The sequence below is a fragment of the Acinonyx jubatus genome, chromosome D3 (genome assembly GCF_027475565.1).
Source record: "Acinonyx jubatus isolate Ajub_Pintada_27869175 chromosome D3, VMU_Ajub_asm_v1.0, whole genome shotgun sequence".
Lineage (NCBI taxonomy): Eukaryota > Metazoa > Chordata > Mammalia > Carnivora > Felidae > Acinonyx > Acinonyx jubatus.
This window is the reverse complement of record NC_069392.1, coordinates 25,310,876-25,373,409: the sequence shown is the minus strand read 5'-3', so window position 1 is coordinate 25,373,409 and position 62,534 is coordinate 25,310,876. Positions and strand designations below refer to the sequence as shown.

Below are 62,534 nucleotides of genomic sequence, written 5' to 3'. Positions count from 1 at the left end.
TCTTAGATTAAGCTTTTGCATATGCTTGTGTGTGTGTGTGTGTGTGTGTGTGTGGAGCGGGGGGAGCATATGGAAGGTTCTGCCACTGAAAGGAAATGAAACTCTGAAAATACACACACACACACACACACACACACACACACACAATGGTGGAAGTGGAACAAGGTCTGTGGTCTGCAGTCTAGTTCACAGCACTGCATAGGACTGTTCGTTTCTTGGTTTTGATAGTACCCTCCCACCGGTACAAGATGTCAACATCGGGGGGTGGGGGGGACCCTGCCAAGAAGCCACCGAAGGACCCTCGGTAGTCGGTACCTTCGCAACTTCATGAGAGTTTATCGTTCTTTCAAAAGAAAACAGTCCATCAGCAACCCGTGGAAAACACCAGCTGTTACAATGGAAACGAGGTCACGTCAGAACAATGCGGACTTGTGGACGGATTTAAGTTGGTGTAGGGCACTTGGTCAAGAGCCAGCCCCCGGGGGGGGGGGTGGACTGAGAGGGCTTTCACCCAAAGGAATGGGCTTTCTTTGTTAACTGTCCTGAAAAGTGTTCCTTTAGAAGAGAGAATGCAGGCGGGGAGCGAGAGATGTCTTCCTGGTTCCAGGCCCAGATTTGGGTTTCGGGGAGGCGTGGAGAAGCTCCATCAGTGGGAAGAATCGTCCAAGCTCCCAAGGCAGAAGCTGGGCAAACCAAAAAGCCTGGGTTTCTTAATGACGAGGCCTTTTGGAGAGGGGGGGGTGGAATCACTGGGATTTAAACAGTAAAGGAAAGATATGTCATTCTTCTGCAGCCTAATGGAAGAAGGGGAACATTCTGTCCACATCACATTTTACCAAAGAGAAATTTCACCATCTGATGAATTCGTATGTTCTTTGATGCCCCTGCAGGTGAGGCTGATACATTGGTTTTGATGAGGATGGTGGCCAGCTGTATTTTCCCAAGAGGCCACAATTGTATTTCTCGCTGCGTGGTGACCTTGCCACTCCAGCACCAAGAGGAGGGATTTCTCTATTCCTTTGAATGGGGGACAACCCTCCGACTATGACAAACGGAGAGGAAGTGACCCTGGGGCGGCACATCCCTGCAGTGATTGGCTGTTCTTTCTGCAACACCTACATGGGGGAAGCCAGCCACCGCGTAAGAAGCCTGGGTGTCCTGGGGCGCCTGGGTGGCTCAGTCGGTGAAGCGTCTGACTCTTGGTTTCAGCTCAGGTCATGATCTCATGGTTTTGTGAGTTGGAGCCCCGCATGGGGCTCTGTGCTGATGGTGCAAGAGCCTGCTTGGGATTCTCTCTCTCCCTCTGCCCCTCCCCCTATCATGCTGTTTCTAGAAAGAAAGAAAGAAAGAAAGAAAGAAAGAAAGAAAGAAAGAAAGAAAAGAAGGAAGGAAGGAGAGAGAAAGAAAAGAAAGGAAAGAGAAAGAGAGAGAAAGAAAGAAAAGAAAGGAAGGAAGGAAAGAAAGAAAGAGAGATAAAGAAAGGAAAGGGAAAGAGAGAAAGAAAGGAAAGGAAGGAAGGAAGGAAAGAGAAAGAAAGGAAGGAAGGAAAGAGAGAGGGAGAAAGAAAGAAAGAAAGGAAAGAGAAAGAAAGAAAGAAAGAAAGGAAGGAAAGAAAAAAGAGATAAAGAAAGGAAAGAAGGAAAGAGAGAGAAAGAAAGAAAGGAAAGATAAAGAAAGGAAAGAAGGAAAGAGAGAGAGAGAGAAAGGAAAGAAAGGAAGGAAGGAAAGAAGGGGAGAGAGAAAGAAAGAAAGGAAAGAAAGGAAGGAAGGAAACAAGGAAAAAAAGAAAGGAAAGAGAAATAGAGAAAGAAAAGAAAGAAAGTAAGGAGAGAAAGAAAGAAAGGAAGAAATGAAAGAAAGAAAAAAAGAAAGAAAGGAAAGAGAGAGAAAGAAAGGAAAGAAAGGAAAGAGAAAGAGAGAAAGAAAGAAAAGAAAGGAAGGAAGGAAAGAAAGAGATAAAGAAAGGAAAGAAGGAAAGAGAGAGAAAGAAAGGAAAGAAAGGAAGGAAGGAAGGAAAGAAGGGGAGAGAGAAAGAAAGGAAAGAAAGGAAGGCAGGAAAGAAAGAGAGAAAGAAAGGAAGGTAGGAAAGAGAGGGGGAGAAAGAAAGAAAGAAAGAAAGAGAAAGAAAGAGAGAGATCTGGCTGTCCTGAGATCACCATGCCGCGAGGAAGCCCAGGCCAGCCATGTGGACAGGCTACACGATAGAGAAACCCCTAAAAGCCTCTCCAGGCTCCAGCCTCCCCGGGCCCACGCACCAGACACGTGAACGAAGAAGCCTTCGGCCGACAGCGGTACCCTCCGCGCCACCCCCCCCCCCCGACGGCGAGAAGCAGCCAGCTCTACTGCAGCTGACTTCCGGGACCGTCAGATTTCACAATAAGCCGCTGTAAGTCACGGAGCGTGGGGCCGGCTGGTTTTGCAGCCGACAGGTGCACGGGACAATGAACGAGGCTGGGTGTGTCCCGCGACCCGGGGAGCGGCGACCGGGAGCTTCCCCGGTTCAAAGCTCCATCGGCTGTCCCTCTACTAGGGTTCCAAGACCGGGAGAGGTAAGAGTTGCCTCGCGCTACGGGCTCACCACCCGCCCCCCTCCCCCCACCGCTGCCTACAACCACCACCGGCCTCTCCCGAGAAGCCCATGAAGTTTTGACTTCCCCATTTTGTAGATGAAGAAAGGAAGGCCGAAGCCACACAGCCAGTGATGTGGGGGACACAGGCAGAAGGCAACAGCAGATAGAACTAAATTTCCTTACAACCTGCAGCCCATTGACACATATTTGAGGCTCCCTACTGTCTTACTGCTAAAGCTTCGCTAGAGGGAAAACCACCTTAGTTTGACAATAGCTAGGCCTCCGGGATCCTGTGCACATGAAAATCTCTCTGCAAACTTCCCCTGAAAGTTCCCCCCAACTCCATGGTATATAACCAGTCTCTCCTCAGGGTCCCGGGGCAGCTCTTCCTGCCCACGGGTCCTGTCCCCGTGCTTCGATAAAAATCACCTTCTTGCACCAAAGACGTCTCCAAGAATTCTTTCTTGGCCGTCGGCTCCGGACCCCACAAACCCCACTATCACCCCCAAAACCTCATCAGGCCAGTAAGGGGGCCTGACTCCCCAAAATCTACGCTCCAAACCACTGTGAGCCATTGCCTGCCCAAATCCTGGAAGGCAAGGGAGTGTGGATAGAATACCTTCACCCTTAATAAGGTATGAAACTGCTCTGGGCCCAGCCAGTCCCTCAGCATCTGCGGGCCGTGCAGTAAAGGCCTAACTCAGCGGGCTTGTACGTGCCGAAGACAAGACTGGCCCTCGAGCAGCTTTTGAGAGGTTATCTCTCAGCCCTTGGAATATCCTAATAAAAGTTGTCTTTCCCTAGCAGGAACTCTGGGCCACAGCAGGTACGACCCAGTGGGATCTGTGGGGGAGCCTGGGAGCACGCTGTATCATTTGACTGCAGGGGCTGGAGACGGGGTCACTAAGGTCAGTCAGATGGGTGCCCCATGCCTACAGCTGATGCCCAATGAAAATACTGCGCACCACGGCTCAGGCGAGCTTTCCTGGCCGGCCATGCTTAGTACACCGTGTGCATATGTGGCTGGTAGAGTTGAGCCCTGTCCGTAAGCCTCCACCGGGTGAGTGTAACTAGAAGCTCACTCCTGGTCTCTCTGTGCCTGTCCTGCCTACATTTTTCCTTTGCAGATTTTAATCCGCATCTTTTCGCCATAATCAGCTGTGACTGGGGCGCCTGGGTGGCTCAGTCAGTTAAGCGTCTGACTTCGGCTCAGGTCATGATCTCACCGTTCGTGAGTTCGAGCCCCGCGTCGGGCTCCGTGCCGACAGCTCGGAGCCTGGAGCCTGCTTCGGGTTCGGTGTCTCCCTCTCTCTCTGCCCCTCCCCCTGCTTGCACTCTGTCTCTGTCTCTCTCAAAAATAAATAAACATTAAGGGAAAAAACAATGTTAAAAAAAAAAAAAACCCTGGGGCGCCTGGGTGGCTCAGTCGGTTGAGCGGCTGACTTCGGCTCAGGTCATGATCTCGCGGTCTGTGAGTTCAAGTCCCGCGTCGGGCTCTGTGCTGACAGCTCAGAGCCTGGAGCCCGTTTCAGATTCTGTGTCTCCCTCTCTCTGACCCTCCCCCATTCATGCTCTGTCTCTCTCTGTCTCAAAAATAAACGTTAAAAAAAAAAATTAAAAAAAACCCAAAAAACCGTGTGACTGTGGGTCTCCCAGCTAACCTGGGAGTCCCTCTAGCAAATAAATCACCGATCCTGAGTGGCCTCGGGGGACCCAACCCAGGAGCTCAGCTGTGCCTGGCTGAGCCCCCAAGATGGGAACCTTGTTCGCCGGCCATCAATCCACCTGCCAAAATCTGAAATGGGGAAAAAAAACCCAACAAAATACAAAAAACAAAAAAAATCTGTTCGCTCTGTAAAGTAAGGCACAGACAAATGAGTCCCTGGTCACTTTATTCAAATAATTTTTTTTTCCTCTGAAATCTGAGAAGAACTGAGGAGGAATCAAAGAAAACCTCATATATTAAATTCTTAAATAGATTCTTTGAATTCAAAAGTAAGTCAATAGGAGAGAGGCACAGGTGTGGGCCTTGTCCCCGCCAACAAAGCCGCCAAGGCAGTCCTGCAAATTAAGAAAAATGGCAAATCCATTTCTTTAAAAAAAAGTTCTTGAGGGGCAAGATAAAAAATACCGAAGTTTCAAAAGCCAGCCTACTTCCCACACTCTTCTTCGTTCTTCTCCACCCTGGGGGGGGGGGGGGGAGGGGGGCTGTCCACAGGTAGAGAGTCTCCAGGTTAAGTTTTCGGTGATTCGGCTTTTTTTGCAAACATATGCAAATACATTCCTCGTTAGCAGTCCTGTTTTGGCGATTAAGAGCAAGCAATATGCTTGGATTAGAGGTCCGATTTCCACTCGAATGCAAGGTGTCTTCTCCTCTGGGCAGCAATCTGCAGAGATCTGGACAGAGGATACAACGGCATTAGGTGCGGAGTAAGAATTCGGAGACAGACCTTTCGTATTTGTACGTGTGATCGGGGAGGGGATGGTCTCGCCACGTTCACACACACACACACACACACACACACACACACACACACACACACGAACAGGTGCAGTTTCCTCTACGCGCCCCCCACGGCCAGAGAGAATTTAAATCGAAAAGCGTCCCTCGGGTGGCGGGGGCGGGGGGCGCCTGGTTGAGCGGTTGAGGTCATGACCTCACAGTGTGCAGGTTTGAGCCCCACCTCGGGCTCGCTGCTGTCGTGGGCGTGGAGCCCACTTTGGATTTCTAGAAGTCCCCTTCTCCTTCTGCCCCTTACCTGCTTGTTCTCTTTCTCTCAAAAACAAACAAACAAACAAACAAAAATAAATAAATAAATAAATAAATAAAAGCTTTCCTTGGGTTCTTACCCACACCTCAGCCTGGGTCCACCCGACCTCAAAGATCTCTTTTTACTTATGAAGAGACCAGTGGCAATGACGTGATAAAACACCAGTGGGATTTTTGGAGGTGAGGGAAGGATCAGCATTTAACGCCAACTGTTCACCAGGGATGAGCTAAAAAAAAAAAACCACCCTGTACGTGGTATCTCATTGAAACAGCAAAGGGAGGAATATATCTGGCTTCTGTCAACAGGAAGGTTCAAAATTCTACGAATGAATTTTCCGGAAGGAGCACGAGGGGAAGGGGTTGGGGAGAAACGTGGAGAAGGAGTCCTCGTGGTCCGACTCTTGATTGGGGCTCAGGTCACGATCTCACGGTTGGTGGGATGGAACCCCGTGTCGGGCTCTGTGCTGACAGCGTGGAGCCTGCTTGGGACTCTCTCTCTCCCTCTCTCTCTCTGCCTGCTCCTCCCCATTGTCTCTCTCTCTCTCTCTCTCTCTCTCTCTCAAAATAAATAAATACATTTTAAAAACTTTAAAAAATGAAAAATAAGATCGGGAGACCAAAACACAGACGCCAGGCAGGGAGTGTCTTCATAGTCTAGAGCAACGGAGAACAAGTGGGTTGTGACCTCTCTGTGGGGTCACCCGAGAGGCAGGGGAAGTGAACTTACTGGCTTAACGCCAGTGCCCACAAGCACAGCGAGGGGGCAAGGCTTCCTGGATTCCCCATGCGCCCACCTGGGCCAGCTCACTTCACCTCTCGGCCACCCTCGCGGGGCAGACCCGCGTGAACCCCCGTTCTCCAGACGTCAGAAGCGGAGGCCGTGAGAAGTCCAATGTGAAGTGAGTGCCCGAATCTTTGACTTCCCAAGGTCAGAACCTGCGCCTCTCCCCCCTTCGCAAAATTCGGGTAGATGGATATGCCCTTCAAATCGGTCCCCCAAAGCGAACTCTGGAAGAAGGTGACCTCGGGAGGGATTCTGCCGTTTGGTGACTCTGTGGCCTTGGGCAAGTCAAAGCCCTCTCTGGGCTCTAGTTTCCTCCGCTGTGTCCGCTGCCTTCCCAGGGATACTGAGGGTTAAATGAGTCCCACAGGAGTAGCACTCTGTCCAATGCCCTGGGGGTTATTCTTGGACCAGACTTGCTTGGAGCTTTTATTAGAACATTAATTGCTCTGGGCCAACCTGATACGGTTTATAGAAGCAGGATCAGCAGGCAGCGTTCTGTGCAAAAATGTTTTGAATCCCCACCCCACCCCCCATCACATTGGTCCCTGGCATCCCCCCTCCCCAAAGGCAGACAAACCTTTTCCTAGTTGGTTCGGCACTGGTCCCTGCCCCCACGGGATCCAGAGCTGGGTGACTAGTCTGTGATTCTATAAATAGCTCCCCCGGCCTGTCGCCATGGAAACCCCCACAAGGGCCCTGGTCAGTCCACCTGGATGGACACTCCCCCCCCTCAAGGGAGGCTCTGGAAGGACAAGCTTTTCAGGGAGGGGCTCCCGAGCTGGGAAGGGCAGCCCCTCCTCCCCAGCCCCCTCCCCCAGGAAGTCTGCAGGCCTACCTGGAAATCATGAACTTCCTAAGTGGGAGGAGGTGCTGTTCTGGTTCACCTGGAGGAAGACAACACACAGAGGAAGGGATCACGGCCAGGCTGGGGGGCCAGGGTCTCACTGCCCTGAGGTTCAGCCCTCAGCCTCACTGGCGCAGGCACACTCTCCCTCATCGGGGATTTATTGCACACTACTACAGACGGGCCAGGTGCTGGGGATGCTGTGAACATGACCGACCTGGTCCCACTCTTCTACAGGGAGAGCCTTAAGAAATACATCTGCAAGATAACATCGCGTCCACCCACTCGTGGGCCTATACGAGTGACTTTGGAGCTACTTCCCAAAGGGTGTCAGGAAAGGCCACTACAAAGCTGTTTGAAAAACAAATATGTGCTCTGTGTCCTGGGTTCCTGGCACACAGCTCGGAAAACCCTAGACTCTCCCTAGTGAGAACAAGCCTGTCTTGTATGCTAATGAGGTGACTGGCCTCTGGCCTCAGGATGCAGGCTGGTGGCTAGAAGGACGGAGGCATGACTCTGGGGAGGGGAGAGGGGCTGGAGGGTGAGTTAATGACCAGTGATTTAATCAATCATCCCTGCTTCACGAAAGCTCCATAAAACCCCTAAATAACAGCTGCAGGAAGCTTCCAGATTGCTGAACACAGCCCAAAGGGGGCATGGGAGTGCTATACCTCTTACCTGCACCCTGCCCGGGATAGCTCTTCCGTGGTTGTTCCTGAGTCGCATCCTTTATAATAAACCAGTAATCTAGGAAGTAAAGTGCTTTCCTCAGCCCTGTGAGTTGTTCTAGCAAATTCCCAAATCTGAGGAGGGGGTCATGGGGACCCCCAAATGGTAGGTGGCTGCGCGGAAATGTGGGTAGCCTGGGAACCCCGCTGTGGCTGGCGTCTGAAGTGGGCGCGGTCTCCTGGGACCGAGCCCTGAACCTGCGGGGTCTGCCACTAACTGTGGGGGTGTCACTGTGCAAACCGAACTGAATTTAACACCCACTTTGGTGCCTGTCTGGAGAATCAGAAACTGGTTGTTGGGGTTGGAAAACGCCCCCTAAGCCGAGATCTAAAAGATGTAAGTGAGGCCAGGCACACAAAGATCTGGCTGGAACAGCAATCCCTGGCAGAGGGAACAGCCAGAACAAACAGGGAGGGTGTTGGGTGCCTAGCGAGTGAATATCCCTTTTTGTATTCGCAGCAATGGCAATGTGTGAGCTGCTTTGGTTTGCTTGCTTACTATTCTTCCATCTTTTGGGGTTCAGGATCATCATTTTAGAGGGCTGTAGAGGACCCGGAAGACTTTTTTTGTGCCACCATTTACCTAACGGTTGAGCCACCATTTACCTAACGGTTAAGACTGAATCCAACTTATGTGATGCCCTGAATGAACTCATGTGCACTCTAGAGGCCAGGGAGGGAGATGGGGGGAGGGAAGCAGGGGTCGGATGTGGTCTGCAGGGCAGCTCTCCTGGGTGGCAAGGTTCACGATGACAGGGCACATGCCGTGCTTTCACATTTTGCTCCTAAGCAAGCACGAAAACAGTCCCAGGCCAGCCAGCTAGACATCTTGAGTGTGGCCACACGTTCGGGTACGGTCCAACGTTTTTGTGAAACAATTTAGCCTGATGCTTCAAGAGTCTTCCAAAGAACTGGACCCTTGCACCCACCTATGACATTCCGTGACAATGGATTCTAAGGGAATGGCCCAAGAGAGCCCCCCCCCCCCCAGCAGGAGGGAGGCAAAATCAGGATGATGGGCATGTGCCACCATTTCTGCAAAAACTGGACAGGACCTTAGGGCAACAGTTAATTGGTGGCCCATAATGCGTTCCAGAGAATACTGTGAAACCATCGGGAAGGGCAGTAGACGGAAAATCCAAAAGATGGGAAAACACGAAGAACACGAAACCAAGCAGCCCATGCAATGGAATTGCATGGAATAGAAGATAAATAGTCAGGTGGGCCGAGAAAGGATAATCCGCAAAACTGAAGGGCGTTCCGGACAGTGGCTAATTCCCCTCACCCTGGCTTGTGTTTGCTGCTCGTTACATCATTTTTTGGTTAAACCAAGCGCTAAATCACTGCTGACTAATCTTGGCAATATTTGTTCACAGCGGCAAGACGATGGGGTCTCTGACTCCCAGAAAGGGAGCGTGGAGCCCTCCCCGAAGAACTGAGATGTGTACAAAAGCCCGGGACCCCGGACAATGAGCATCTGTGATTTTGATTATCAAACTGGGGATCGGCATGGGGTGGCCTGCTCTCTCTCTCCCAAATTAAACACACACAGACTAAGAGTACTAAGCTTGGTATCACCACTTCATTTAAATGGGAGCTATCGCATCCATGAAGGGGGCGGTCCTTCCCAACATGATCCATGGACTGTGCCCCTCAGACATGCCCAGGATGTGTGGGAGGCAGGGCCATGGAGATGTGCGTGAGGATGCAGGGATGTCTGTACGTCTACATTCGCGGGGATGCCCACACCACGTAAGCCTTACGGGTCTCATTTTTTGGCTGACTGATGAAAATTCTGGGCTGGGTCACATGTGGAAACTGCCACTTTAAATAAAACTGAATTTAAGGCTAGAGACAGACGGCTGGACAGAAAGTCCCCACCAGGGGCTCATGCAGAAGGGCTGTTGAGATTTGACCCTAGCTGGATCAGATACTTGGAGGGCCCCTGGCCCGGCTCCCCACCCCAAATTTTCTGACGAGGAAATGATCAGCAGATTAGAGAAGCAAAGTGTCCGAGGGCATCCGCAAGCTGGTGGGACAGCCCAATAAACCGATTTCAGAATTCCCCTTGGGGTTTCTAACCTGAAAATATCCTTTCAGATTGGCTGGTGTTTTATAGTCCCCTTTCAAGACCTAGGAAAGAGAAACAAAGTATCACTATCATAGAAATTATCAAAAATAAAATTCAGTCTGTTACCACCACCTTCCCATCTGCTCATTTATCCACCCACCTATTTATCCATCTACACATCCATCCATATACATTCATCCTCCTACCCACCCATCTATCCACCCATCCATCTACCTATCCACCCATCCACCCATCCATCCACTCTCCCATCCATCCACCTATCTTTTCATCCATCCACCCACCCATCCACCCATCCATCCACTCTCCCATCCATCCACCTATCTTTTCATCCATCCACCCACCCATCCACCCATCCATCCACTCTCCCATCCATCCACCTATCTTTTCATCCATCCACCCACCCATCCACCCATCCATCCACTCTCCCATCCATCCACCTATCTTTTCATCCATCCACCCACCCATCCACCCATCCATCCACTCTCCCATCCATCCACCTATCTTTTCATCCATCCACCCACCCATCCACCCATCCATCCACTCTCCCATCCATCCACCTATCTTTTCATCCATCCACCCACCCATCCACCCATCCATCCACTCTCCCATCCATCCACCTATCTTTTCATCCATCCACCCACCCATCCACCCATCCATCCACTCTCCCATCCATCCACCTATCTTTTCATCCATCCACCCACCCATCCACCCATCCACCTATCCATCCTCCTTCCCAGCTAGCCAGCCAGCCATCCATCCATCCATCCATCCAACAAACATTTATTGACCTCCTCTTATTTCTAAGCATCATTCTAAGCTCTGGAGGTACAAAATTAACCAGACAATTAAAATTCCTTTTCTCCTGCAGCCACCATTCTAGAGGAGGAGCTAGATGATCCATAAGTAATAAACACAAATAAACAAGAACATATCAAACCATGAGGAGTACAGTAAAAAAAAATAAGACAAAGGGATGTGATCAGGAGTGACCAAGAGGCTTCTTTTGCGCAGATGGTCACAAAAGACTTCTCAGAACAAGTGACCTTTAAGCTGAACCTTCAATGACAAAGAAAACCAGCCAAGCCAAGCTCTGAAGGAAGAGTGTTCCAGGCACAGCACACAGGGCAAAGAAAATTCTAGGCCTTTCCATAACTTCTCCATATATAAGCCATCATATAGACCAGTATCGACCAATAGAATATAGGGTGAACCAACTATGTACTTCTAGTTTTTTAGTAGTCACATTAAAAACAAAGTGACCAAGGGGTGCCTGGGTGGCTCAGTCAGTTAGCAGCCAACTTAGGCTCAGGTCATGATCTTATGGCCTATGAGTTCGAGCCCCACATAGGGCTCTGTGCTGACAGCTCACAGCCTGGAGCCTGCTTCAGATTCTGTGTCTCCCTCTCTCTCGGCCCCTCCCATACTCGCACTCTGTCTCTCTCTCTCAAAAATAAGTAAACCTTAAAAAATATATATATTAAAAAAACAAAGTGACCAAAAAAAAAAAAAAGTAAATCAAGTGAACTAATTTTCATTAGATCTTTTATTTAACCTGATATATCTAAAATATTCACTCTTCGACAAGTAATATAAAAATGATTAATGACAAACTTCACATACTGTTCTCCGTACCTGGACTTCAAAATCAGATACGTGTTTAACACTTAACAGCAACCCTCAATTTGGACCAGATTTCACTAGGCACATTTCAGTGGCCACACAAGGTTAATGGCCAGAGGCTGTAATGGACAGTGGAGGCAGAGACAATTTCATTAGCACTGGGGTCCTTCCAGTGCCCAAGTGTCCTGCACCCCAGGATCTGTTACAGGAATACACAGTGTCCGCATAGAAATACACACACACACACACACACACACACACACACACACACACACACACACAGTTTTCAGTGAGGGAACGTATCTTTGCAGTGACAGCAAAACTACCAGGAAGATTAAACAAGCGTCTGGCAACCCCTGGGAAGAAACCTCTTTGGAAGAAAACCAGGAGCAGCTTCCGTTTTAAACAAACAAACAACAGAGCTTCAAAGAGTTGGTCTTCCTCTTCAGAATTTTTTAGAAGATACACAAGGTCAGGCCTTATTCTGGGAGCTTCCGACCTGCATTCTGGAACAAATCAGGGGTCTTCGCCTTTTAATGTTTTTTTTGATGTTTGCTTATTTTTGAGAGAGAGAGAGGTGGGGGGAGGGGCAGAGAGAGAGGGAGACAAGGAATCTGAAGCAGGCTCCAGGCTCCGAGCTGTCAGAACAGAGCCCGACTCCGGGCCCGAACCCACAAACCACGAGATCACGACCGCCAGTCGAAGTCAGATGCTTAACTGACTGAGCCACCCAGGCGCCCCAGGGGCCTTCACCCTTTAAAGAGGCTTCAGAGAAGTTTCCATGGGGCCCCTGGCTAAGAACACAGAGTCAGGAGAGCCCTCTGTCAATGTGGTCCTCATCCTGGTCCAGCTACTGCCCCTGAGAAGCACCCTGGGTGCTGGAGTTCAAGATCACGCTCCCAGCTGCTGTTTCTTCTTTTTAATCTAATTGTTTTCTCATCATATGAAAATATATGCAATACATTATACAATAAGATAGCCTAGGTACAGAAAAGTGTATGAAACACATTAAGTACAGCTTAAAGAGTACTTCATGAAAGCATAAGAATAATAAATAGCAAAGGCTTAGAATAAAAATAATGGAAAAAAAAATGGACCACATGGAGGTTGTGAATAGTCACACTGTCAGATGCAGTCTGAGCATCATGGAAGTGGACCTCTGGGTATTTCCACAAAGAGATGTTTGCAAAATCAATAGGTGTCAAGGGGGAGAGGAAGTGCTGAGACCCGCTACCCTTCCCCGCTACCCTTCCCGCTACCCTTCCCGCTACCCTTCCCGCTTCCCCGAGGGCAGAGCCTGCATGTGTCAGAGAGGTGTGAAAGCCTTGTTAACACCAAATGGGGTCTTTCTCCTCCGGTCACTGAACAATTAAAGGGGAAGAGGGAGAAATGGGACTTTCTCCCTTTGCCTTCAACACAAGAACTGTTCACTTCCTAAAATCAGCATGTGAGGGGCCCTGGGTAACTCAGTCGGTTAAGCGTCTGCCTACGGCTCAGGTCATGACCTTGCAGTTTGAGAGTTCGAGCCCTGCGTCGGGCTCACTGCTCTCAGCACAGAGCCCCGCCTCAGATCCTCTGTCCCCCTCTCTGGTTCTCTCCCTCAAAATAAAGAAATAAACTTAAAGATATTTTTTGTTTTGTTTTCTATTCAGCACATGTTTGGAAATGCTGAGCGTAGCTGGAATTAAGACTCTTGGGGCGCCTGGGGGGCTCAGTCACTTGAGCGTCTGACCTCGGCTCGGGTCAGGAACTCTCAGTTCGTGGGTTCGAGCCCCGCATCGGGCTCTGTGCTAACGGCTCAGAGGCTGGAGCCTGCTTCGGATTCTGTCTCCCTCTCTCTCTGTCCCTCCCCTGCTCTGCTCGTGCTCTCTCTCAAAAGTTAGTAAACATTTAAAAAAAAAAATTAAAAAGACTCCAGGTCTTACTGGCGTAGGAGCTAGGAGCTCGCGTGTCCCCAGGCACGGGCCCCACGCTCAAATACTGTCCCTAACTTCGTGCCTCCAAGGAAGTCAGCATACAGCACCCAAAGTAAACTAGAAGCTGTGACAGTCAAGGACGGACTTGCTAACTGTTCCTTTCCCCAGGATTACCTGACTTTAATGCTTCAGAAACATCTAGTAAAGTCATTTCCCTTGACCACCTTAACCAAGGAGAGCTTAAAGAGTAATTCCAACTGCCCCAAGCTCCCATCTGTCTGAGAAATCAACATTAAAATTTAAGGGGGCAGGGGCGCCTGGGTGGCTCAGTCAGTTAAGCATCCGACTTCAGCTCAGGTCATGATCTCACAGTCCGTGAGTTCGAGCCCCGCGTCGGGCTCTGTGCTGACGGCTCGGAGCCCGGAGCCTGCTTCGGATTCTGTGTCTCCCTCTCTCTCTGTCCCTCCCCCTCTCATGCTCTCTCTCTGTCTCAAAAATAAATAAAAACATTAAAAAAAAAATTTAAGGGGGCAATAAAGTGACCAAGAGTTTATTTCTATTCAGCCTCAACAAAGACTTGAAGTACTTTCTAAACAGACAAATAGCCAGGGAAATGGGGGGAGAGAGGGTAAAAGAGAACAGAGAAATAGGATGAAATTAGGACACATGGACCTGCTGGTAGAAAGGCTAGCAGTTGGATTTGAGCTTCCCTGTGGCCCAAGCAAAAACGGCCGTCATACACATACAACCACCCCCGCTCCAGGCCGGGAGCACGTCTCCGCGCGAGCACACGCACTCACCCGGTGGGTGTTGTTGACCACGATGGGGTCGGGGTTGCCGTAGTTGGGTGGGTTTGCGTAGGGGTCATAGCCGAGCCGCGCCAGCATGGGGGCGATCTGGGCCATGTCCCTCACCACGTCCCCAGGGATGTGGCCGGTCCACTTGGAGAGCGCTTCAAGGTTCACGGGCTTGATGACCTGGTCTGTGGATCGCTCGATCCTGGGGAGAAAAAATCAGGCCGCAGGGGGCACAGGAAGACCCAGATGGCACCTGGGTCACCTGTGCCCGCCTCGGCTGTGAGGCTGCGGGCAAGTCACTTGCTCTCCTCAGCCCTCCTCTGTACGATAAGAGCTTCTGTGGCCAGAAACTGGAAACTGGAAGACAGTGGAAGGTGGTGAGCACTTAAAATCCTGCTCCCTTGATGTCTCCAACTTTTTAAAAATAACGTTTTATTTCTGTGACTAAAATGGGTATTTCGTTCTGGAGAAATAATTATAAAACACGGACCGCCCCCTCCCAGCCTATCAGCTCCCTACCGAAACCCAATCTTAGCATTTGGGGGTCCACCCGCTCAATACTGTCTTCTGTGCTTTCAATGGGAGAGTGGCCAAGGGCAGACTCAGGGGCCGGGCCGCCTGGGTTCAAACCCCAGCTGTACCGACACTGGCTGCGTGGCTTTGGGGGGGGGTTACTTCACCTCTCTGAGCCTCCGTTTCCTCATCTACCGATGGGAATAATGATCGTGCCCACCTCACTGGGCTGTCCTGGGGAGTAAATGAGTTAATGACAGACGAGGCGATGGCACGCTGTAGGGTCTCAGTAAGCACTAGCTCTTTCTCTCTCTCTCTCTCTCTCTCTCTCTCTCTCACACACACACACACACACACACATCCACGGAATACCTATGGTTGGTCTGCAATTTTAAAACAGAATAATACGCTGTCTGTATCACCTGATAACTTCGTTTCGCACCCGACACCTCCTCCCTTTCTCCAGCTGTGTGGCATCCCTCCAGAGCGTATTTTTCCAGCCCCTAACGGTGGCCACTTAGGTTGCTATCACTTCTGTGGTCACCGTGGAACCACCACCACCTGGGACGTGCGTCCTCGCGCGCCCCTAGGACGGGCTTCTCGCACTGTCTGAATCACAAGGACCCTACCGGTCGCTGTCCGAGGGCCTTGTACGGCGGAGGGTGGGGCACTCCCAGGATCCAGGCCCTGTCTCCAGGTGCTTCCATCCCAATGAAGAGAGAAATTGGGAAGAAGACCAAAATCCAAAAAGATGTGGCAAAAGGAAGGTGGGACCAGGAGTGAGGAGAGCGGGGAGGCTGGGGGGGGGGGGGGGGGGTGGGGACGGGCGGTAAGAGCAAGGGTTTGGAGTGTGCAGACCTCCAGGATTTTATGAGACAGAAGGGACACAGGTGCATCCCACAACATGAATGGGACACATGCTTGATCTGAGTAAAGAACCAACATGTCCCGGGGCGCCTGAGTGGTTCGGTCAGTTAAGTATCCGACTTCGGCTCAGGTCACGATCTCACGGTTCGTGGGAGCCCCTGCATTGGGGTCACTGCTCTCGGCACGGAGCCTGCTTGAAATCCTGTCTCCATCTGCCCCTCCTCCCCTGCTTGTGCTCTTTTTCTCTCAAAAATAAATAAACATAAAAAAAAAAAAAGAACCAATGTGTTCCAAAATATGAGGCGTGAGACAGAATGCTGCGCTCTATGGGGTGGAATATTACACAGCTGTCCAAAATGACGTCACGGTGGCATGCTGGGGCCCGGCGGCCAGGTGGTCCCATACACAAAGCGAAGAAAGGTTACAGGGAAACATGTTCCTGTTTCAGGAGGACTCCGGTTTTATCAACAGCCCCTGACAAAGGACCAGTAGGTCACAGATCATAATCTGGAAGGTGGGATTTTGGGTTCTTGTTCCTTACCCCGGGGGAATCGTCTCAATCTCCGACAGGAAAGATATATTCCTTAAGTTATCTGATTTTTTGGCTAATTTGCAAAGATCCCAGCCCCAGCACTGACTGGCTGGGGTACTGGGCACGTGGGCACGTCACTGCCGGGAGAGTTCCTGTACGTCCCCAGCTCTGCTCGGGGCTCAAGAGCTCTTGGGGATGGGGTCTGACAGGGCCCAGCCATGAGAGAAAGGAGGTGGCGCTGTCCCAGGAAGGACTGCTCTCTCATTGGCCTCTCGGGGATGCTTGGGCCAGATCGGGATGGAGACAGATGGACGGCACCCTCGGATCCTGCGTTGTTCAAGCGCTCTGGGTCTCAGGAGAGGCACGGCCTCCCCAAAGGAGGAAGGCGGAGAGGAAGGGACAGAAGGGGAGAAGGAGGAGGGGTGTGGAGAGCTTGCGAGCACACACCCTGGAGTCCAGCAGACCTGGGTTCAAATCCTGGCACTACCCTTTGCCAGCTGTGTGGCCTCAGGTAACGTCTCGCTGCGACTCAGTTTCTCCGCCTGTCAAATGGGTATAGGAGCTGTTCTCCTGTCCTCAGGTTGGGAATTAAAGGAATAACGTGTGTTGGGGGCTTAACTCAGTGCTTACTACACCTCAGGCACGCATTACGTGGTCATGAGGGTGAGGATAATGAGCGGGCCGATAAAAGCGGTCTCTATGCTACCATGGTGACAATAATAATAGAAATAATCGCACCTAACGTGTCTTGACCTATTTGATGCTCCCAGGTAGCTAGAAGGCTGCTCGATTAGATCCCTGCGCTACAGGTAAGGAAATGGGGGGCACAGAGAGGCTGTGTCACTCATTCAGCAGCACACAGTCAGGCGGTGGCTGAGCCGGAATCAGAACCCAGACAACCTGGTTCCAGATCCATGTTCTGAATGTAACCTTCGCCCGCTACGACTTACTGCAAAGCACATTCGCATCTGCTGGTTGGCTCAGAAACAGGGCAAGAGTGAGTGCCCCGCTTCTGCGGGTGCTGAAGCTGAGGCTCAGAGAGACAGCGGCACTCTGCCCTCCCATTGCCTCTGACTCGGGCCAGGGGGCCGTGGGCGCAGGGCGAGGGCTCCACTCACTTGGACAGGGACACGCCGCCCGGCTTGCCAATGAGGTCCTCGTGGTGCAAAACAGCGTCGCTCCAGGCAATGCCCAGGAAGTCCAGGATGAGCTTGAGGGAGCGCCTGGGGTGCAGCACCAGCTGCTCGTAGTACACGGGCAGGCACTTGTCCTTGCCCACCTCCATGCACTGGGCGTACATCACCTCGATGGCCTTGTTCCACTTGGTGAGGCAGTCGCGGTAGCTGCTGAGGTCGAAGCCGGCGATCGTGACCTTGCGCGTGATCATGGAGTGCACCGACGCGCGGCCGTCGCGCACCATCAGCAGGAACTTGGAGTTGGGGAACAGGCGCGACAGGTAGACGGAGGACTTGAGCGTGAAGGGGTCCTTGTTGCACAGCACGCGCGCCGGCTCCCCGTGCTTGGCGATCACCTCCAGGATGAAGGCCTGCATGGCGGCGTCCAGCACCTCGTCCGTCACGCCCGCCTCGTCCAGCCGCAGCTTCTCGCGGCCCGACTTGGACCAGGCCTGGCGCATGGCCAGCACGCGGGGGATGATGCGCGTCTCCTCGCCGCAGCGCACCTCGGGGTGGGCGTCCAGCATGGCGCGCATCAGCGTGGTGCCGCTGCGGGGCACGCCGCCCACGAAGATGAGCGGCATGGCCTTGCCGTAGCGGTACTCCACGCGGTCCGCGCCCACCATCACCAGGTCCTCCTGCTCCGGCCGCATGGCCCGCCGGAGCCCCCGCGGGCCCCCCAGCACCGCGCGGCACTCCAGCACCTGCTGCCCCACCTGGACCGCCAGCACCAGGGCCAGGGCGCAGCTGGCCGCCAGCAGCGCCCTCCGCACCGACAGGCGCATGCTGGGCCCGGGGTGGCGGGTGGGCCTTAGCGCCAGGTCAGCGGAGGGCGGGCGGGACTCGCATCTGGGGAGAGAGAGGGAGGCAGGAGTCAGGCAGGCCTGGGGGGGCTGCCGGCCCTAGCCAAACACGCTGCGATCGTATTCCTCATCCGACAGAGGGAGAATAACAATTATTAAAAAAAAATTTTTTTAACGTTTCTTTTTGAGAGAGAGAGAGAGAGAGAGAGAGAGAGAGAGAGAGAGAGGGAGGGAGGGAGGGTGGGTGGGTGGGTGGGGGAGGGGCGGAGAGAGAGGCAGACACAGAATCTGAAATAGGCTCCGGGCTCTGAGCCCTCAGCGCAGAGCCCGACGTGGGGCTCGAACTCACGGACCGCGAGATCATGACCTGAGCAGAAGCTGGATGCTTAACCGACTGAGCTGCCCAGGTGCCCCGTAAGAATTATTTTTCAATTGACTACTAAAGTATGGAAAATAATAATGCCCTGGGATGTCCGAATTCAGCAGCACGCCCACTTTGCAAGGACAAAGTTTCTGTGTGCCCTGTTCACGGCGGGCTCTCCAGAGTCTAGCACAGAGCCTGGTACCTAGCAGGTGCTTCGTAAGTATTTGGGGGATGTGCCTTGGTTGAATGAGCAGGACAAGGTTCCAAGTGCTGTGACATGACGGCCGTAGAAACAGAAGGAAACTGAGGGCACCTGGGTGCCTTAGCATCTGACCTCGGCTCAGTTCACGATCTCACAGTTCGTGAGTTCGAGTCCCACATCAGGTAAGCTTGAGCCCTGCTTCGGGTGAACAGACGCCCCGCTTTGGGTAAGCTTGAGCCCCACTTTGGGTAAGCCCCGCTTCTCTCTCTCTCTCTCCTTCTCTCTGCCCCTCAGGGGATTCTCTCCCCCCCCCCCCCCGCCCTTCTCTCTCTCTGCCCCTTGCTCCCTTGTGTTCCCCGCCCCCCCTAAAATAAGAAAAAACAGAAGGAAACCAAGAAATGGAGAGGCTGATCACAGGTGCCCAGCTGAGGAGCAGCCAGGCTGGAGTAGAACATTCTGGCCCGGGCCAGCCAGCTCTAATGCCTGCTCTGAAGGACCACACCGCCTTGGTGAGAGATGCTTTTCAGGAGATGGTGTGGAATATGCTGTCCTGTTCTGGGCTTCTTCTGGAATCACTACTCACTCCCTCAGTCTTCATTCGGTGAATGGGGGTATTAAGTGCAAAAAAGGTGCCGGGCACCGTGCTCAGTGCTGGGGACAGGAAAGTGGGTAAGACAGCTGGGCGGGGGAGCGATAGCACACAAGCTATAGGCACCCAGTGAAAAGGGCTTCCCCTGTAAGAGGGATCGAGGAGGGGAAGGAGGAGGGAGGGCAGGGAGGGCCCCTCGGGGAAGGTGGCATCCAAGCGGAGTCCTGGATGAAGCTGGCCATGTGAAGATGCATGGAGGACTGATCCAGGCAGAGGGAACAGAGAATGCAAAGATCCCCAGATGGGAGAGGGTGGCCCCACACCTGGGAGGAGGGGGTGACAGCTTCTACCCGAGGAGGTGAGGGAAGACTTCCTGTAGGAGGCAGCCCCAGAGCCAAGTTCTGAACAGTGCACAGGGGGTTTTCAAACAGCCAGGTAGGAAAGAGAGAGGAGGGTGTTCTGGCAAAGGGAATGCCCAGTGCAAAGGCCACAGGCAGGTTCCTTGATGGATGCGAGCTTCAGCCGGAACCACCAAAGGACCGACCCAGCCTGCATCCCCACCACGGGCTGTAGCAAGCGGGACGTAAATATCAGAACGGAGGGAATGCACAATCTCGGCCCCGGGGTCCAAGCTGTCGAGAGCTTCAGCATTTCCTGGCTGTGTGGCTTTGGGAGAGTCACTTCCCCCATCTAAACCACAGTTTCCTCAGCTGCAAAGAGGGGTGGGGTGCACTGACCTCAAACGCTGAGAGGATTCTAGAAGCAACTAAGAAAGCAAAGATGAATCTCAGCCTGGGGTCACTGGCCGCCGTGGACATCAGAAAATAGCTGGGGACCCTCTCCCCAGGAAACTGTGCTTATCATATGCTGCTGACAATGGCGGGGGTTCACTGGTGCCCTGAATTCAGGGTCGGGGATAGGGAAATCTAATGCCAGGGCTCCTTTCAGGGAGAAGGCAGGCTGGGCAGGACAGAAAGCCACTTGGAAATCCCTCCCAGGACCTATCAACTTGTTCAAGTGCTCACTGAAATTCTCCTCTTCGACTTGAGACTAGAATTCTGTTATTATGTCAGTGTCTGTGCTCCTGCGGACCAGTCCATCACACTTTAGTTTAAATTAGAGCAATCACCCTTTCCTCCTGACACTTGGTGGGCAACGAGAGAATGGACCAGAAGGTGATGGGAGATGCACAGAAAGGAAGAAAAGGGGTAAGCTTTGGGGAAGCTGTTTCCAGAAAGGGTAAGTACAGTGTCTGTGTCCGTGTGTGTGTGTGTGTGTGTGTGTGTGTGTGTGTATTCTCTAGTGTGTATTCGGGGTCAGAAAGTGACTTGGATACTAAATATCAGGGGGAAAGGACTAGAAGAATGGACAGAATAAGAAAAATGTTACCAACACACCAGTTTTGGTTGCTATTGATCATTCCTGCTCAGTTTAAACCAAAGCACACGAATTTTGGGTTCTTACATTTATGACGCACATGCTCAGCTAAAACTTTTACTATGCATTAGCAGCATTTAATGGGATCACCCCTATCACCCCTGGGGGAGGGACGCCTCGCCCTCAGCAGCTCAGAGAGAAGAAGCCACTGGCCTAGGGTCGTGTGGCCAGAGACAGGCCTGCATCTGAGCAGGCTGAGGCAAGCTGTTCGCTGTCCTCAGACAGGACGCAGTGACAGGCCCCTCTCTGTCGCCAGAAGAAGACAGCTCAAAGCAGACAGGTCAGGCCTAAGCAGGAGACAGCAAAGCCTGGGGGGCGCCTTGAAAAGAAAAAGTAGGGCAATGTGGTAAAAAGGGCAGCCAGGGACCCACAAAACCAAAGGCAACTTCCTGGCCATCTACGGTCAAGGACCCCACTCTGCAGGCGCCAGAGCGCCCAGCCTGGGGATTCGGGCCAGTCTTCTACCCCCCACTATCCCGCTAGACCCCGCCAAGGGCAGTGTCCCAGCGTCCTGGCAGCGAGGACGGCAGGTACGAGACTCAGACGTGGCTTCTTAAAGCCCTGGGTTCAAATCCTGCCTCTGCTGCTTGCCAGCTGCTGACCGAGACAAGGGACTTCACCTCTCTGAGCCTCTGTTTTCCCCTCAGAGAAAGGGAAGGGTAATAATTACCCTTCCTCAGGGAGCTATTCTGAGATTCGGGGAGACTCCGTGCGAGGTGCTGAGATGAGCAAGCGCACCAGAAACGCTAGTCAGATGGGACACAGAGGGCTTTGGATTCTGGCCGTGCCTCGAATCTGCTCAGCGATGCCGGCCAAATCCCCTGCCCGCTGTGGGATCCGGCCTTCTCCTATTACAGGAGAATCGTCTTTCTAAGACATGAAAAATAGCAGAGGACTGTCCCCGACATGCTGCTGGGACCCAGTGCTGCATTTCTAACAGAGAGAACACCGGCCAGGGGAGTCTGGCTGCCCCATAATGGAAGTCGGGGGAGTGGGGTAGCTCTAGGGCTCGGGCGGGGGCGGGGGCGGGGGGACTTCTGGAGGCACTTACCTCCCCCGGGCACTGTCATCTCTGGGCTCTAGCCCTCGTGGCCGCTCACGGAGACTGCTCGCCGGCTGTCCCCTGCAGAGGCAAAGGAGATGCTGCGTTAGGGGTGGGTGCTGTGGAGGGGGCCCGGCCCCCTCAGAGGGGCAGAGGAGGGTGTCAGGCTCCCCAGGGGCATCCGGCGGTGATTTGGGGGGAAGTTTTCTGGGGGGGCAAGTTGGAGTGCAGGGGGAGGCCATCTGAGCCCAAGATGTAACAGCTGGAGTCTGAACTCGCCTGGTCCTACAGGGAACGAACTGGCTTACTGTTCAGGCAGAGAGGTATGAGCTGAGAATCTGGGTTCAGGTGCTGCTGCCTTAGGGAGCTGTCGGGTGTCTGCGAACCAGGGTTCTCCCTTCCTCTTGGCCCAAGGACATTGGACTTCAGGAAAAGTAAACATAAGGATAAGCAACAACTACCACCATTATATCACTAATCACCATCTGGGGCTGCTGGGTACAGTTGAACAGGCTGTGCACTGCCCAACTCCAAAAGGGCACCACATACCTAGCCTATGATAAATAAGGCGCCCTCAGAGTAGGACAGCATCCTGCCACTGTCACCTAATACTGACCCAATGCCTACTATGTGAGGACCTTGTATCATTTAGTCCCCCTACGAGGAGAGTGTGATGATCCCAATTTTCTCTTAATTTTTATTATTTTTCTAAATGCTTAATTTATTTCCTTGGAGAGAGAGAGAATGCAAGTGCGTGGGGGGGAGGGGCAGAGAAAGAGAGAAAGAGAGAGAGAGAGAGAGAGAGAGAGAGAGAGAATCCCAAGCAGGCTCTGCGACATCAGCACTGAGCCCAACACAGGGCGTGATCTCACAAACCTTGAGATCATGCCCTGAGCTGAAATCAAGAGTCAGACGCTTAACTGACTGAGCCACCCTGGCACCCCAATCCCAATTTTCGAGAAAGGAAAAAGACCTCAAGAGGAAGAGCAACTCACCCAGGGGACCACGGGAACCAGGATCCCATCCAGATCCATGAGCCTTGGGTGCCCAGCTCTTAACCACAGCGGTAAAGGAACGGGGCCATGGATAGGATGGGGTCTGGCAGGAAGCCGGGCTAATGTGGAACCAAGGGGCTCCTGGTGTACTTGTCATGCTGTGTCCTTACCATTTGGGGGCGGGGTGAGGAGTTTTAGTCTGATTCTCACCTTCCCCCATGTTACCGGTGGGATGACTGAGGCTCGCGAGGGAAATTATTCCACAGACTTACACACGGAGTCCGGGGAGCTCCTGGTCCCTTTCCAAGAGGCGGGAGTGGTTACGAACACAGTCCTGAAGCCAGACGGCTCCCTGACTCCATAAATCACCGTTCCTCGGAGCCTCAGTTTTCCTGTTCTGTAAAATGGGTTGTTGTCTGCTGAAAGCTCACGATGGCCTATTTACGGTGAGTGCTCAGAAACCTTTAGCTATTACTGTATCTGTGTCGTGTTGGAAATTATCTGGGTGTACACTGTTACCACGTCTCTCTGTCCTCTCTCCCTTTCTCCTCGCCTCTGTAGTTTGTGCCTGTCCTGGAAAAAGCAGGCTGATGAGGACTCGTAAACACAGCTGGAGAAGGGTATCCAGATGTAACCACAGCAACCAGCCACACACACACACACACACACACACACACACACACACACACACCCTGCCTCCGAGCCTCCTGGGGGATGGGCGGCCAACAACAGAGACCTGCCTCTTGGAACAAATAAAAACAATTAGGGACAGGGCACTTGAAGCTCTTCCAGAGTCGAGATGGCTGGGGCCCAGGTGCCCTCGGGTGGCCCTTGAAATGCCACAGTGCTCAGAGAGGCCTGCCGGGGATGAGAGCTGCCCCAGACTCCCATTATTTACAGCTGCAGTCCAGTGTGGGGCACGGACCCCTCGGAAGGCATTTAAATTTAAATTAAGTAAAATGAAAAAAATTAAAAAACCAAAAAAAAGTGGTGGGAGCACCTCAGTGGCTCAGTCGGTTAAGCGGCCGACTTCGGCTCAGGTCATGGTCTCGCGGTTCGTGAGTTCGGGCCTCGCGTCGGGCTCTGTGCTGATGGCTCAGAGCCTGGAGCCTGCTTGGATTCATTTATTCATTCTCTCTCTCTCTCTCTCTCTCCCCCTTAACCCTGCTCCTGCTCTGTCTCTCTCTCTCTCAAAAATAAAAACAAGCATTAAAAGAATACAATAAATAAATTTCAGAAAAGGAAATTAAGGAAAACGAAAGAAAATGTTAAATTCAGCTCCTTGTGTGCACCGGCCGTATTTCAAGTGCCCAGCAGTCGTGTGGTGCCAGTGGCTACCGTGCTGGACAGTGCAGATCTAGGATGGGGTCAGTGAACCACGGACCAAATCCAACCTTCAGCCCTTAAGAATAGCTTGCGCTTTTTTTTTTTAAGGGAAAGAGGAGGGGGAGGGGCTGCGGGGAAAAGGAGAGGCAGCAAAACCCACCTCACGCACTCAGCAAAACCTGAAATGCTTAATATGTGGATACTTATAGAACAAGTTCGTGGACCCTTGCTCTGGAACATTCCCTTTATTTGCAGAAGGTTCTACCGGACAGCGCTGACTTGGAAGAAAAATGAGGTACACGGGAGGGGGGGGTGTAGAGAGTGTGGACATGAAGCCTCCTTTCCTTCTGGGAGGAACATCAGCATTTATTAAGCACCACTGTGCGCCAGGCACCAAACCGAGGGCATTCCGTGCTTCACCTCAATTTGTCCTTACAACAGCCCAATGGCAGGGTGGGGTGGCAAGGGGCACCCCGGTTCTGCAGTTTAGGGATGACAGAGTCAAACGCGGGTGCAGCGTGTGCATAATTATGCCAAAAAGCAAAACCGCCAAATCGGCCGAACCGAATGGCAGACGCAAACCCCAGAAGAAGAAAAAAGACAAGAAGGAAATACATCGACTCAAAATGCCAACAGGAGTGGTGCTTGGTGATAAGTTTTCTCCCCAAGACACACTGTCACAGTCTTTCTTTCTCTGTAATAAAATAATAAAGCGACTAGTGTGTTTTTAATCATATGCCAGGTATAGTAGGGGGCCAGGCTGCTTGGGATCAGATCCCGGCTCCACCAGCTACTGGCTGTGTGGCCTTGCCAAGTCACTCACCCTCTCTGAACCTCAGTTTCTGCATCTTTAAAATGGGGATGACAGCAATACCTGAAAGGAGGCTCCCCGGGGGGGGGGGCACCTGGACACTTGAAATGTAGCCAGTGTGAACGAGGGAGGATCTTGCCTCGTAGGGGTGCGGGGAGCTGTAAATCAGTTAGAACGTGGAGCTGTTCACAGGCTGGCTTTCGCTTTCTCATTTCAGCTGCAGGAGAACCTTCTAAGGTGGGGCCTTTTATCCCCATTTGATAGGCTGAGGAGATTGAAACTCGGGAGAGTTGAAGTGGTTTGCAGAAACCACACAGTTTAGTAAGAAGAAAAGTCAGTTTCCAAATCTGGTTATGTCCCTAGATCCCTGGCATCAATGTCACATGGTCAGTGGCAGCCGGGGAGGGCAGAAGGGACTCTGCTCTCTCTCTGCACTGGCCCAAGGGTTTCCCTGAATGACCGCTGGAAGGGAGGGGCAGGGAGAGGGCTGTTCGGTCTTCCAGACCCCTTTAGACCCACATTCATTCATTCCACAAATGTTTATTGAGCACCTACTATCGCCAGGCACTGATCAGATGCTGGGACACATCAAGGGCGGCAGACAGAGACCCCTGCCCGCATAGAGCTCACATCCTGGAGGGGAGCAAGGAGATCAGTGTGTGGGATCATGAAGCCTGTGACACATGCTCAGAAGGAAATGCCCACAGCAGGGACCGGGAGATACGCCATATGGTGTCACAGAGGGAGGGGACATTTACACCGAGACCACACCAATCTGGGGTCGAACTCATTTGAACTTTCTAACTCAGCAGGGTTCCTCCAAGCTCAGCAGATCAATAGGTTCCCCAGGCCGGGGAGGCAGGTCGCCGGACTTACAGAGTGGCCTTGGAGGGGTGCCTGGCACCCCTGTGCCCGGGCCTCAGCCACCGGCCCTGCAAACTTTCCCAGTGGGAACCAGCTTCCAAACATTCCATTACCATGGCTACTACCTACCCCGCTGACCTCACCACCCCGAGCCCCAACCCTTCCCTGGCAAAGCTGGGGAGACAGGAGACAGGTGATCTCTGGGGTAGGGCCCCTGGCGATCAGAGACCTCCGGAGACCCACTCCCGAGACAAGCCAGCCAGAGTCCAACGGGGCAAGAGGAAGAGGAAACAGAATGAATTCTGGGGCTCTGGACCAGGCTTGAGCATACAGAGCATTCTCAGGGCTTAAAAAGGGAAGAAGAGACGGTAGGCTGGCGTGCTGCTTTAAAAGCATTAGGTCTTGGGGTGCCTGGGTGGCTCAGTCAGTTGAGTGTCTGACTTTGGCTCAGGTTATGATCTGGTTGTTCATGAGTTCGAGCCCCGCGTCGGGCTCTGTGTGGATAGCTTGGAGCCTGGAGCCTGCTTTGGATTCTGTGTCTCTCCCTCTCTCTGCCTCTCCCCTACTCGTGCTCTCTCTCTCTCTGTCTAAAAAATAAGTAAACATTAAAAAAAAAAGAAAAAAAATTAAAAAATAAAGTATTAGCTCTTACTTATTAAGCACTTACTGTATGCCAGGTACTGAGCTAAGGGTTTTACACACATTACTGAATTTTGTCCTCACTGTCTGGCCACCCCCATTATTTCTTTTGACCCTCCCTTATTAACCACCTGTTTACTGGAGCTCAGAGAGGTGGTGTCACCTGCCCAAGGCCACACAGCTGCTAAGCAGGGGACCCAGGAGGAAAACACAAATCTTTGGATGTTTTTACCCAAAGTGACCAAAGCGGGGCTCCCACGTGCGGTCTGGCCTCCCCCTCAGAGGCCCAGTTCAGCCCTCTGTTAAGGCACAAGATAGGGATGGGAACTGGGGAGGCCGCGGGTCATATCCCGGCTCCCCCGGTCAGCGGCTGGGTGTCCTGGGTCATTCCGGTGTGGCTCTCTGAGCCTCGGTGTTCCCACCTGACAAATGGGAATAACACCCAGACCAAAGAGAGTCTTGAGGAACTGGACGTAACTTCTACCAAGCCAGGCACAGAGTCAATATGCAAAACTAGGCGCGTTTAATATTATGAGTACTGTCCTCACAGCACGTGGACAAAGATCTGAGAAAACGAGTGGCCCGGCGAGGTGGGATCGGCAAATCGCCTCTGTGAAGGGCCGGGAAGCCAACGACCTTGGCCACGTGGGTCAGACGGTCTCAGACGCAGCTACGCCATTCGCGAGAGCAACTCCAGACAACACAGCAAGGAAGGCGTGTGGCTGTGCTCTGATGTACAAAACCAGGCACTGAGCTAGATTTGTCCCGCGGGCCACAGTGTGCCAACCCCCTGGCCTGCACGGCAAGGTTACGGTACAGGCAGCACACGCGCCCAGCAGGGCTTGGATGAGCCCAGGACGCGCGAATGCAGTGAGCCCCAGCGGGAGCTGGTGTATATTCTGGTCCTAGGCCCCCCCTCTTCGGGGGAGGCCTCAGGTGGCCAGGCTTTGGTGGGTGAGAGGAAAACGTAAAATTCAGGGGATCAAATAGTCCATTAAAAGAAAAATGAAGAAGCACGTGCACAGAATCCTGTGGCATCTGGTCTGTCGCCAAGTAAATAAAGACTCGGAGAGAAGCTTTCGTGTGTGTCTGGTGCTTTCCTGGACCAACAACCGTGGGGATAGATGCTGTTACCAGCCCCGTTTTACAGAGGGGGGTAAGGTGAGGCTCAGAGAGGTGAGGTGCCTAGCCCAAGGTCACACAGATGGTAACTGTGCCTGAACTGGAACCCAGGTCCTTCCCAGCCTTCCCCACTCCTCTGGCATGGCCCCTGGTTCCGGACTTCCTGCTCAGGGGAAACACGGTAAGGGGGGCCCTGCCTGGTAAACAATGCAAACAGGAGAGGCCCAAGGGACCTTGCACTGGCCACACATTCGTGGGTACACACACACACACACACACACACACACGCACACACGCACACACGCACGCAGGCATGCCCGAGGCCCCGTCTCCATTCCTCTGCCAAGAAGCTGCCAGAGGGGAGGAAATGAGCACTGGAGCAGGAGTCCATTATTAATGCAGCCCTTGCGGGGGTAGGAGAGGGAGGTATTACCTAACTTCTTTGTGCCTCAGTTTCCTCATCTGTGAAGTGGGTCTGCTAATGGAGTTGTGAGACTAAACAAATGAAGGGCACAAAGCACTCGGGACAGGGCCCTATGACTGTATCCCTGTGATGTCCACCCTCAACTCGGTTCCCAAACCCCCGTGCAGCACACCCCTGGGTTCCACGCCCAAACACTCTGATTCAGAAGTTACACGACGAGGCTCGGCGAGCTGCCTTTTACTAAGTGCCTCTCCCCTCGACGCTGCTGCTGGAGGAAATGCTACTTAGGGCCCTGGATTCGCATGCAAGGTGCCCACCCAGGCCAGGTGCTCACGCGGCGGTGCAGGGCAGCATCAGGATGCAGCCCTGCGACGCGCTGGTCTTTCCACCTGCTCTGTGCCACAGACCCCTTCGACTGTGACATCGACGGACCCCTTCAGAGAAGAGCGGGTTTTTATTAACGTTTACTCATTTATTCTGGGGGTGCGGGGGCAGAGAGAGAGGGAAAGAGAATCCCAAGCAGGCTCCGCACTGTCAGCGCAGAGCCCCACGTGGGGCTCGAACCCACAAACTGCGAGATCGTGACCTGAGCCAAAATCAAGAGTCGGACGCTCAACCGGCAGCATCCCAGGTGCCCAGGTTTTAAATAGAATCAAATACAAGGATCACAAGGACACCAGTTATAGTAAAATCTGGCCAAGGACACGATTACCAAAAGACAAACAAACAAAAAAGCTCTGATAAAGTGACCGCTGTGCTCATTTATCAAAAACAGTAAGGGGCACCTGGGTGGCTCAGTCGGTTGAGCGTCCGACTTTGGCTCAGACCACGATCTCACGGTCTGTAAGCTGAAGCCCCACATCGGGCTGCCTGCTGTTAGCAGAGTCCACTTAGATCCTCTGTCCCTCTGTCTCTGCCCCTCCCCCACTTGCATTCTCTCAAAAATAAATCAAACATTTAAAACCAGATGAAGAGGGGCGCCTGGGTGGCGCAGTCGGTTAAGCGTCCGATTTCAGCTCAGGTCACGATCTCGCGGTCCGTGAGTTCGAGTCCCGCGTCAGGCTCTGGGCTGATGGCTCAGAGCCTGGAGCCTGTTTCCGATTCTGTGTCTCCCTCTCTCTCTGCCCCTCCCCCATTCATGCTCTGTCTCTCTCTGTCCCAAAAATAAATAAACGTCGAAAAAAAAATTTTTTTTTTAAAATAAATAAAAATAAAACCAAATGAAGAAAGAACGAAAGAACAAAAGAATGAACGAAAAATGAAAAAATGAAAGAACGAAAGAAAAAATGAATGAAAAACAAAACAAAGAGAAAGAAAAAGAAAAAAGAAAAGACAAGACAAGACAAGACAAGACAAGACAAGAAAAGAAAAAAGAGAGATCCAGAGGCAGGCCCTATAACAAATACAACGTGCACGCAGCGATGACAAGAGATGTCTGTAGCCGCTGAAATACAACATAAAGGTATGTGTGGCTCCTATTGGTGACCACGGCCCAGCTGCCTGGATCTGTCACCTACAAGGACACCTGGAGGAAATATTAAATCAGAGTCAATAAAGATATCATTGGTTCCCATCCAGACTCCCGGGCCCCTAGGGGGGCCTCCAAAGCTGCACTCCCACCTCGGGAGGGGTTCGGACTTGATGGCATAGTCCCGAGCGCAGCTTCGGTGTTTTGAATTTACATAAAAAAATAAAAGTAGGAGGGGTGGCTGGGTGGCTCAGTCGGTTAAGCACGGACTCTTGGTTTCGGCTCAGGTCATGATCTCGCGGTTCGTGAGTTCGAGCCCCACGTCAGGCTCTCTGCTGTCAATGCAGAGCCTGCTTCAGATCCTCTGTCTCTCTCACTCTACTCCTCCTCCAGCCTCTCTCTGTCTCTCAAAAATAAACAAAAAAAATAGTAATAAAATAAAATAAATTTAAAAAATAAAAGTAGGAGGCGATACAACTATTACAAAGAAACATGGCCTCCGCCCACGCTGGGCATCACATGCCAGCAGGTGACCTTGGCTCAAGTCTGAAGTAGAGGACACCGGGGACCAGAGTCGGGGTGACTGTGGCCCCAGACCCGGAACACACGGCCCCACGGGGAAGCTGAACGAGCTCTGCGTCTCAGCCACCGGCAGTGCAGAGACCCCAGGTGTGCACCTGCCTCGGCTCTACACCCCTAGCAGTGCCCTCTCCTGTCTCTGGGTCTCAGTCTCCTCATCTGTAAAATGGGCCCAAGAATTCTTCTGAGCAAGACCGCTGTGAGGATTCACAGAGACGGAGGCTTCACTGAGAGAAGGTTAGTTATGCAACCAAGCCCACGGTCCACCTTGGAATGTTTTCATCATCTCAAAGACAGACCCCAACTGTTAGCTATCGCCCCAATCCCTTATCTCCCCCACCCATGGCAACCATGGGATCTACTCTCTTTCTATGGATTTGCCTCTTCTGAACATTTCATATACAGTCAACCCTCGAACGACATGGGGGCTGGGGGGCCGACCCCCCATGCATCTGAAAATCTGCAAACAACGTTTGACCGCCCCTGCCCCAAACTTAATAGCCTGCTGTTGACCACGAGCCTTACCCATAACATCAACAGTCCATCAACATATATTTTGTGTGTTACAGGTACTCTAAGCCATATTCTTACACTAAAATAAGCTGGAGCAAAGAAAGTGTCATGAAGAAAATCATAAAGAAGAGAAAATACATTTACGGTACTGTCCTATATTTATATATATTTTTAAAAATCCATGTATAAAGTGGGCCATGTATTTGAAACCTGTACTGGCCAAGGGTCAACTGTAAACGGAACAGCACGGCACATGGTCTTTACTGGCTGGCTTCTTTCATTTGATGTGCTTTCAAGGCTCACCCATTGGTTTCAATTTTTTTTTTTTGATTTGCATTAAAATGTTATCTACCTTGATGACAGAACTTTCGGACGCCCCCCTACGTTCTGTGCCCAACGCGAGTGCCTCACTCACCACAGCCTCCAGGACAAACCTGGGTTTGATTCTACAAACCACAAATCGATGCCATGGCTCTGTTTACACCTGTACTCAGGAGCTGGGGAGCCTGGGGACCCCAGAAATGCCGGGATGGCAGGGGCCACTGGGCATCTCTCCGGGAAATCCACGCACAGTGGTATAACCAGCTTCCCCCACAAAGCCCTGCTCCTTCTGGCACCACTCTGCTCAACTCGCCTTGAGAAATTCTACCACAACTGTGGCCTTGAGGTAAGCATTTATTGAGCTCCAGCTGTATACACTATGTGTCATCTCCCCCCACACGGAGCTCAGTTCTCCTTAGACAGTCACGGCATACTCACTAAGGCAGGCAGTGAGGCCAGGGGACAGGAGCCGGGTTCATCTCTGCCGCTCCCTGGCTCGCCAGCTCTGGGCAAGACACTGACCCTCTCTGAGCCTCAGTTTCCTCACCTGTTAAATGGGGTGTGCGAGGAGATTTCCTCCCGGGGGGCTGAGAGAAGACAAGAGTCCATGGGGAGTTGTCACTTGATCAAAGTGAATGTGTGCTCACTCAGTGGGCACAGAGCTGAGGGCCATGTGACCATGGCACCATCTGAGGCTCCAAGCCACCCCGAGAGGAGGTACAATGACATCCCACTTTACAGACGAGAAATCAAAGCCTCGGGGAAGTTAAGTAGCTTGGCCACCACCCGGAGACTGGTAGGTGTGGGCCAGGATTTACACTGAGGTCTGACTCCGAAACAGTGGATCTTAGACATCGAGCTGGCTTCATTCGCCTTTTCATGGGCCAGACTCCTTCACTCAGAGACCTGACGCAGGACGAGGGGAAAGTGCTTCCAATCCTGCAACCAGGACATGCCTCTTCCCTCTCCGGGACTCAGTTTCCCCACCACTGACTCGCGAGGGGTGGCGGAGCTCTGAGACGCCCTTCCCTGCCCCACACCCAACTTCCACAGCTAGAATCCTCTCTGATTCAACACCTCACGTGGTGCGCCCGGTAAGATTTCACCCGCAAAAGGAGTTCAGGGTTCGCATTTGAAAAAAGACAAAAGAGGCCAGTGTCCTTATCTGTAGAATGAGGACAATGGCGGTGCCCACCTCCAGGGGCTGCTGAGAGGGGACAAGATAGCACATCCATAGTGTCTTACCAATCCCCTGACTCCAGCTGGACCCCCCCAGTGCAGCCCAGGATGCCCCCACGCTCCCGGCTCTCCAAGACAAGGGCTGTGAAGGTGACCTTGGGCGAGGCTCTTAACCTCTCTAAACCTTAAAACGAAATCGGAAATCGCTTTCCAGGCCCGCTTCGCGAGGGCTCCCCTGCTCAGTGTGGCCACGGCAGGTGGCCCGGCATCAGCATCTCAGAAACTCTTTAAGGCCTGGAAGCCACGGACTCCAGGGAGAGGCCTCGGCCACCCGTACTCTCCAGTCTTGGGAAAAACGTCCAGCTGAGGCCATCCGGATTTCACCCCACAGGGTTCTGGCAAATTCCCAAGGACAACCGCCTCTCAGGCCTAGGAGGGAGGGCTGTTCCGAGCAAGAACATTCACCCTCTCTTTGGCCATGACTGACGTATCAGGCCACCGCAGACCGCCGTGGCTTCTCGTAATTGGTCTTCCTTCCTTCCTTCCTTCCTTGGCCAGCACCCAGCTCAGTTGCCTGCCTCAAAGAGGACACGGGTGATGAAGCAAGGGGCAGGGTGCCCAACAGGGGTTAAGGGCATGGGAGGACGGCTCAGGAGGGGCCGAGTCCACATTTGGCTCCGCCGAGGATGGGCCATGAGACCGGGGGCAGGGGTGGGAGGCAGTTAACATCAAAAGTCTCAGTTTCCTCCTCTGTAAAATGGGCTGAGCTGCCTCCCTCAGAGGGTTGCCGGGATGCCTACTGAGGCAAGTGCTTAGGGCCGGAGCTGAGAGAAGGAGTCCAGTACATGCCAGCTATTAAAGCATCATCATCGTCTCTAAATATTCTAATTAAACATTCCATGCTACAAACACAACAGACCCAGATGTGACCCTGTAAGAATTCATTACCCCGCAAGGCATCCTGGATAAGTTAGGGGACAGAGGTTAGTTGATCCCATGATGGAACATATTTAGGTTGCAAAAATACTCCAGAAGGGCATACCCTAAAATGCTTCATTTATTTCTCCTTCCACACCACCCCTCTGACCCCCTGAGTTTTCTAACTCTCCAACAGTGAGTATGTATCAGTGGCACGATACAAAAGAAAAGAATGGAAAAATGAAATGCGGGGGCGGGGGGGGGGGTGTTCCCAGGTTCGCGGCATAACTTGGAGACCTTAAGCTCTGGAATACAGAGCCAGCTGCCGAGACAACCCACGGCAAGCCCAGAGAGGAGAGTCTGTCTGGTCAAGGTCACGGAGCAGGCCGGGCCTGGGCCCAGCTTTCCAGACACCCAGCCCTGGGCTCCTCTCTGCTGGCCTCGTGCTGGCTCACTCCCCTAACAACATGAGGTAGGTTGACCTTCTGATTTAAAGTCTGGCTCTGAAGTCAGGGTGAAGATCTTGGCAGGGCCAGGAGCTACGTGACCTTGGGCAGGACACTCCACTTTTGCGAGCATCAGTTTCCTTTATCTGTAAAATGACAATCAGCCTTGTGGCAGTGCCAGATGGTTTCTGTGCGGATTAAATAAAACAGTGCAGGTAATGTACTTACTACTCTACCTGGCAAATAGTAGGTGCTCTGTGTCCTATTATTATAGTTATCACTATTATTAGTATTTGGAATCTAGTCATGTCGGGCAGGATCCTTTGAAGGGCGTGGAATGCTAACCCAGTAGGCACGGGTAGGAAATTGAGACTTACGTACTAGGGAGCCATGGCAGGTATTTGAGCAGGAGAGGTGCAGTAGGACTCCGAAGCTGCATAGGGCTGGCAGCCAGTGCCCATCTACAGGAAACTTTCTGCCAAGGTCCTCTGTCACATCCTTGGCCATCCCCCTAGCGCTGCTGTGCAAAACCAGCACAATCCCCAAGGGGGATTTCTGGGTGCCAGCTGGGCACCGGTACATGTCAAGTGATCAACAAGCAGGGGGACCTGAAGCAGCCCAGATGGCCTCAGTCCACAGGTGCGGGGACCAGGAGGTCCAAACACCCGGCAGGGGCCCCAGGGTGACAGAGGAGAGATGGCCCCTGTCTCAGAGCCATGAAGAGTGGCTCCCTTCTACTTTCCTGTGTGACCTTGCACAAGTCCCTCCCTCTCTCTGAGCTCCTCTGCCCAAATGCAAACAAGGTCTTAACTGCTTCCTTCTGCTTCAGGGCTGCGGGGAGAGGGGGGGCGGGGGTGCTGCAAGCCTCACAATAAAGGCAACAGTGGTTTCCTCTGGTTGTTCCCAGTATGTGCCAGGCACTCTGCTGATCCCTTCAGGTGCAAACCTTAGTTAAACCCTCACAACTCCAGGGGCGCCTGCGTGGCTCAGCTGGGTGAGCGTGCAACATTGACTCAGGTCATGATCTCATGGTTCGTAGGTTTGAGCCCCTACGTAGGGCTTTTCACTGACAGCACAGAGCCTGCACTGGATTCTCTGCCTCCCTCTCGCTCTCTCTGCCCCTCCCCCACTTGTATGCGTGCTTGCGCTCTCTCTCTCAAAAATAAATAAACATTAAAAAACATCTTCTAAACCCTCACAAGTCTAAAAGAGGTCCTTGTATCATTCCTAGTTCTAAAATTTATTTAAGTATTCAAGTCACAGGTACAATCTTCATTTTTCTTTTTTTTAAGAGACGGCTTAAGTCTCCTTGGAGCAAGATCTCCAATGCTGTTTTGGTTAGTTAGTTGGTTAGTTAATGTTTATTTTTGAGAGAGAGAGACAGAGCGCGAGCAGGGGAGGGGTAGAGAGAGAGGGAGACACAGAATCCGAAGCAGGCTCCAGGCTCCGAGCTGTCGGCACAGAGCCTGATGTGGGGCTCGAACTCATGGACCGCGAGATCATGACCTGAGCTGAAATCCAGTCAGATGCTTAACCAGCTGAGCCACCCAGGTGCCCCGTGGTCCCTTTTTCTAAGAGGTAACCACGGTCAATCAGTTTGGGGAGGAGCCGCCTGTCCTTCTTTCTATGAGGTCCTGGTTGGACATGTATCTGAATGGCCATCACACAGGGCCTCCCTCCCACCCTCCCGAGCATCCCTCCTCCCCTCCTTCCACGCGCACACCATCATCTCCTGCCAGGGACCGATTTTACCCTTCAGGGGGACAACTGGCAATATCTGGAGACAGTTTTGGTTGTCACAGCCAGGGGCCATCTCAGGAGCAGAGGCGGAGGTGTGGCTAAGCGTCCTATAATGTCCAGCTCAGCCCATACCACAAACGATCATCTGGCCCCAAACGTCCGTGACGCCGAGGCTGAGAAGCCCTGGATCACGCACGTCCTGAAACCCGCTTGATTCCCTCCACATTAGGTCACGGGGGTATTGCACACGTGTTCGCCACTCAGTAAACATTGCCAGAGCACCTACTATGTGTTCCCTGTAGCCCAGCCAGACCCAGGTTAGCCAGGGGTCACATGAGCGAATGACAGAGGCAAAGCCCCAGCGCTCAGAAGGCGGTCCATCCTCACAGTAAACAAGACCCCTCCTTTAAATTGTGCGAGAGCACCTCCTCCCCCTTCCCCAGCAGGGATGGCCCACCATCCTTGGCCAAAGCCTTCCTGAGCGACATTTAGGCTGTTCCCATCTCTGATGCAACCGGCCCCATCGCTAAGGAGCAGGCCTCCTCATACCCACGTGTGAGAGGCACCCTGGGGCCTTGCTAACTGCATCAGCAGGGTTCCCTGGGAGCTTGCTCGTCCCCTCTGGCAGGTTCCAGATCCAATCTGCATTTTAACAGACCACGGGGATTCCCATGCGTGTTAAAACTTGAGAAGCACAGATCTAGGCAGCTGCGTAAGAAGGGTCCGCTGGCTGGGGAGCCGCGCGTCTCGACACCTCCCCAGAAACTGCCAAAGCGCCTCCAGAAGGCCAGGGGTCTGTGAGTCCTCCTGCACCGACTTCGGACTGTCAGACGCTGCTGTTTTTGTGAAGCTGACGACTCCTCCCCTTTTCCAGATACGAAGACTGAGGCTGAACAAGGTGTGCAGACAAGCAGGACCCCTCTCAGCTCTGGCTTTCAGGATCTGGCCAGGCCCCCCCGGGCATGTTCCCTGCCAGCTTCCTGCCCACCCACCCTGGCTGGCAGAAAGCGGCTCAGAGCAGGGGGGCGGAAAGGTCACGGCTCTCCTGGCGAAGGAAGGAAAGTTCCCGAGGTGGGGCACGAGCTCCGTGGGCTGGGCATCTCCGAGTGCCACTGGGGAGGCTGCGCTGTACCCATTCATGTCCAGTCATCCAGGCCCGGGGACAGCGCAAGCCCGCCCTCATCGAGCACAAGAAGTGATGTCAGGACGCTGGGGTGAGGGTGAGGACGGGGCCCGTGCCGGGGACGGAGAGGGCCCCGGGGCCAAGGAACTGGTTGGGGCCCCAGCTTCAACTGATGAGGTGCACATATGCGCCTCAGTTTCCTCCCCCTGAAAATGGGCTCACACCAGCAGCTGCAGAGAGTTGCCGTGAGGAACTGATCCGCGCGAATCGGTCCACACACAGTAGCGTTATCTGGAGGCCTATCTCCCCCCTGCAGCTGGCACTGAACTGCCCCCCTCGACTACCCCGTCCCCACCGCCACCGGCCGTGGTCAGCTCTGCTCTCCACCCCACCCGACAGATGAGGATACCGAGGCTCGGCGCCCTACCCTTGATCGCAAACTGAGACACGGTCACGGGAGCGGTGGCCCTGCACTGACAAGGCCTGCGTTCCCCGTGTGAATTCTGCCTCTGTTGAGCTGTGTGGACTTAGGAAAGCCCCTTCTCATTTCTGAGCCCGTTTCCAAAGCAGGGGGCAGCGGGGACATAATCCAGAGATGGGAGATGGGGAGCCACCCAGCAAACGGGAGACTGCCATGCCCAACGTCCCCTGACGCTCCACACTGTCACCCCTCCAAAGACCCAGCCCAGGAAGACCTGTCGTCTGTGGGCATCTCTCCTATGCCCCAAGTGCGATCTGGGTGAGGCCATGCAAAGCCAGCAGCCCCCAGGGAGGGCAAGTCACTTGCTTAAGGCCACACAGCTGATAAAGCCATGGAGGGCAGAGCAGGGCAGGGCAGCAGAAGGTGGGGAGTCAAACCTGAGTGGGATGCAGGCTGCAGCCAGCAGGGCAGAGAAGGACCAGGTTAGGTCTGGAGTGGACACCAGCAGAAGCAGGCAGACTGGTGGGGGCGGTAGCCAAGGTCACTCCTGCTGGCTTTTAGCTGTGAGGCCTCTTTGAAGGAGCGGGCAGTCCTGGGATGTGCCCGCCCCTCCCCACAGGCTCCTCCTCCCTCAGGGGCCCAGTCTGGTCACCTGCCCCTACATCCCCAGCAGCCACTACCTGCCTGGGCATCAAGGTTTCTCTCTGTGGCCACAGCTCAAGCCTTGTAGGCTGCACTGTCTCCCTATGGCCGAACTCATCCCATCCTCTGGAATCTTCTCTTACCACTACGGCCGGAGGGTGTTAAGTCCCAAGGAAACCCGACCAGGTGGCTCCCCCGCCTAACCCCTTCCACGAGCCCTCAGCCTCAGTAGAACATTCCAGCTCCTCCCCAGGGGTTATAACAGCGACATCCACAGTGAGCCATGTGTGGAACCCAATTGTCCAGAAGTCACATTGAAGAAGGAAAAAGAAAAAGGTGAAATGAAATTCGATTCTAGACTTTTATTTAACTCCACATATCCAAAATATCATCGTTACGCAATATAAAAATGTAAATAAAGTCAACATAAAGCACATGTATGATTTAAAATCAGTACCAAAATTAAAATTAATGAGACATTTTCCCTCTCCCCCCCACCCCTGCTTTAGCACTATGTCTTTTAAATCTGGGGTGTATATTCGACTTTTCACCGGGCCTCTCTGATCTCTATTTGGAGCTCACAGAATTTACGGTTGAAAAAGTACATTCGCGTCCCGAAATAGTCCCACACATGCTTCCAAGTTTTCCAAGAACGGAATCAAGTATCTGTGTTGCAATCTAAATTTAAATGATCTTGAAAATAAAACACTCAGTTCCTTAGCCACACCAGCCACATCGCAAGGGCTCAACAGCCACATGGGGCTTAGGGATCCCGGAGGGTGGGGTGGGGGTTGTGGGGGACACAGGCTGATCAAGTCCTTAACTGTGTGTGCCTGGTCCCCGCGGTCCTCTCCTGCCTCATCTCCAGGCTTGAGCTTGGAGTGAAAGCCCCTGAGCACACAGGGGTCCATCTCCAAGATTCACCAGCGCCCTGCCTCAGCGGCCCCTGCTTCCTGCCTCTTCCCACTGACTCCTTCAAAACTCAGCTCCAGATTCCTCCTTCTGCAATGGCTCCTCTGACATCCTCTGGATAGGGTGATGCTCCTAGTCCCTCTGCTCGTGCCCCTGACTGTTAATGTCGCACCCTCTACTCACTAGACGACAGTAGCATCCCCTCCCCAAGGTGCACCGACCAACAGTATCTCCAGCTAGTGCCAGTGTCCCTGGGAGCACAGTCACCTCGGGGTGGAAGCCAGTGCCTGGCGCACAGAAGGCACCCAAGCGTGTGCCTGAACGCAACAGGCGTACTCAACTTTACTCAACCCCGTGAGGCTTGCCTCCTCCAAGAAGCCTTCCGTGATGCCGTAGCCCAGTTAGCGCTTCCTCTGGGTTCCCACAGCCCCCTGCGCTCACCTCCAGAGCCACAGCCTCCAAAGGCAGGAACTGGGTCTAGTTCATTGCTATACTTTGAACGCCCAACCTGGAGATTGGCATATAGTAGGTGCTTAATAGATATTTATAGAATGACCTGAGAAACAGAGAAGATTTAGGTTGAGAAAGCTCCACAGGGTGAGTGTCGCCTGTTTTAGGTCAGGGTTCTTTCATCCCAGCAAAGGTTCTAAAACAGTCACAGCTCCATCTACACGCTAAGCACTGGGCTAAATATAAAGACTCTGCAGGGTTCAGAGAGGGAAACTGAGGCTCAGACAGGTAGAGGGCTTGCCCTGTCTTCAAATCAAGGATTTTGAGGTTCAAAATGTTCTTCAAACGTTCACCCATCAGGGAAGTAAATGCAAATTAAAAGTACAATAGAAGACTGCTATATAGCTGAATCGCTTTAAAAAAAAAAAAAAGATAATACCAGGTGTTAGCAAGGATGTGACGCCACCAGAAATGCATCTAACTCGTCACCAAAGGCCCCAATAGCAGCAAACGTTCCCAACAGCACCATCCGCAAAAGCCCCCAACTAGAAACTACCCAAGCACCCATAACCAAGAGACTTCACATGTAAATGCGAATAAATAAATATACACCCAACAGCCAGGCAGATGAACAAGCCAACACTTGACACAACACTCAGGATGAATCTCATAGACCTATGTTGAGCGGGGGCGGGGGGGGGGGGGGGAGGGGGGAGGGGGGAGGGGGGAGGGGGGTGGGGGGGGGGTGGGGGTGGGGGTGGGTGGGAAGCCAATACAAAAGAGAGCATCTGCATTTTGACGTATGTGAAGTATTTTATACTTGATAGGTCTATAAAGTACAAAGGCAGGCAAAATTAATCTCTAATAGGAGATTTAAGGATGGTAGTCAGCCTTTGGGGAGACCTGACTGGAGGAGGGGTATGGACATCTTGTTGGAGGGGGTACAAGGCATGTGCTTTAAAAAGATTCTTTTTAAGTTTATTTATGTATTTTGAGAAAGAGAGAGAGAGCAGTCGAGCAGGGGAAGGGCAGAGAGAGGTTGGGGGGCAGGGCGGGAGGGCAGAATACCAAGCAGGGTCCATGCTGTCAGGCAGAGCTGGACGCAGGGCTCGATCCCACGATCTGGGGATCCTGACCTGAGCGGAAATCAAGAGTCGGATGCTTAACCAACTGAGCCCCCCAGGCGCCCCGAGGCACGTGCTTTTTTTCTCGATCTGGTGCCGTCACACGGGCACGTTCACCTGCAAATTCATCGAGCTGTCCACCCATGATGTACGCAGCTTTCTGTACGGATGAGAGCCTGTCATAAAAGTAGTCTCAAAGAGCCACACTCGGTCAGAGGCTGAGGAACGGTGGTGCTGTCCGGGCACCCCACCCCCACCCCGCACACCTTCCTGTTTCTGCTACAGCGGAGCACACAGGACTCCATTCATTCTCTCAACCAACACCCACTGGCAGGCGCCCTCCCAGGGCCAGGCTCGGTGCCGGGCGCTGGGAACATAAAAGCCAACAGGGCTGAGGCCTCCAATCCCGCCACCCACAGCCCAGTTCCTGGTACACACGTCCCCAAACCCACACCCAAGAAAGGAGCAGCCAGGCTGGGGGAGCTTTTGAGGAGAGGCCAAGGAGGTGATGCCTACTTGTCTTCCTCTTTCTCTGCCACTCCTCGGAGCGAGAACATTTTCAGGCGTCTTCCTTCCGGACCCCGGGCCAAAACCCAATGTTCGGGCACAGATTCCTACTCTGCTCCTCCAGGCTGACGACCCCTGGATTATCACCTCCAATCCAGAACTCCCTCCCCAACACCAGACTCGGGCAACCACTGTCTCCTCGTCACTGCCACTTGGGCGGTGAGCTGGCGCCCCAAGCTGATCGCCTGGTTATCCCCCCAAATACATGCTACCCTCACTTGGTAGCAGCGTATTATCCGCAGGCCGAAAGGCTTGAAGGCAGCCCAAAGCAAGACTCCCCCCTCTCTCTCCCAACCCCAACCCGACCCAGCAGCAAATCCTGCCGACCTCACCTTCAAGACAGAGCCATGCAGCGATTTCTTGTCTGTGACGCCAGAGGCACAGGTAGCAGAAGAAAAAAATAACAGGCGACTGGAACTTCGCGGAGAGTAAAACATTTTGTGCATCAAAAGATATCCGAAGAGCAAAACGCCAACCCACAGAAGAGGAGACAATATTTGCAAGTCACGATAACCAGAACATACGAGGAACGTGTAGCATGAGCCACCTGATTTGAAACTGGGCAAGAGAGCTCAGCAGACATTTCTCCAAAGATCTACAGATGGCCAAAAAGCACATGGAAAGCTGCTCAACGTCACTGACCATTAGGGAAATGCAACTCAAAACCGCCACGAGAAAGCACCTCGCATCCGTCAGGAACAATGTGAATACCTCCCCGTCCTACCTGGTCCCCACCTCCAGCCCCCCTGCTCGCCAACAGTGTGCATGTCAAGGCTCCCAGATACCCTCAGGATGCAATTCTTCTCATGGCTTGTGGGGGCCTCACGATCACCACCCTGCGCACCAGCCGAACGGATTGTCTATCGACCTGAGAGATGCCACGCACCCCTGATTTTCCTATTTACGTTCTCAGTCTACCTGCGACTCCAGGTGTGAGCATGTGTCCCAGGACACAGTGTCAGCTCAGGGACGGATACGTAACTCAGTCCAGGTCCATGAAAGTCAGCTAGAGCCTCAACAGGATCTTCTGGGGAAGCTAAGCAAATAGGGTGCGGGGCCGGAAGTACGGGGACATCTCTGGTCACCACCTGCAGAGCCTGCCTGAGAAGCCTAGGCAAGAAGATGGAGCCACAACTCCCTGCCATTAGTTGGATTCCTGGATCCAGCCATGCCTGAAGCCATCCCTACCCCTCAACTTGTTAGTTACATGAGCCAATACTTTTTTGCTTAATTCCATGGAGCTGGGTTTCTGGCTTTGTCAATCAAGAACCCTATCTAACAGGTACCCAAATACCCTCTCCCCAACGTTATCTTGGCTTGTTATCACCTCCGCTCAAGCATCACCTTTTCCAGGAAATCTTCCAAGAATGCCCAGATTAGATTAAGTACTCCCTTATGTCTCATGGGTCCCTATGCCTACCCCTCACCATTTTCTACGGTAACTGCTGTTTGCCCCTTCATCTCCCGTACTTGACTGTGGGGAGCTGATGGGCTGCGGGGCCCTGCAGCCTTTTTAAAATTTCTTTTGTATTCCCATTCTTAACGCAAAGCCTGGCACACCCACAGGCGTCGGTATTTCATTTTTTTGAGCTCACTGTGTTGATTGCCAAATGTCCTCAGGTATCAGAGAGCAGTGAAAGAATGGGTTTTGCAGGAAGAAGGACTCGAGTTTCAATTCTTCCCTATCATCTTTGTGACCATAGGGAAGTCACTTGACCTCTCTGAGCTTCATTTTCTTATCTGTGAAAGGCAAATGGCAGCTAACTCCAATGGATGGCAGTGCCTACGCCCACCTTCTCCTCCAGGGCCAAAATTCTGCCTCTCTCTTCTTTCTGCTCCATTACTGGTGTGGATTATCTGTCCCGCTGCCTACCAAACGTGCATTCTCTGACCCCCTGGGATCAGTCTTTGGGACCAGGATGGCGCTGATCCCATGCTCATAATCAGTGATGGAGGGCTGACCGACGAGGGTACAGAAATTTACAGATGGGCATGGGCAGGAAGGTGAAGAGGAGTCAATCCCAGGATTTTCAAGAATTACTAGAGAAATGGCTCCCTTACAGCCAAGACTGGTATGTATGCCCGGGAGTGTTCCTGGGGACAGCATGCCTGAGAATGAAGCCACCACAAAAGAAAGTCTATCTAAGAGACACGTCCTAATACAGTGGAGCACCTGGATCCAGCCATACCTGAAGGTGATGTGCCTTACCTGACCCAATAAATACACCTACCTAATCGTTTCTTTTGACCTCTATATGCTTCCCACTTAGTGGTCTTCTCCCAGGCCCCAGAATGATTTTTTTTTTTTAATGTTTTGACAAGCCTAGGCAAAACTGATTTCCAAAGTCTTACATAGAGACTCAGGAGCCAGCTAACCACTCGAACTTCTGCCCCAAGGGTGTAGGTAGAAGTTTTCCACATGTAGAGTTTTCCACACGGGAAGCCAACTCTTACAAAAAAGTCAGGTTGTTCCTGTATATTTTGCTTTACACAAAAGTCAGGCTGTTCCCATATATTTTGCTTAGAAGGTCTTTGGCTGCCCCCCGGTTGTAATTTATGGCTTTTTCTGATTGCATTACCTTCCACTTCTTTGCTGTGGAGGTTTTCCAAGGGCTGCAGGTCAAGAGGTCGTGTCCCCAGATAAGAAGGTCCACACCTTTTTTTTTTTTTTATGGTTCATCCAAGAGGCATTTGACTTTCATCCTGGTGATACTGTGGGCATGTGAGTCTGGACAGAAGTAGGATTTGGGTGTTTGTTTTTTTTTTTTTAAAGTTTATTTATTTTGAAAGAGAAAGAGCACAAGCAGGGGAGGGGCGGGGAGAGAGGGAGAGAGAGAATCTGTGCTGTCAGCACAGAGCCTAATGTGGGGCTCGAACTCACCAACCGTGAGATCACGACCTGAGCCGAAATCAAGAGTCGGACGCTCAACTGACTGAGCCACCCAGGAGTGGGCAGGGGGTTTTAAGAACACAATTTGCAGGCTTGGTTCTGAGGCCACACCAACCTGGGCATCTAGTTTCCCTGCCCCTCTATTTCCCTCTTGGACAAACACAGCCCAGGACCAGGAGAGTTTCGTCCCTCACCTGCTCATGAAGGAGACAGAACAGCAAAGGTCTCAAAGGCCCCAAGAGCTGTTCAGAACAGGAACCCTTAACGGATTGAAACCCGTGAGGAAAGAGCACCTCCTCACAGTTCACTGTCCTCCTGGGAGGGCCACTCCAGATTCGGAGTGAGCAAACAGCCTTTTCCTACAGAAAAATGGTTTGGGCCCTAGAGGAGGCCTTGGACCCTGTTGGAAAGTATTTCCATCTGCAGACTTGCCTGGACATGGCCAGACACAGGACCAGGTGTGGGGAGAGTCCTTGAACTTCTCTGAGCCTCAGTTTCTTCATCTGTTAAATGGGTGAACAATATAATCCTTATTGCCACGAACTGTCGAGCACTTCTGTGCAGCGGGCACTAGGTAACCTTATCTATAATCTTCCCGGCACCCCAAGAGATGGTCATTATTATGATCCCCATTTTACAGGTAAGAAAACTGAGGCCCAGAGAGGGGAAGTGGCTGGCCCAAGGTCTCACAGCTTGAGTTCCGGGCAGGTGGCATTCTAATTCAAAAGCGACTTACTCAAAAGGCCCCATTTCCCCACCATATCATATCATCATATCTTCTAGATGCCAGCGTCACATCACTGTGAGCTTTCAAGGACACCACACACAAAAAGATAAATGTGCACCTGTTTGCTCAGGAACCGGCAAGTCACAAGTGCGATTCGTAAGGGAGAGGATTCATTTTCAGAAATACCAAATAAAAGCTGTGCTGCCTAATTAACAAGAGGTTTACAACCTGCTGCAAAGTGTACGAACCCCTCCCACCCCCTACGATGGAGTCCCAAGCCCTCAGACACCTGCTTCTTCCCCTCTCCGTTTCACCAGCTTATTTTTGCGGGCTTTGCAATGAGCATGCGCCAACATTTGTTCCAATCAGACTGTTCCAATCAGCCTATGGGCATGGGGGCCGGCCGGGTGAGGCTGTACCCTCTGTAGTTTGCAGCCAATGAGGGATCAGGGGAGGGGCTTGCAGTCTAGGAGATAAATTGCCTGCTTTAACTGCCCCCAGTGGGCCTGTCCCTCAGACACCCGCTCTTGCAAGAACGTTGATTAAAGCCTCCTTCACTCTGCTCCAAGCCTCCACGTCCCTCCCTCAATGGGGTCAGTGGGCTTACTTCTCACAATAGGTATTCAGGGATTTGAGAACTGAACGGCTGGAGGCAGATGCAGTTCCCTGGTGTCCTCATTACCCGCTTCATCTCGGCTCTCTCTGTCCCCAGTCCCAAGTGGAGCAGGTCCGCAAAGAGCAGAGCTGGGAAAAGGTGGCAATAAGTCATCACCTTTTGATGAAGGGGCACACACCTGGGCATCCTTGCCCTCGAGGACATGGGCTCCCAACCACGCGTCTGGCCATGCCCATCACTCCCAGCCCCACTAGGAAGCTGCCACCCACCGGCCGACCCCACTGGAAGGAGGCCAGAGACGGGGCCCCCCGCTTCCCACCCATTTCCGTGCAGCTTCATTCCGCACTGGCTTGCTCGGACTGGAAGGTGAGATGGGCTGCAGACCTCCCCACCCTGTCCACCCCAGGGACTCCAGCAGCTTCAAGGCAACACTTGAGCCCTCCCCATCTGGCTCCAGCCCTACCAGTCTCACCTCCAGAAGGAGGGCTAAGAACCCCGTTTCAAATCGCCACTTCTCCACTTCCCCAACTGCCATGCCCCACGTCCTTCCTCTGTCAAATGGGGACAAGAGCACCTCCCTGGAGGCCAAGATGAGTTTGTACCCAGGAGGCCCTCCGCAGACTACCTGGCACACACTAGGGCATCAGTAAGCACCGACCGCGAATATCATGGTTTTGACACCAAATACCTTCCCGTCCCCACATTGTTACTGACACTATTCCTTTTCCCTGCCACGCCTCCTGTCCTTTTTCACCTCCTCCTCCTAATAATTACATAATCAATCAAGTACATAATAATTACATAATCAAAGGCCCTACCAAGTACCTAGGGCCTCTTCGGTGCACAGAGCGCTTTTCATGGGCCACCTCCTACCCAGCATGGCCTCCTGGAACAAGGACAGTATTATGCACGTACTTCTTCGGTGATGGTTAATTGCATGTGTCAACCAGACTGGGCTAAGGGCTGCCCTGATAGCTGGTAAAACATTTTTTCTGAGTGTGTCTTTGAGGGTAGTTTCCCTCAAAGAGATTAGCATTTGAATTGGTAGGCCCAGTAAAGAAGACGCCATCATCAAAGGCGGGTGGGCCTCACCTAATCTGTTGAGGGTTTGTATAGCGCAAAGACCTGGAAGAAACGCAAATTTGCATTTTTTTTTTTTTTTTTTTTTTTGCCGGAGGTGGGCCATCCATCCGTCCTGTCCTGCCCCCGGACATTTGTGCTGCTGGTTCTGAGGCCATCGGACTCAGACTGGATTTCACTACCAGCTTTCCTGCTCTCCAGCTTCCTTGCAGAAGTCTCAGCTCCCTCCACCGGGTGAACCAATTCCTCTGATAAATCTCCTCTCCCGTCCTATGGGTTCTGATTCTCTGGAGAGCTCTGACATATTTCCCTTCCTCTCCAGCTTTTCCCCTAAGCTGTCAGCTCCCCAAGGGCAGGGACAGTCTGTCTTGCCTGCTGCCGGATCCCTCCTACCTGGCACAGAGGCTGGCATACAGAAGGTGCTCAGTACTTGCTGCATAAATGAGGCCCGGCTGAATCCTCACAAAAACCCACCGGTGGGATGATGGTTACCGTTTTAAAATGAAGCCGCAAACGACACAAATAGTTAAGAAAATTACCAAAGGCCACACAGCACTAAATGGGTAAAGCTAGATTTGAACTTGAGACTTTCAGATGCCGATTATTATTAATTAGGGAAATCCCACGTGTTCTTATTCATTAGGGAAATCCCACACCCCAGATGTGTGTTCCACCCCGCAGCCCTGGGAGCCTTCTCTGACCTCTGCTGCCACGGGGCCAGCCTGGGTGAAACACATCAAGGCTGTACTTTGGGAGTAACATTCCCAGGGGACTTCCTTTGCACCATCAAAGCCCCTGAGAAGTCTCATCTTGGAGGATTTTGGGGATCAGCCCAGGAAACTGATGCTCCAGTAACTGGATAATGGGCAGAATGAAATAAAAGCTTGATCGGGGGAATAAATAAGTCATGTGACCAGGGAGGTCAAGAGGAAGGGACTGTGGATTCTGGAAGCATGCGGCAGCAGGTGGTGAGGGTCAGGCAGGAGTCAGAGAAGGATTCCTAGCATCGGAACTGATGCAGAGAGTAGGGGAAGGGCCCCAGGGGGAGGGGAGGCCCAGAGGCATACCAGCGCACTGGGGACCGGGAATGGCAAAGGAGTCACTGAAAACACAGCAGTCTCAAGATCAAGGTGGGGGGTAAATGATAACGGTAATAAAAATTACAATAGCAAGAACCATAATAGTAGCAAACACGCAAATACTGCTTACTTCGTGCCCAGACGCTGTTCTAGGCACTTTACATGTATTAGCTCATTTGGTCCTCACAACCAATCTATGAGGACGGTGCCGTTACGGCCCCATCGTACAGATGAGGAAACTGAGGCACCGGAAGGTCAAAGTCTTTGCCTATGAGCTCACGGGGTAGGTGGTGGAGTAGGGTCTTGCACCAGTTTGGTTTTTAGAGTATGCTTAACCTCTACCACCGGGGTTCCCCAAATGGGTTCCCAGACCAGCGGCACTGGCAGCACCTGGGAACCCATTAGAAATGCAAACGCTGGGGCCCCTTCCAGACCTGCTGAATGGGGGGATTCTGGGCATGGGGTGCAGCCAGCTGTGTGGAGCAAGCCTTCCAGGGGAAGCCGCTGCTTGCTTCAAGGTGCCACGTTGCTATAAACCTGCTCAAGAGGGGAGGGAGGCAGGAGAGGAGGGCAGCAGAGATGCCCAGCAGGTGGGTGAGGGCGAGCCAGCCTCAAATTCCAGTGTCCCACCTCCTAGGAGGGAGTTTCCACATGACGCCCCCGGAGGGCCAGCTGAGCACCCACCAGCTAAACGCTCTCCCCCGCAGTGCATCCGCCTTGGGGACCCAGACCTGTTCTGTACTCCAGATCTGTTTCCATGACCTTAGCAAATAACCTCCACTCTCCGCCTCTGGGATAGGACGAGGCTGGGCCCATTTTCTTATATCCCTATTCCCACCCCCCGCCCCGCCCAAAACTCTTAGGCAACAAAAGTGCACTGCTGGCCTACTGTGTGCCCGGTGGGGGAGTGAACCCAATGTGGGGCCTGCCCGGGCAGTTCGCGGCCACTGAGACAGAAGGAAAGGTGAAGGCAATGACCTGCAGGGCCTCGCACCTGCCCACCTGCCGTATGCCGGCTCTGGGGGTCCCCAGAGGCAGGGGACAGCGCTCTGCTAAGCTCCCACACCAAAGCAAACCCAGAGCCGCACTCCACCCCCTCGCTGCCAACTCGGGCTTCCTTTTCCTCTCCCTCCCCCACAGTCTCAGGGCCTGCCCAGCCCCCATCCTCACCCCCCCCCCCCCAACTGCACTAGGTGCCCCAGAGGCGGGGCTGCTGTAGGGGGCGGGCTCAGAATCCCCGCCCACCCAGTGCTGGGCTGCCTCTGCCGGGTTCCTGACCTCCCTGGGCCTCCACACCTGTCCACAGCCGGGCGGGGAAATGCCACACCACCACCACCACCTCCCACGCCTCCAGAAGGGTGGTCGCTGAGTCCCCCGGACTCCGGGATGGTTCGGTTCCGAAGGTTCTGGGGCAGGATGTCACTCACAGCCAAAGGAAGTGGGGCAGGGAGTTTCTAATGAGAAAAAGGAAGGGCTGGGGGAGGGGGGTGCGCGTGTGGAGGGGGAAGTAGTGCCGGTGGGGGAGGGAGAAGACAGACAGATGGGAAAGAGCCAGCCAGCCAGAGATAGAGAGAGACAGCGAAGGGGGAGACACAGTCAGGCGGAGATCTGAACAGAGGGAGAACAGGGATGGGAAGGAGACAGGGAGAGACAAAAATAGAGACCCAGACAGACGCGCAGAGAGAAGGAGCGAGATTGGGGGGGGGGGGGCGGTAACAGGCTGGAACCGGAACCTCAGCTCCTAGAGCGTGCCCCCCACCCCCGTTAACTAATGGAGTCCTTCCCCACCCCTCCGTCAAGGCTCCGGGGGCTTCACGGAGAACTTTAAGGGCAAGGTCACTTGCTAGCCTAGCGCCCCCCCCCCCCCCCCCCCCGGCGTTGGGCTGCCCCAATTCCCACCTGCTGGGGACCACCCTCCGCATTACTCTCACCTGTTTCATGTTTTTGTTCAACGAGCTCAATGCTGTTAGAACATTTTCAAAGGGAGCTAGAACCCACCGGCTTCAACGAAAAACATGCCCTAATTAAAAAGAAGCTGCCAAACTACATGCACAGCGAGCAATAATCGTTCCGCCTCCTGCTTGGAGGCTGCCGCCCAGGGAGGCCAGCCTGGGGAGGCCAGCAGGGGGTGTGCTCAGCGTTAAACAACAGGAGCCTGGAGAGAAACTAAGTTAGCACCCCGCGGAGACTCTTTCTGGAAGTCAGCAAAGGGCAGACAGAGGGAGACGTGGAGAGGAAAACTTCTCCTTCTCCAGGGGGGAACCCAGGTTCTCCAGGGTGCCACTGGCTGCTGGTGTAACTCCACTTCTTTTTTTTTTATTTTTTTATTGAGTGGGGCGCGAGCGCGCACGCGCGGGCACGGGGGGGGGGGGGTGGGGGGGAGAGGGAAGAGAGAATCCAAGCAGGCTCTACACCATCAGTGCAGAAGATCGATGCAGGGGCTCAAACCCCCAAACCGTGAGATCATGACCTGAGCTGAGATCAAGAGTCCGGCATTTAACCACCGACCTCGCGAGCCAGGAGCCACAGTCGTGTGGTGGCTCTACCCCTGCAGAACTCCAGTGGTAACCCCCCACTCCACCCCAACAGGCACCTACGAACATCCGGAAGGGCTAGACCACGAACTCTGTCAGGCCTACCAGGCCACAGGGTCTCACACCTCTGAATTTTTGCACCTGTGGTTCTCTCCCCGCAGAAACACATTTCCTGCCCTCCTCTACCCAGCTAACTCCTACTGGCACAATTTGTACCCCGCCCCCTCCTCCAGGAAGCCTTCCCTGGCTGCCTCCCATCCCCCAAAGTACTTAGCTGCCTGTGTGGCCTCTCTGGCCTGCTGCCTCCTCCTCTGGAATTCACAGGGTTGGCCATTCTCCCCCTACACCCCACCCCCGTCCTGATGGCCCCCTATTTGTCAACTAAATGGGAGACCGGGCAAGATGTGGAGGTACCCTAATAGCCATGGACAGTCAAAATCAAAATGAAACCTCCTCTGAGCTCCGTGAGTTTCAGGCAGGAGCTCCCGCAAAACAAAAATGAGACGACCTGGCTCCAGTGGGCCTTACCTACTCCCTGGACCACACACTCCGGGCCAGTGACCCAGCGTCAATTTCCTATAAGCCTCAATTTCCTCTCCTATAAAATGAAGGTACTAGAGTCCCTTATGATAAGAGTTGAGCTAAGAAACATACATGTGAAGAGCCAAGTACTCAGTAGGCACTCAAATATTAACAGCAATCATTATTTTTGCTATCACCTTACAGCCACCAAACTACAAAATATCACAACTTACAGGGACCCAAGAGATGAGTAGCTCAGGGCTTGCCAGACTTTCTGCAAAGGGCCTGATAATAAATATTTTCAATTCTGTGGACCACATGGGTCTCTGTCGGAACCACCAAACTCTGCCCTGGTAGCACAGAGGCAGCCATAGAGGAAATGTAAGTGAATGAGTGTGGTTGTATTCCCACAAAACTTTATTTACAAAAACACGCCGGGGGCTGGACTGGGCCCAGGGGCTGTCGTTTGCCAACTTTCTAGGTAGGCACCTCAGGTGGGAGATGTGATTTACTTTTTATCTCGTCTGATGCCTCCACCAGAGGGTAAACTCCGGGCACCCAGGGGCTTCTTAAGTCCTGCACCCCAGCATCTAGCTGAGAAACTGCCACGCGTCCCTACTTCCCAGGAAGTTACTGAGTGCTTCTAATGACCCAGGCTCAGTGCCAGTTGCTAGGGACCCAGTGACTGCAGATGCGTCGGGGGGGGGGGGGGGGGGGGCGTCACTCAGCGGAAATCTGTGCAGTGATGGGATGGATGAAAGACTCCCATGGGCGGCCTCTGGAGTTGGGCAGGTCTGGGTTCAAACCCCAATGCTGTCCCATCAGGCCTGTGTGACCTTGGGAAAGTGACTCGACCATCCTGAGCCTCGGTTTCCAGGAAATGGAATCATCAATAACAAATCCTTCCCTGACACCCTGTGAGGACGGAGAAAGGGTAGGGGACGGTGTTCCCCGAGCCACTCAGGTGGTGTAGACGTGCTGGGACACAGGCAGAAATACGCTCGCCAGTGCTCACAGAACAGGGACCTCAGCTGGCCTCAAATATCTCACCGTGGGTTCTGTGAGAACCTCAACCAGTAAGGTGGGACCCTGGGGCCCAGAGACAGGGGCTTTCCCGCCCCCCCCCCCCCCCCCCCGCCGCAGGGGGTGGGGAATGAGGACACGTTCCCACGTGTTAAGAGCCTTGAGGCCGACAGTGGCAGAACAGGAGGCCTCGGATAACCTCCAATCTGCTAGAAAAACAGGGCTGGAAGGACTCTTGAAAAACACGGGCACAAGTGGTTTAACACTTTTGCTTGTAAAGCAATGGGAACTGCTTGTTCAAGTGACACCCAGGCAGGCCCATGGTGTCTTCAGAGCCCCGAAGACCCACACCGGGCCAGAGGGCCCTTGGGGCCAGACAGGTCACGCGTGTGATGATGGAGAATGGTGGGCACCATGACGACCAGGAGAGCCCAGGACATTTAAGGGGGAGCTTCAGGCCACTCCGGTTTGGCCCAAGCTCCTGAGGTCCCAAAAGAAGTGGGGAGATTGGATTATTCTCTAAAAATATTTGAATGTTGGCTCCGTGTAAAATGAATCACCATGGGAGCCACACAAAAACCATCCTGTGGGTCACAGGCATCGACTGCCAGCATGTTACAGCCCCATCTGCCCATTTCACAGCTGGGGAAACGGAGTCTCGGAGGGGGGAAACACCTTACTCGATGTCACAGAGTGACCTGGGAAGCAAAGCTGGGGCTCAGATGCCTCCAGGCCTCTACCCAGCCCCAACTGCTCCAGAGACCGTGGGGAATGGGAGGGAGTGGGGGTGGGGGGTGAGGGTTGGGGGGTAGGAATCTGGGCTACACAAGCCAAGAGCCCTGTGTGTTCTGCCATCCAGGACAGAGCGTGGACAAATGGGCAGGAAAAGGGATGAATATGTATCAATAACACCTAATAATTTGTAGGGGCACCTGGGTGTCTCGGTCGGTTAAGTGTGTGACTCTTAATTTTGGCTCAGGTCATGATCTCACAGTTTGTGAGTTCAAGCCCCACATGGGGCTCTGTGATGACAGTGCAGAGCCTGCTGGGGATTCTCTCTAGCCCTCCCCTACTCTCATGGGAGCACGTGCTCTCTCAAAAATAAATTTACAAACTTAAATAATAATACATAGTAATTTGTAACAATATATATAATACAGTAATAATAACTGATATCTTCTTAGTGTTTTCTATGTGTTGGGCATTAAGATAGGGTATCAGGAGGGGGTAAGATGGTAATTGAAAGTGAAGATGAGGGACACCTGGGTGGCTCAGTCGGTTGAGCGTCGGACTTTGGCTCAGGTCGGAATCTTATGGTCTGTGGGTTCAAGCCCCGTGTCGGGCTCTGTGCTGACAGCTCGGAGCCTGGAGCCTGGAGCCTGCTTTGGATTCTGTGTCTCCCTCTCTCTCTCTACCCCTCACGCACTCATGCTCTGTCTCTCTCTGTCTCAAAACCAAATAAACATTTAAAAAAAAAATTTTTTTTAAGTGGAGATGATAATTAAGAGTACAGATTCAGGATTAAAATCCTGTCTCTCCCACTTCCTAGCTGAGGGATCTTATCCAAATTAGTTCACCTCTCTGTGCCTCAGCTTGTCCTTTTTTTTTTAATTTCAATTTTTTTTTTTTTTTTTTTTTAACTTGAGAGAGAGAGAGAGCACACACATATGCATGTGCACAGGGGCATGGGGCTTGATCTCATGACCCTGGATCGTGACCTGAGCCAAAATCAAGAGTCAGATGCTCAACCGACTGAGCCACCTAGGCGCCCCTTGGCTTGTCCATTTCATATAGCCAGGGGGAGAATCAAATCCGATTGACGCACATAAAGTGCCTTGTGCCTGGTGAGCTCTACTGATATCAGTTATAATTATTGCTTTTTGACAGATGGGGAAGCTGAGGCATCCAAAGGGACATGCTCCAGACTCCAGCCTGTCTGACCCTGAACCCTCACATTTTGCCTTGTACCAAGGTATGCACTTTATGCCCCCCCCGCCCCGCTCCGGCCCCCCGCCGGTCTCCTCTGGTCCAAACCAGGAGGTAGGTCCTCGCTGCACCTCTCTTCTGCAGACAAGGAAACTGAAGCATGGGGAAGGCAGCCAGTAAACCCAGACATGCAGCCACGAAGTGGACTAACCAGATTCTAACGCAAGCCTGAGCCTTCCATCATGCGTGCTACCGCTCGGTCTGCCTGCTGGCCACCGGAGCCTGGTCGAAAGTCTGGTTGATGCAAGAATGCACTTGGCAGACGGCACTGCTGCCCTGCCTTGCCTCCCACCAGCTGAGCACACAGGATTACATGAAACTCCTCCAGAGGCAGCAGCCCCAGACGCTCCCCTGGGCATATGGGCGCTTCCCTCAGCAATGCTCCCCTAGGATTTTGAGGGCTTGGCCCAGCTCGTGGGCTGTTCTCAAGGAATCATTCCCACGAATCCTCCTCAGGCCACAACCCAGGGTGGAGGAGACCAGACAAGGGGCATGGGAGGGGGCGGGATCTCAAAACTGTCTCCTGAGCGGCCCCAGACAGGGTGAACATGTGGCTGCAGAGGGCAAGGGGACCTTGCAGATGGCAGGAACAGGTGGCAGGTGGAGAGGCCAGGAGCTGCTGTTACCCAGACAGGGTTCTGCAGTGCCGCGTGGCAAACCAGAGCCAGCTGGGCCATACCCGGGCTTTCAGATCACTCACACCAGCCACTTCTGACCCACCTCTCTCACTGCAAATCGATTCACAGTCACGTCGATAACACACTTGGATGGCTTTACCAGTCCCAAGGTGGCACTACATCTAAGTTGTGGCTGGGTCTACACCCTCTGCCCAGCAGGATACACTGAGGCCCATGCATGCCTAGGCCCATGTTTCCCCAGGCTATGCAGGAATGCTTGATTTTAAAAGGGCGAGGAGAGGGAAGTATGCACAAATGAATAAAGGCAAGAGGGGCTGGGGCTGGGGCTGGGGCTGGATACAGCAGCCAGAGGCCCATCGCAATGGCCCTCCCAAACGACAGATGCCCGGGTAGGACAAGGCTGCTTGTTGGGAGCCCAGAACGCACAGATGAATGCTGGCTTCAGTTCCAGAGCCATCAGACGACAGGTTTAAGAACATCAGGAAGACCCGATCACCTTCGAGAAACTTGGTTCCTCCATGAAAACGTCATACTCTGACCTGGGCAGCTTCACCTCACAGAAGCCAGAGAGCATGAGGGAAGAGGTGGGGGTCCCAGGCACGGGGGCAATGCCAACAGGAGGGACGGGATGTCTGTGCATCCCGAGGGGCACCAGTAGGGCGACTGCCCTAGTCAGGACTGCTGGTTGCAGGCCTGGAGGGGAGCATCTCTTAAAGTAAGGAGTGGCTCACTGAGGCTACTCAGATGGCCCACCTCACATGGCCACCAGGGGAGGGCACCTTCAGAATGAGCATGGGGGGCCGGGGGAGGGGGGAGCACGGGCAGGACCAGACTCCCTTTCTCAATTGAGGGACAAGCCTTCCCCCGGCCTCTGTGGGTCTTTGCTGTGACGGGATGCCCTGTTGGCCTGGGGTGGGAAGGTCTGAGCAGTTCTTTCCACTGTGTGCAGGTTCCTAATAGGCAGCCCCAGGTCTGGGGTGAGCCCCCGGGCTCCCCACTGCCCCCGGTCCCACACAGGGCCCAGCAGGATGCCTTCAGCAAGTTATGTCACTATCACAGAAGTGATGTAAACGCACACATACCTCGGCTAAGCGCTGGCTGGGCTTCGTCACTGGTTTCCTGATGGTCCCGGGGCTGTTCCTCGTGACCCACAGAACACTCCTCCTTCTGCTAATGAGGCATTTAATTCCATGCGTATTGGAATATAATTTATAATGAGCACATCAGAGCCAGTGATTTCAAAGATTAGGACGGCTTCGGAGACTGTATTTAGTCCAGATTATCCACACCTTCATCGGCTGCCTGTGGGATTGTAAAATGGGGCAGCTGCTTTGGAAAACTGGCCCTTCTTCCAAAGGTTAAACATAGAATTACCGTGCAACCCAGCAATTCCACTCTTCGGGATATACCCGAGAGCACTGAAAACATCATGTGCCTGCACAGACTTGTACACAAATGTTCACAGCAGCATTATTCACGACTCCCAAAAAGTGGACAGAAAGCAAACATCCATTAGCTGCCAAGTGGAAACATAGAGTATATCCACAGTGGAATAGTATTCAGCCCTTAAAAGGTAATCAAATACTACACCTGAAACTAATAAGACACTGCACGTTAACTATATTGGAATTAAAAACAGAAAGTCATGAAATAGCAAAAAAAAAAAAAAAAAAAAAAAAAAGGAACACAGAACCCCTACATGCTACCACATGGGCAAAACTCGGGCTCATTCTAAGTGAAAAGCACCAGTCACAAAAGGCCACGTCGTGCGTGACTGCATTTACATAAAATTTGCATAAAATGTCCAGCACAGGGAAATCCAGAGACGGAAAACAGATGAGTGGTTGCCAGGGGCTGGGGAAGGAGGGATTGAGCGGTGACTGCCGATGGGTCCAAGGTTTCTTTTTGGGTGATGAAAATGTTCTAGAATTAGGTAGTAGTCGTGGTTGCACATCTCTGCGAATATCCTCAAAACCAATGAACTGAATGCTTTAAAATCTGAATTGTATCTCAGTAAAGCTGCTGTAAACAGGTCATATGCGATTTGGAAGAACAGTGATATAAGCACATACACTGGGTAAATAATACAATAATACAATTAGGATTCAGTAGGGTAAAAATGGTTCACGAATGACTCAAAAAACCCAATTTCACAGTCATGGAAACTGAGGCTGGATAAGGAAGAATGACTCGAGCAGGCTACCTCACTACTAAACCAGGATGAGTCACACTGAGATCTGCCTAACTCCAGAGGCCTGGCCTATCCATCAGGCCACCTAGCTGAAGGAAAAGAGACGGGGTGTAGGCAGAGGTGTGCACAGCCCAGTACGGGACACAGACCTACAAGGAGGTTGGTAAGTGAAGGAAAGAGCAAGTTACCTCAGTGGGTTTCAAAACAGGAACCCCCCCACAATGCCTCGGGACTGCTAGGCACCCCAGGATGGGGTGCTGCCTGAAGCTTCTGAAGGATGAGTAGGAGTTTGCCAGCTCCCCTCCCCAACATCCCGACATGACACATGAAGTCAGGAGGCCTGAGGGTAGGTTTCAGCTCTGCCACGTCCTACCTGGGGGCCCTAGTAGGTTACTAGGGCCGTGGGCACATGCCTTTCTGAGCCTCAGTTTCCCCAAGTGATAAGCACAGTGCCTTGTAACAACTGCACTCCATCGGATGGCTCCCACCCTTCCTCCCGAGGGGATGTGCGTTTGAGTGGGAAAGCCAGACCTGACCTCTGTCCCACATTTAATAATAACGACTCTGCCAGGTCCAGCCTCGGTGACCAAGCCCCTCTTCCCTCGCGGCCACTCCCAGTCCCAGCTTTATCTGGCACCTCGCCTCCAGCTCACACTGCGAGGGGGAGGTTGCCGGGCGGTGGGGTCTTCTGGCCGAATTTCGCGGGGGACCCTCAAGTTCACGAGGGCTCCGCGGACCCCAAGCTCTCGGCGGCGCCCTCCCCAGCCAACGATTTCCGCCCCCCGCCGCCTCCACTCTGGACACACCTCGCAACTGCACGGCGTTGCAAGTTAACTTCCACGCGCCCGCCCGGGGGTCCCCGCAAGGCGAGGAGGGGTCGGGGACCCCGACGGCGGTCACACGCCGATTTTCCCCCACCCCCAACACACACACACACACACACACACACACACACACACACGGACGCCGAGCGCCACCCGGGCGCTGGGTCCGAGGCGGGAAGCGCGGGCCGGGGGCCGAGGCTCTGCCGCACCCCGCGGACATCGCTCCGGACGCCCGGCGCCTGCGGATCCTCGAACCGGCCGCGCGCGCCGCCTCCCGCCCAGCTCCCAGCCCCGGAGCCCCAGCAGCCGCGCCGGGCCCGGGAAGAAGCCGCCCGGGCCGAGGGCTCCCCGGAGCCCGAGGCCGACCCGCAGGCGGCCCCCTGCCGGCGGCTGCGACCCGGGGCCCCACGCGCCGCCCCAGGGCCACCTACCGTGCCGAGGCGCGGCGAGGCGACCCCGCGCGCCCAGCGACTCTGGGCTGGCCAGCCACCCCGGCCGGGGGAGGGGGAGGCACCCGCGCGCGGGGGCGGGGCCGCGGCGCCGTGACGTTGCGTGGGGGCGGGGACGGGGCGCGGCCCCGCCCACGGCGGCTCACCGCCCCTGCGGTCCGCCTCCGGACCGCGCGGTGGGGCGGGGCGGCCCCGGGAGCCGACCCCGCCCCGGAAGTCCTCGTCTGCGTGCTGGCTTACCCCCCAGGACGGGCAGCTCACCACTCTTCCTGCCAGGACAGCTCTGTTTCAGAGGCGTACCCTTCTGTCTGTAAGCAGCGGGGTGGCATGGTCGCGGAGAAGTGGTGTGAGAGAAGACTACGCCCTGAACAGAGGGCACTTATGCTCCGGTGTGGGTGACACAAGGAAAAAAGAGAGAGGGGCTATCATACATATTCATAGGCGTCAGGGGTTCTCAAGAAGGGGGCGACTTTGCCCTGCCCCCACCGCAAGGACATTTGACAATATCTGAAGACATTTTTGGTTGTCACAACTGGGGGATGGGGGTGTCGTACTGGTGTCTGGTGGGTAGAGGCCTGAGGCGCTGCTAAACATTCTGCAATAACACGGGGCAGCCCCGTCCCCAACCCACCCACCCCCAGCCTAAGATGTCAGCTGTGCTGAGGTTGAGAAACCCTGGCGTAGATGAGTAAAATAAAACTCTAGGCTGGTGGGACTCAGCTCCATCTAAGATATTTAACCTCTCTGTGCCTGTTTCTTCATCTGTAAAATGGGTGCGTAACAGATCTATCTCTGCATTATATGCATACTCACTGAAGGAAAGGGAAGGAAGGGATGCGGCTTACCTTTCATTGTGGACCTTTGTTCTTTGTTGTTGTTGTTTTTAACCGTCTGTATATAGGGCCTATTTAAAATGAATTTCTGTTGGGGCGCCGGCGTGGCTCAGTTGGTTAAGCAATCCCACTTCAGCTCAGGTCATGATCTCACAGCTCACGGGTTTGAGCCCTGTGTCGGGCTCTGTGCTGACGCTTAGAGCCTGGAGGCTGCTTCGGAGTCTGTGTCTCCCTCTCTCTCTGCCCCTCCCCCGCTCACTATCTGTCTCTCTGTCTGCCTCTCAAAAATAAATAAACATTAAAAAAAATAAATAATAGCATTTCTGTAATAGTTACAGCCATCATGGCAAACACACACACATATATATACTAAGTGCGAGGCCTTTATCTAAACACTCCATCTACATTTACATATGTGCACTTTTAATATCCTGTGATAGGTGTATTGTCACCCCCATCTTACAGATAACAGCACCAAGGCCTACAGAAAAGAGGTAATTTGCCCGTGCGTTCATTCATAGCTCTTCATTAATTCATTCACGTGTCCAATAAATAGTGCCTACCATGTAGAAAGTATTGGGACTGACGATATGAAATCCCCTGTCTCCGTGAAGCTGACTGTTATTTAAGAACGATGTCATATAGTGTTTCTTGTGCACATATTAGAGGATTTGTGTGATTAGCTGCATAGTAACTCTGCTGGGTGTTTTATAATGCCCCCTTTGTGGGCAGAGAACTGGAGATCAAGGGAAGAGATCTGAATGGGGACCATCTGTTTAATAACATTCTGGCCAGCAACAGCATTTCCTGAGCGCCCTGTTTCGGGCACTGGGATTCAGCAGTTAACAGGAGGACAAGGACCCTGCATCCACTTGGGAAACCAGACCCTTCAATATGCAGTCACGATACAGTGGGCACCTCTAATTGGGAAGGACAGAGGGGATTAACCTGGCCCCTGCAGGGAGGACCAGGAGTGTTTACACTGAGGCCTGAAACATGGGTAAAGGTCTACGGAAGAGTGTGCCAACCACAGAGACCAGCAGGTACAAAGGTCCAGCAGGAAGCACTTTCCAGATGCAGGCTTTCGTGAAATGCAGTGGACCAGATGTGGGGAGTGGGGGGAGACAGGAGATCAGAGGGGTCTGCAGGGGCTGGATGCTGCAGGGCTTTGCTGAATGTGGGAAGGAGTCAGGACCTCACCCGGCAGCACTGGAAAGACAGGAAGGTGTTCCGCAGGGGAAGGACATGGTTGATTTTGCTTTCCGCAGAGGTCCTCTGACTGCTCTGTGGAGGAGGACAGGCAGGGGAGGCAGGTTGAAGGCTGTTGAAATACTCCAGGGGAGGTGGCCAACCCAGGGTGGGACCAGAGGCAGGGAGGGGATGTTCGGGCTCCAGAGATATCTGGAAGACAGGATTGGCAGATCTCAGTTGTGGGGCTGAAGAAGGGGACCAGATGATCTTCTGGTTTCTAGGTTGGACCTTCTCCTCTTGGTCCTCCAACTTGGTGAACCCCTTCAAATCTCAAGCTAGCTGCCCCTCCTTGAGGAAGCCTACCTGACCCCCAGGAGATTCTGATGAGACGGACACTGGACCATGCAGCCCAGGAATTTGATGTGGCTTTGAAACCAAATGACAGCTTTCCTCCGGTCTGCTCCTCCAATCCATGACCAACCAGGCAGGGGGCCTCGCCTGTCTTCTCTCCCCACCTGTTTCCCCAGCACCTAGATGAAGCCTGGCACTTAGGAGGCCCTCAGCCAATACTTGTCAGAAGCAGGAAGAATAAATGTGGCATAAAACACATTGACTCCAGGGGCGCCTGGGTGGCTCTGTCAGTTAAGCATCCCACTTCGGCTCAGGTCACGATCTCATAGTTCTTGAGTTCTAGTCTTTGTGCTGACGGTGCACTCCTAGCTCGGTACCCAAGCTTCATAAAACACTCTGATCTTAGGGATCGGATCCAGGTGACTGGCTGTCATGGCAACGAGGCTCTAAAGAGATGCTCACCTCTCTGGAAGCTCCTTGGGACACCCTGGCACAATGAACCTTTCCCAAAATTCGGTTGCTGTGTGTCCATCAGCATCGGGTGCCGGCACGCAAGGGATCACAGCCCTGGGTGGCCCTTCCACCCCTCACCCCGCCCCTCACGCCCACACACACTGCTGATTTTGTGTCCGTGCCCTGATGCCCCAAAGATCGTGGTTTGCCTCCTGTTGCTGTGGACGGGAGATAGCGTTCCATAACCAAGGCGCTTTGTCTTCCCAAAGGCCTGTGACTCAGAGATTCATGAGCTGGGATCTAATAGTGAAACAGGATGACATCCCAGTGCGCACTGCGTTTGGAAGCCAGCATTTAGGGCCAAACTCCCACAGAGTCCAAACCGGCCCCGGGAAGCCCCCCCAAAAAGCTGTGGGCACGACAGCCACATGACCAGGTCCGGCTCCACTGGTGGCCTCCAGCATGGTGCCCGTCATCAGTGCTTCTGGTGAGCACCTGATAAAGTCGAATGCTCTAAGTTTCCATTTCGAGGCAAAAAAAAAAAAAAAAAAAAAAAGTGACTTCTCTTTCAGCTCTGAAATTCTGTTTCAGGTGGTGAAAATCTCACGTTTCGTTGGAAGTAGGACCCACGGCAGAAGCAACAGGTCGGTCACTCTTAAATGTCACCCTCCCTCCCCACCTTTTTACGTGGCCTTGTCTTGGGCTCACTCGTCCTTTGCGTTTGTCCTGGCTTTTTATCACGTGGTGTGTTGATTCAGGAGCTTGTTAACAAAAGCTAGATAATATACGGACACAGCGGCAAGTCAGGCATAAAATAAATTACTGGGACACTGCCTGCCTCGTTTTTGCTCTGTTTTGCCGAGCGTCAGCTCGCGTCACCGCACGGCTACCACGCACCCTGTTTTCGTAGAGCACCTGTGAGAAAATCAGGGCTTCAACACCTCTGAGTTACAGCAGCCTGGAAAATCTAGATTACGAACACGCGTCAGCTTTGTCACTCCTTAAACCAGTGGATTTCTGTTATGTTCGCCTTTTGTAGGACTCACGGGATTGGCGCACGGAAAACGAAACAAAACACCTGTTCCGCCCAAAATAGTTCTCTCAAGAAGCGTGAAATACAAGTTCTGAGCGATCAGAGAGCAGCTTGGGTCATATCTCAATGGGGAGCGTGTTTCTCTTTCTTTCTCTTTCTCACCGAATCGCGCATCTTGCTGTCCGCGAGGTCTCACAGTCGGCTCTTGTGACTCTACCGAGTAGAGTGTCAGAGCTTCACCCACGGACCTTAGGAACCGAGGACGGCAATCTGTGTGGCTTGGCTTGGGAATCAGAGAGTCACGGCTGTTCGGAGATAAACTACAGAATCTTGGAGAATCGTGGGAGTTGGGAACCATGGAATGCCAGCGTCAGAGTCTCGGGCCTGCTCGAACAGTCGAGCTGCCCTCGTAGGGACGGGCAGAATGAGTCCCAGGGAATGGAAGCATTTTGCCCAACACTGCAGCTTCTAGCAGTGAGACAGGGCAAACACCCACATCTACAGATTCCTGCCCTGGAATCTTCTAGTCCAAGACAAGAGAGCCTGTCTTCTAATAGAAGATGCTGGTCACATTAGAGGGTGGAGGCGGGGAGACTGAGGATGGGAGGGAGTGGGAGGGCACGCCTCAGAGGGCAATGACCTTCGGAGTCAGGTGGTGCCTCAACTTTGAAGCTCAGCAAAACCACAGAGTGGGGTTTCAGGAGGCCCCACCCTTCTTCTTTCCAGCTTCATCTCCTGCCACATTCAGCAACTTCTTTCCACCCACCCACCCCCCTCTCCCTCCCCGCTTCTGCCCACACAGCCACCAAGCTAGTGCTCTCATGTCAATAAGCTTTGCTTGGGCCCACCGCAAGCTCTCTCAACCTCTGTGCCTTTCCCATGGTGCCCCAGGCCTGCCAAGTACAGCTGTGTAAGTTGGGCACAGTGCAAAGGTATCGCATTCACACTTTGGGCGTCGCAGATGTAGGCCAAGAAATTCGGGCAGATGGCAGTCAGATGTCTTGAGGAAGAGGTATCATTTTATCATTTGTACAAAGGTGCCATGTGGGATGGTAGTATGGCCTTGCTGTTTGCTCTGCCTGGAATGTCATCGTTCTTCTTCCCCACCAAGCAGGCTCCTGTCCCACCCCTCAAGTTCCCCTCAAACATCCCCTCCGCCATGGCAACCCCCCCCCCCACCCACCCACCCTCCTGCATGGATTAAAGGTTAATAACATCAATCAATAATAACTGTGGATATGGGAGTCAATATGGCCTGGCACGGGTTTTCAAAGAGCAAAAGGCATGTGCCATTTGTAGTAGGAGGGATGATTCTCAGTGGAACTTGGACCCGGGATTAAGTAACCCTGCACCAGATACAAGAAAATAAGGCTCTTTTCAATCTTCTTTGATTATACCAGGGAGAAAAAACTCTGTGTGGCGTGTTTCTCCCATCTCTGTCCGCAACACTTGGTAATCACCCAAAGCACGAGCGGGGCTACAGGCTTAGAGCCTTCAGCGGGCAGGTGTCTGTCTGATACTTGGCCTTCTTAAAAAGTATATTTACACGATTGCTTTCTATCTATGGCATATGATGCTGATTCGCCACTTCCCGTGGTGCAATAAAGCTTCATTTACAAATCAATGCCTCTGAGCGCAAAATAGGAAGTCTGTTTAAATCAAAATATTAAGTAAATAACAAGACAGGTGTCGAGCAGAGAAGGCAAGAAATCAGCAGCGTGCACGAAGGAGCAGAGTTGGAAAGCACAGATTTGTTAAGAGCTCAGCAGTCAGAGGGCCTGGGTTCAAATTTTTGGCTGTGTGACCTTGGGCAAGTCATTTTTCCCTCTCTGAGCCTCAGTTTCCTCACCTGTTAAATGGGAATAATTATGCTCCCAGCCACTGA

General features: G+C 53.0%; 1 protein-coding gene across 4 annotated transcripts; it reads right to left on the bottom strand.

The window, feature by feature from the left end:
• Window positions 1–4,445: 4,445 nt before the first annotated feature.
• On the bottom strand, window positions 4,446–56,883 carry TPST2 (tyrosylprotein sulfotransferase 2). Of its 4 annotated transcripts, none has more exons than XM_027050925.2 (8): window positions 56,771–56,864; window positions 54,407–54,626; window positions 21,655–21,726; window positions 17,152–18,057; window positions 14,125–14,323; window positions 9,779–9,829; window positions 6,960–7,008; window positions 4,446–4,967 (listed from the first exon to the last, which is right to left on the bottom strand). In XM_027050925.2, the coding sequence occupies exons 4-7, from the start codon at window positions 17,991–17,993 to the stop codon at window positions 6,967–6,969; spliced, it is 1,134 nt and encodes a 377-aa protein (XP_026906726.1). In that variant the 5' UTR covers window positions 17,994–18,057; window positions 21,655–21,726; window positions 54,407–54,626; window positions 56,771–56,864; the 3' UTR covers window positions 4,446–4,967; window positions 6,960–6,966. The 4 variants fall into 4 exon arrangements, with proteins under 4 accessions (XP_026906726.1, XP_053061449.1, XP_026906727.1 ...); XM_053205474.1 differs by having other exon boundaries at window positions 54,407–54,494; window positions 56,771–56,786; XM_027050926.2 differs by lacking the exon at window positions 54,407–54,626 and having other exon boundaries at window positions 56,771–56,883.
• Window positions 56,884–62,534: the final 5,651 nt, after the last annotated feature.

Excerpts from the sequence above, each read along its gene's own strand:
- TPST2 (XM_027050926.2), bottom strand. The coding sequence starts at position 17,993 with ATGCGCCTGTCGGTGCGGAGGGCGCTGCTGGCGGCCAGCTGCGCCCTG. Across the intron at positions 9,830-14,124 it reads TGGTCAACAACACCCACCGG|GTCTTGAAAGGGGACTATAA; the intron begins GTGAGTGCGTGT and ends TCTCTTTCCTAG. Across the intron at positions 7,009-9,778 it reads ATCTGAAAGGATATTTTCAG|GTGAACCAGAACAGCACCTC; the intron begins GTTAGAAACCCC and ends GTCTTCCTCCAG.